This window comes from Onychostruthus taczanowskii, unplaced genomic scaffold (genome assembly GCF_017590055.1).
Source record: "Onychostruthus taczanowskii isolate IOZ18803 unplaced genomic scaffold, ASM1759005v1 scaffold14, whole genome shotgun sequence".
In the NCBI taxonomy this organism is placed as follows: domain Eukaryota; kingdom Metazoa; phylum Chordata; class Aves; order Passeriformes; family Passeridae; genus Onychostruthus; species Onychostruthus taczanowskii.
This window is the reverse complement of record NW_024498573.1, coordinates 3,873,343-3,940,546: the sequence shown is the minus strand read 5'-3', so window position 1 is coordinate 3,940,546 and position 67,204 is coordinate 3,873,343. Positions and strand designations below refer to the sequence as shown.

The 67,204-nt window shown below is 43.6% G+C and overlaps 1 protein-coding gene across 2 annotated transcripts; it reads right to left on the bottom strand.

The window, feature by feature from the left end:
• Window positions 1-10,887: 10,887 nt before the first annotated feature.
• Window positions 10,888-58,311, bottom strand: RNF145 (ring finger protein 145). Of its 2 annotated transcripts, none has more exons than XM_041397807.1 (11): window positions 58,071-58,311; window positions 48,784-48,997; window positions 39,632-39,740; window positions 30,694-30,785; window positions 25,661-25,896; window positions 21,973-22,148; window positions 18,182-18,322; window positions 16,941-17,123; window positions 15,177-15,324; window positions 13,994-14,350; window positions 10,888-12,495 (listed from the first exon to the last, which is right to left on the bottom strand). In XM_041397807.1, the coding sequence occupies exons 2-11, from the start codon at window positions 48,965-48,967 to the stop codon at window positions 12,067-12,069; spliced, it is 2,055 nt and encodes a 684-aa protein (XP_041253741.1). In that variant the 5' UTR covers window positions 48,968-48,997; window positions 58,071-58,311; the 3' UTR covers window positions 10,888-12,066. The 2 variants fall into 2 exon arrangements, with proteins under 2 accessions (XP_041253741.1, XP_041253742.1); XM_041397808.1 differs by lacking the exon at window positions 58,071-58,311 and adding an exon at window positions 57,375-57,622.
• Window positions 58,312-67,204: the final 8,893 nt, after the last annotated feature.

Sequence of the window (67,204 nt, the reverse complement as noted above, 5' to 3'; positions counted from 1 at the left end):
GAGGGGGAAGGGCCGGGGCGGCCGCGCCGCGTGCCCACAGCGCCACCTGGCGGCCGCGCCGGGAACCGCCCCCGCCGGCACCGCCGGAACGGGAACGGGAACGGGGAACCAGGGAGGGGGATCCCATGGGAAAGGGGGTCCCGAGAGGGGGATCCCATGGGAAAGGGGGTCCCGAGAGGGGGATCTCATGGGAAAGGGGGTTCCAGGAGGGGGAGCTCATGGGGAAGGGGGTCTCGGGGAATGGGTATTCCATGGGGAAGGGGGTCCCGGGGATCCCATGGGGTAGGGAATCCCGAGGAGGAGGATCCCATGGGGAATGGAGATCCCATGGTGAAGGGAGTTCCGGGGGAGGGGGAGCCCATGGGGAAGGGGGTTCCGGGGATCCCATGGGGAAGGGGGTCCCGGGGAGGGGGATCCAGCGAGACGGGGATCCCATGGTCGGTCCCGAGGGTGGGAGATCCCAGGGGAGGGGAATCCCGGGGGGCGTCGGTCTCGGGGAAAAGGTGACCCCGGGGGGGCGATCCCCGCGGTGGGAAGGAGATGCCCGGGGGGACCGACAGTCCCGAGGTGGAACATGCCGGGGGCTGGTGGAACACCCCGGCAGGACGGCGGTCCGTGGGAGCATTCCCGTGGGGAGGCAATCCCGAGGAGAGAATCCCCGGGAGAAAAGCGGCTCTCACGACCCCCACTCCCGGTCTCCCGGCACCGGAGAGCCCCGTTCCCCTGCCCAGGCCTGACAGCAAATGGGTGCAGCCCCCAGGCTACCCAGGGAAGCTGTGGATGCCCAATCCCTGGGAATGTTCAAGGCCAGGCTGGATGGGGCCCTGAGCAGGATTTTGGTTCCCTGCAGTACTCACACAAGCTTGCCTTCCACTGAAGTGTAGCCTGTATTTATTTGTTTATGCTGGCAGCCACTGGACAGATTACGGTCATTTTATCACACAGAATCTATGATTTTTTACATTGTGAGTTTAGAAAAGCATTAAACATCTAATCAACTGCTGTTGCTTCAGGGAGAGAGGTAAGTACTTGAATCCCATTGAGGAATGAAGGGAGAAATCCAGAGGCAGGCACTCCCTCCCTCTGAGAGGATGAGTTTAAGCATATTACATGGAATGGATTTAAATACCTACTAAAGTTGTCACACGCTTTGCTGAATCAAGACTGAATATTATCAGAACTATTTAGGTGGCTCTGGAATCTATATCTCCTTTTAAACACTTTCATAAACTCTAAGGACTTTGCATCTTGGAATTTCGACTTAAAGGTGCACAAGCTCTTTTGTAGGGTGCCCTCCAAAATCCCAGGCAATTTCCCAGTTGGTGAATTGGATATTCAATACTTGCTGGGTTGCAAGCGTGAAGATTCCCCTGTCTAGGACAGGATTGTTTGGGATTTGGCTGCTCTTTTTGTGCTGACCATTTGGGAATCTGTTTCCACTGGCATTCCTGTAAACATCAGAAGGTTCTATGCATTCAGCAGAAGCAGAACTAAGTTCATCATCTGGCTCAGAATTCTGCCTGGAGCCACAGGCATACCTTTGAGCAGTCAGATTTTACCTGAACACAGCCTGGGAGTGCTTTGCTTGCAATTAAATTTAAGATACAGAGAGACACTCACATTTACATTGACTTTCCAGAGCTCTGGACAACTTGAACTTCAAGTCCTGGTTTTGTTGATCCAGGGGATTTCTTTGTTTTTATCTTTGTCCGGGATCTCTGTCACTCGAGGCAGACCAAAGACACCAACCTGGATTTTCCTCATGTCCCTTCTCAGGGCCTTTTGAAAATATCCAACCTGTGTGAAAAAGAAAAGCTCTGCTAAAGGAACAACTGGACAGTGCTGGTTACAGAGGAAGGAAGGGAACTCATTGGGAATTCTGAGTTATTTTGTGTTGGTTAGAAAGTCTGTACCTGTTTCAAAATCTGCATTTCAGCAGAGGTAAAGCATGTTTAAACATTATTACACAGGGAAATTTTTTGGAAGTTGCTGTTCACTAAGTAACCATCGTGTGGGGGGTGGGACATCGTGGTCCCTGGTGAAGCTCAGCTCCTGCTGACTTTGCCCAGGAAAGGAGCAGCCTCTCCGAGCAGGCAGCTGTGTGCTGCTGTGTTTGTTCCATATGCACACACATCCATTATGGATGACACACAAATGCTGCTCCTGCTTCCCGAGCAGCCTCTTATGGCAGGGCTCACATCCCACTGATCCCACTGCAGGGCTTAGGAAGTGAAGCATTCAGAAGCCTCCCAAAATGTGTTACAAACGAGGTATGGAGAAACAACTTCCTCCAGCTCTGAAACAGAGTCATTGTCATGGCATGATGGAGGAACTGTTAAACAGACACAGCAGCAACACCGGGGCTGGATGCAAGCCAGGGTATTTCAAGCAACTTGTAAAAAGTTCACTGATTCTTTAATGAGTCCACCTGGCCAGAGCAGGACCTCTGGTTTATGTGCCTTCCAGAAGATATGCTGCAGGAGGAGTGTGTCTGAGCTGATACGAATCAAGGCAGTTCCTCCAGCATCGCGTTGGTCTGGAATAGCTGTTGACCTGATGGAGTGTTAATGGGAACATTTATTTGTTTCTTTATCACTACAAAGATGTCATATATACTTACCCTGCTGCTGCCACTGTTCCCAAAGGGCTGTCAGCACCACAGCCATTATAACATGACTGCCAGAGGTAATTTTTTTTCCCCCTCACACATTATTTCTTCAAATGATTCTGTGAAGAGAGAAAGAACTCAGATACAAAAATTGCTGGTTAAAAGAACAGTGCAGTGTGATGTGAGCCAGAGAAGCTTTCCTAAATGCCTGTCAATCTTTGCCTTTATTGCTTACAGGCACAGCCTGGATCTGCCTTGGCACAGGGGGTGTGTGCTGTGCCTGGCACTCTAAGGATGGGATTTGCCACTGGAGCTCTCCAGTTCTTGGGGACAGGTGACAACAGCCTGGCCTGTGGGACCAGGAGCTGCCCTGTGCCCAGGGCACTGCACCCCATCTTCGTATTTCCTCAAATTTCTCACATGAGAGCACAAAGACTACCAGCACGTGTTTTGGTGGCACAGGTCAGTAAATGAAAATCAGGCAGAAGCCCACTGCCTTTACCTGTGGAAGAAAAACAATCCCACCGCATTTCATTTGTGTCACGCCATGCCTTGACAGTTTAAGGAAATTGCTAATGGGACCTTTTACTGCGGGGTCACGAGTTCAAACCTGGCTCTGTCGGTAATGACCAGCAGCATCTGATGAATGTTTGATGACGTGAGATGAAAATATGGCTCTCGATCCATTTATCAGTAGGAAAGCCCTTCAACAGCTCCAGCCCCTTAAAGCTAATCCCGACAGAAAAGGCAGCGAGGCTGGGCTGTGAAGGAGCCCCTCCGCAGCCCCACATGGATCAAGGTCAGGATGGGGCCGTGCAGATGGAACAGCTTAGAGCAGAGAGGGCTGGGCAGCACCTTTCTGTGCACAAACAAACCAAACAAACCCTCTGCTTAACGCCCCGCAGCACTCCCACAGCAGCTCGCAAGGAGAGAGCCAGATCCGGGATTGCTCTCAGAGGGACAATGATCCTGGCACGAGGGGGGAGATGCAAACATCGGGAAATCCGGGATCAAGAGCTGGCTGAAACCAGTGCCAAAATTCAGGAATTCGCAATTTTGCAAGCTGAGAAGTTCTACTTGAATTTCTCAATATTGTAACACCAACATAAAGTTGAAACTCAAACATCGAGGTGACGGGTGAGGAGTTAGTAAATGTCCTTTTAAAATGCATGGTTGGTTGGTTGGTTTGTTTCTTTCCCGAGATCAACAGAAAAATAAATTATTGCCTGATTTGATTGCCCCTTGCTCTCAAAAGGTGTGAAAGCATCTCTGGCAGAGTCTGGGAACTGCTGAGAGGCACAGGCTGATGTGTGAGCAGGCACAGCCCAGCTCGCACAGAGCCCAGGTGCAGATTTGGGACCGATGTGCAAAGTCCAGCTCAGCTTCCAGGACCGGCCCTGCCCCTCCCGAGTCCCCAGGCCGGAGGAGGGATGCTCGGAGCTCGGGGTATCCGTCCCGGCAGCGCCCCGAGCCCACCCGGGAGGAGCCGCGGGGAGGATCCGCATCCCGGCTCTTGCAGAGCCTTTCCAGAGGCTGGGAGGGAAATGGGAAAAGCGTGAGGGCCATCTGCTGGGAGCGGGGAGGGCATTCCTCTGCCTCGTTGTTCTCCGCAGCTTTGCCAGGGGCCAGTTCCAGCTGCAGGGACCGCCGGCCGCATCCTGAGGAATCCTGAGGAATTGGGGGATGCTGGACGGGCCGCGGTGGCGTCATTGGCATCAGTAACACTCCTGGCACCTAAACGCACCCATTTTAAGGGAATTTCACCTCTGCTGGCTGTGTCACCGGGTAACACAACACGTAAGTGATGGAGGAGGCTGCTGGGGCAGGGGGAGTGCGGGACCTGCAAAAACACGGGGGCAGAGCAAACATCTCGCAGGGATGGGAAGTCTGGAGCCACAGGGGAAAAAGGCTCCTCAGCAGAGTTTACAGGGTCAGGGCAGGAGGGGTTTTCTGCCCAGGAAAGCTCACAGAAATCAGCAGCCTCCAAACCTTTGTAGCTGCAAGTGTAGAAAATAATTCTCTAATTTTAGTGTTTTCCCCCACCTGTATGACATTTCTGCATAAGGCTTTATTCCTGTTCATCTTTACACTTCCTGGGATTTGATCCACATTGATCCACATGTGCTTCTTTCCAGGATTTTTTTAAGGCTGAAGAAATGACAATTTCCACACTAGTTACAAAATAATTACCCATAATAATTTAATAATGATTTTCCCTTTAAATTATTAACATAGGTAGCCAAGAAAATTGTCAATTTTAACAAGTTTAAATTCAAATGATAAATGCCAAATCTGTGTTAAATGAGACCAGCAAATTAGTAATTAAAATATTTATGCAAGAAGGCAAAAGATATTTTATTCAAGGAGCTGCAGAGCAGGCTCCCATCAAGTATGTGACAGTAGCCTGTTCTTGGACATCCCAGTTTTAAAATCCTCTGCAAAGGAACAGGGGGAAATATCCGACCCCATAACTGCAGCTGGGCAGTGTTGACTGGCATCCAGTGGGATTTCACCAGAATCCAAGCAGTTCTCAGAATACCCCTGGGTTTTACTGAGCAGAAATCCTGACCCAAATGAAATTATTTCTATCATACAAATCGTTATCTGCGGGAATCTCCAAAGGAAGGAATTGCCTTCGTGGCCCCTCAGAGCTTTGTCACCGAGAGCAGAGTCAGCTGTGCTGGTTTTTAAGAAAGGGGATTAAAAATACCTTTCAAGCTGAAAGAAAAGCACCAGTGCCGAAGCAGATTTGTGGTGCCCTGTGAACGTAAATCCCAATTTTCCAGCAAACTCAGCAGCGGACCAGCAGCACGGAATGCGCCAGAGCAGCTCTGCTGCTGATTTTGGTGGTGAAGAATAGCAACAATAGGAATAATAGAAATAATAGATATGATATTAATAATAATTATAATAGCAGTAGCAGCAGTAATGGCAGTACACTGTTCTCTGCCCCGTACGGCCCCGTCGGAATCGGCGGAGCCGCTGCCGGAGCCCCGGTGCCGGTCCCGGTCCGGTCCCGCCGGCACCGGCTGCCAGCGCCTCCTCCTGCTGCTGCTGCTCACCTCCGGCACCGGAGACACGACCCAGCCCTCTGGGAAGCGAGCCCGGGCTCCCAGGAAAGCGAGAGCTCCGCTGCACGGGGCGCGACTCCATCCAGATGTGGGGGCAAACATCTGCAGGGCAGGTGTTGGAGGGCTGGGTCCCCACAGGGGATGCCCAGAGAGAAGTTTGATCTCACAGAGAGACAGAGAACATCAGGGGAGGCAGAACCCACCTCAGCCAGCTGCCCCCAGAGCCCCAAAGCACAGCTGGGCACGGAGCACTCCTGTGTCCCAAACCAGACCCACCTGCTGAAACCCCGGCAGAATGAATCAGCCTCGTGTTTTCTGGTGAGAACAGGCCCATTTTCTGGTGAAAATGTTTCTGACAGCAGCAGTGCCCCCTCCCTGCCATGTGGGACAGCTGGGCACAGGGAAGGCACAGCCCAGAGCCCCCAGCTCAACAAGGAGCTGACACACTCGCCTAAAATCAATATTTTAGCACATCAAAGCATGATGAGGAATCCCAGCAACACTCCACCATTGTGTCTGAGGTTCTCCCTCTCAGACTGTTTCCTCCCACCTGCGCTGGTGGAGATCATTACCAGCCTTTGAGCAGATCAGCTGTACCCCAAACTCAGCCACATCCATGCAAAGATTTGTATCTCCAAAACAAGATGTATTTTAGCAGGTTACAATTTTTCATTTTTCTTTACTTATCAACACGTACTTTCTAACAAGGAGGGCTTTTGAGAAATTAATTTCCATCTGAAAACAAACAAGGGCTGAAACAGTTTATAAAGGAACCCATCTTTCAAGGACATTTCCTTTTAAATTGCACAATGTGGCTCTTAGCAAGGAAAATAAATAAAACTTAATCTCTCTGCATTCCAGCTGGCATTTTTTCCCCAAGCTAGAAGGGAACAATCAATTTAAAGAAAACTCAGACTATGGTCAATTAAGAAACTGTATATCATTTCATTTATAAATACCAGATACCTATTCAATTGATTATTTTAATCCAATGGAGGCAGTTTTTACATTTTAAAATTCCTGGGCATGAAGTAATTTATCCACATTGCAGACCTGGGCTTTTCACATCTGTTGCTGCAAAATTCTGCAGCTCGTCTGGTCTTTGGCTGTGCTGTTAGCTGAGAGTGTTTCAGCTACCAGATTTATTTAAGGATGTGGATTCTAAGCCTCCAGGAAATGGCAACTGCTGGGGAAATTTGTGTCTAATTACTTGTAACACAAAGAAATCTTTTTTTCCTTTTTTTTTTTTTTAATTTGGGTTGGTTATGTATTTAAATTATTTTTCTCCTGTGACTTCTCTCTTTAACCAGGATGGTGTCCCTTAGGTTTGTGTGTGTGTGTCAGATGTTCTCTGAGTGTTGTTTAATGAGCTGCCAGCACCCAGCCCCTGCTTCTCCCCTTCCCAACCTCCCTTTTCCTCCTGACTCTGTCATCTTCATCCTGCTCTCCTCTGCCAGGGAAAAGGAAGAGGAAAAACCCTCTGGAAAACGACCTTTGGGCTTTTGGGGGACTTGTAGAGAGCTCACCAAGTCTAGCAGGCAAGCTTTTTCTCTAAAGTGTTTGTTTTCAAGAGAATAACCAATACCTTAGAGCCACGAAATGCATTTGCTGCGTGGTTTATCAGCTGGATCACAACTTCCCTTATGAAAAGGGATGGAATTTTCCTGGCCAGGCTCCCCACACTGGCACTCAGCAGAGCTGCACCAAGGAGAGAAACCACCACACCTGGGTGTCTAGCAGGATCCAGGGAGTAAAACAGCCATAATTAAGAGAAACAGGTATTGTCAAAAAGAAAACTGATGTCTTTGGGGTGTGGGGCTGTGATCTTTAATGTGGCTGCACACACATCACAAAAATGGGGACCAGCTATCCTGCCACACTCAGCATTGTAACACTAAGAAAAATGAAGTTCAAGGTTGCATTTACTGACAACTTCAAGCCAGCAAAGCCAAAGAGATTAGAGGGGAAATGTATTTGTCAATCTTTCCCACAAATGTTTTTGTGAGGCTTAGAATGAGCAATCCACACACAACAGCTCCAGGCACTGCAGAGGCTGAAAAGCTGAAAAATTAAAGGTCTCTTCATACAAATTTAACCTGCAGGAGGAAAAAAAGCCAGCACCAATCCCTGGCCACCTCCACAGCCCTCCTGGGAGCAGCACAGACCTGCAGAGAGCCATGGATTGTTCCTTCTTGAGACCTTCCAGCCCTGCACTCTGCACCATCCTGCAGGCTCCAAACCAGGGATGCCTCCTGCCCCGACCCAAACAAAATCCAGTGACATCAGATCCACCCCCAACTGGTTCCTCTCATTCTGAATGTTTCCCAAAACCAGAAAATGCTTCAAATGGCCAGTTCTCCCCAAAAGTGTCTGTGTGGGACAGGTGGGGCTTACACTGATATCATTATTCTTGTATTTGTATTTTATTTGCCAGAGAAAATCTGAATTTTGTGCCAATTGAATTCAAACTCCTTGCCTGTCCCTGCCAGTTAGCAAAAATGTAAAAGTCTGTTCTCAAATATTCAGACAGCTTAAGCCCAGTTATTTTTGTCTATATTAGAAAACTGTTGAGGTAGCTTAGAAATTTAATTTAATCAGGAAAAAGGAGACTCCAAAAGAAGAGATTTTCCCATGGTGGAAAACCTTGTGCATTTCAAGAACTCTCAGCCTTGGCATAAATGAAGTGTTTCACTAGGAACAAGGAAGGAAATAGATTCCTCTGCTGCAAAACTGCCAAAAACCAAAGGAGCTGAGAGCAATGCAGCTCAAAGAGAGGCTTTCAAATCAAACCCCTCACCACAGACTTGTTTCTCTCCTCATGGAGTCATCCCACCTTGTGTAAATCCATTTATTTCCCTGAGCCCAGAGCTGGGACAGCCGATAGGACTGACTAGACACACACCACCTCACCATGTGATCAGCGCTCCTATTTCCAACAAAAAACCAACCAGCCATAAAATTCCCAACTGTTCCCATTATATCACCTAGCTGGAAGCATCTTTTTGAGTCCAAATGTTCATCAATCACACCACCATCATGAGTCCACATGAAAACGATTTCAAGCCTCAGCCTCCAGTTACACCCTGACCATAAACACTCCAAAAGCAATTTTTTCCCATTTACTCATGCACAGCTGCAGAGAAATAGAAAATCCACTCAAAGCAGTGTCCAAGGGGGAGTTCTGCACCAGACAGAGCACAGAGGTCAGGAGTGTTCACCCAGATGCTCTACAGAGCTCTGAGACAGACGGTTCATTTCATTCCTAACCTCCCTGCTCCTCCAGGGCAGCCTTCCCTCTTTTCCTCCTGCTCAAGTTTATTTCTCCTGCAAGATCTAAGCTGGCCTCAGTTTTGGCAGTTCTCACTTCATCCCTGAACTTCCTGACCTACAAGATATGGCCTGCTTGGCTTATCAGTTTTTATTTCCCACCCACCCCCATTCTTTGCAGGCATATTTTCAAGTTTCTCTTAGGCTAGCTGTCCCTAGTTTTCAGAAAATGGTATCCTGCCAGCATTTCTGAGTCGCCAAAAACCAAAAACGAAGCAAAACACACTCACCACTTCCTTTAAGTTTTTTTGTCAGGATTTTTCCAACCAGTTTGCTGTGCCTCATCCACCCTGTGGCACTGGACATGCCCCAACTCACCTTGCTCTTACAACTCTTTATAGTGTTGGCACCTCATGAGGTAAATCACCTTTCAAGCCCTGTTCCTGTGAACTCTGCAAGCCTCTCTCTGCTCCCCTTCCCCTCCTTTCCCTCTTTAAGGCACCATTTTTCAGTGGGAAGTGCATCAGAGCTGTTTCCATGCCCCTCTTTGCAGGGTGCAGGACTCCCTGAGCCTCCACGTCTTGCAGCACCTTTTCCAGCACAGAACTGTCACTTTTGGGTCACTCCAGTGGGAATACTGCAGCAGCATTTTTCCTGAAGGATCACAAACCTTCCTGGTCTGCCAGGCTGCCCTCCAGTGCCACATCCACGTTTCCATCCTGTGATCCTGGCAGGCAGTTTTTTGTTGGACCTGCTGCTGGTGTGTTCATCCCCGAGGAGCCTCCAGGAGCACTCACCCACATTGCTGGAAATCCACAGTCCTTTCCTACAGCTCTGGCATTACCTATTAGCTGTGAATAATTCAGGTTATAAATTAAAAGGTGCATGGCCAAAAGGCTCCTGGGCACCAGCAGGGAAAGCAAACCTCAGGGGGGTGTTACCTTTTCATGCCACTTCCTGCATTTATGAAAATGTGACAGTGTGGGACAGGAATGGCCCCCGTGGTTCCTTCCTGCCCTCTGCCCCAGGTGATCCCACAGGTGAGTTCCTCTCCCTCCCTTCCCTGGGGTCACCTGGGTGTCCTCCCTTCCCAAGGCTGACCAAGCCTGGACTTACCACTTGGGTAACACTTGCTCCCTACCATGGATCTGAGGGGATCCCATCCCAAGTTTCCCATTACTCAATTATTTTTCCACATCCGGGGACAGCAAGCAGAGCTCAGGAGAGTATCCTTCAAACAAATCCTGTGAATTAAGGCAAAGCCTTTTTCCCACCATACTAAGGAGCATCCTGTAACAGCCCTGTCCAGAAAATCCCCATTTCCTGACTCCACAGACTTTTAAAGTGTGGCAAGAATGGAAACAGCCTAAATTATGTAGATGGAAAGCTTGGGTAGGGACAAAAAATCCTTTTGAGAAAGATTCAATTCCACAGAAATGCAGGCATGCAAGAGCAGGACCCAGACCATGGACTGACAGGAGAGAAGAGTTCAAGAAAATATTCTCAACTTTTTTTTCCCCCACTCCCCAAACATACCAAGCTGCTAATAAAAGTTTTGGGATGATCAGTGAAAGCACATGATAAATCCAAATTTCTGATTAATAGACAAGAAAACAAAATTGAGATACAGAATCAGAAGATGGTGTAACTGATGTTCCCATCCTGTCAGGGGGAAGAAAGAGATTTGGGGTTTATCTGGGGCTCAGTAGCAGCAGGCACAGCCTCCAGGAGCAAATGTGCCTTTGAGTTCTGCATTGGTCAAGATCTGGTGCCAAGAGGGGAGGGCAGGAGGTACCACCAGGACACAGAGCACTGAAATGGAAATGGGGGAGAACACAGGCATAGGGAGTTTCACTCATCAGGGGAAAGAGAGGGCTATTACTCGAGCCTCTGAACATGTACTTGTGGAATTTCAGTGCAAGAATCACATAACCAGGTGTAAAAATCTTCAAATGTAATTTATTAAGACATTCAGCTATGTCTGTCAGTCTACATCCAAATTTACTACTAAAAATAAAATAGTATCACATTTCACATTAGGAATACCGACTTTGAAAAACACTTGAGTCAAGCCTATCGTATAAATAAGTGACTAATTTCTCTTCATATCAAAATTCACATAAAAAAATTGCCTGCCCCCTACTCCCGCCTATTTCCCCACCCCAGTCCCTTGTTCTACTTGAAGCCATGATGAATGTAAAAATTTAAGTATGGACATGTCCTTGTCAAAGAAAAAAAGGTGCAAACCTATTAACAGCTTTTAAAAGTGGCATTTGCGGAGTCTGATCATACACAATAATGTACTCATTCCCAAAGTGCAAATATCGCCAGAGTTTAATACTGTTTTAATTCAGCTGCAAGGGTTAACATTACACAGCACAGTCCTGCAAGGCCTCTATCCGTGCCCTAAAACTCATCCCACTTTCCTCCTGAAGAGGCAAAGTGTTCATGAGAGCTTTAGTTTACTTCATGCAGCCCACACTGTGCCCATTATGAGCAAAAGTTTCATATACATCAAAATATTGACGACTCTGTCATAAAAGTCAAGAGTCACTATAGATTACATAAAGTCAAATGCAACTGCCCCAAGAACACCCAAAGCATACACACGACGTATTAAGAGTGCTTCCACCTCCTGGTACAATCACTGCTGTTACATCTTTGATTTCTGCTTACGTGCCATAAAAAATGTCAGCAACCGGAGCTGCCCGTCTGCCAGAGAGCGGCAACCCGCGGCCCGTAACGCCCTCAGGACCTGGGACGTGGCTCTGTGCAACTCCTCTCCCTGACCCAAACCAGCCTCCTGTCCCTCTGGCCACAACGTCTCACAGACCCCTCGCTCCTCTCACCCCCCACCTACATCTTGAAAACACTCTAGCAGTGCTATTTATTCCCAGACATCCTTCCTATGCCCACAGTTCAGAGAGCTTCTGGAGTCATTTCTACTGCATCTCACTGGAGTTACCACTACCAAGCAGCCCATAAAAATCAGCATGGGAGATTACATTTTGACCAGCATTAATAGCTACACTTCTTTCACAGCTGTGGAAGGATTGGTTTTCTTCTGAGTCAAACGTGGATCTCTGAAATGCGTTTGTTGCCACGTCATCCTCTGTAGCCTCAGAGCTGGACACAAACCCCCAGATCTCGAGCAGAGCAGCCCTCTGGGGCTGCAGTGAGTTCTGCAGCACAGGCTGCTCCCTGGCTGGCCTCGCAGGGGCTCGTGTCACTGTCCATGCTGTGAGACCCCCCCGGCTGGGCACAGGCCTCGGGGCTCTCGTGTCCATCGTGGCCCCTGCTCGGGCTGTCCTTCACACTTGGCCTGTGCTCACGTTCAGCCCCGGGCTCAGCTGCGTCTCCAGGCCTGGTGTTTTGCTCTGCACTAGGATTTGGCTGCTGCACTGGCTCTGGTCCCAGTCCTGGGAGCTGTGAAGGGCTCTTCAGTTGGCAGTGGCACAGAGGGCAGGTTTCCTGCACGTACAGCCATTTCTTAAGACAACCCGCATGAAAAAAATGGCTACATGGAGTGATTACAGCAGTTTTCATATCCTGAAAGACACACAAAAAAAAATAATTATTATTTGTATTCCCATTCCTCATTCCTCTTCTCTCACCTCATGCATCTAATGCGTTCGGTAGGACAGAAGAGACAGAAGCAGTTCACAGACAAGAAAGGGAATGTTCCTTCCTTCACACCCACAATGTTTCATATCAGGAGCAGCTGAGGGAGCTGGGAGGGCTCAGCCTGAAAAAAGGAGGCTCAGGGGGGACCTTCTGGCTCTGCACAACTCCCTGACAGGAGGGGACAGCCAGGTGGGGCTGAGTCTCTTCTCTCAGTGATCAAGCAACAGGACAAGAGGAAATGGCCTCAAGCTGTGGCAGGGAGGTTTGCTCTGGGCATCAGCAAGAATTTCTTCACAGAAAAGGTTGTCAGGCATTGGAAAGGAGGTGGTGGAGTCACTGTCCCTGCAGGTGTCCAGGGAAGGCCTGGAAATGGCACTCAGTGCCATGGGGATCAGCCACAGGCTGGACTCCATCTTGGAGTCTTTCCCCACCTTAAAGATTCTCTGATACACACACAGTTCAAATGCAGGCCAGGTCTTGTTTTCTTTATTACAGGCACTAAAAATGAGGCAAAAAAACTTTGTTTGTAAGATATTATTGAACATGACCTTTTCAGGATGAGAATCACAGGACTGGTTGGCTCAAGAAACAATCATGCAACTCAAAACAGGACAACGACAGATACAACATGTAACAACACCAGAAATTAAACGACACCATGAACTCTGCTAGCTGAGACCCACATAATACTAGTCTGGTGTTTTGAACACTGTCATTCAATCTGGCAGTTTTACTCTTCAAAGAATTTCTATCAAGTTTGGAGCCAATCCAATCCCACTCTTAACTGCACACTACTAATGTTAGGGTGATTCTTTCACTGTCACACATAACTACAATTTCTATTCAAGAGTAAGAGACTTTGGAGCTGGAAGTGTGATAAAGATATTACTTTCAGCATTAATGCCTAAGGTCCTTACATCTGCTGGCTTATGTTAGCAAGACCCTTAACCTTTTGATAATTAGGTTTCTGCTACAAAACTGACACTGCACATGAAGCAGCAATGTCTGTAGAGACTGAGCTGCTTCTACAGAATAGTAACAAATCAGCTACCAAGAACATGCTGTCTTTCACTACCAAAATCCTCCAGTAATGAAGAAAGGGAACATTTGCTGCTGTTACTGAGACCAGCTCAACCCAAACATGAGAGGTGTCAAAGCAGCTTAAGGACAGAGTCTGCTGTGTAACTGCAGGAAAAAGAAAGGCAGTTTAAGCACATCCAAGCTCTTCATTCCTAAGAATGATCTTGGTGACAGCACTCCAAATCAATTTGCACAAAGCAGAAAACTGGGTGATTCCAGTAGCTTACTGAGCCCAGTATTATTCATCAAACATAATTCAAGGCATTTATTTTATTAGCTGAAGACTGAACTTAGTCCGGGGGTATTTCAACTCAAGCCAATCCTTTGACACTTCCATTCCCACCTGGTAGCAGATGGCACAGATGTCATTGTGCTGCTCCAGCTGCTCCTTCGTGGCCACGGGCAGAGATTTTATCTTATTCACAGCGTCTCTGCGAAGGAGGAAACTCTTCCAGCCCAGCTGGGCCCGCAGCCACACGTTGTAATAGGAGTGGATGAAGATGATGACGGAGCCCATGACAGTCCACTCTCCAAAGATGGTTTCTGAGACTCCATAGGCCACCACGCACAGAGCCACCAGGAACTCCAGCAGCCGGTAGGTGCCGTTCACGTAGTAGATCACATCGTCCATGTTCTCCACTGGCTCTTTCCTGAACTCCTCCACCATGAACAGAACATAAATGAAGAGGGTCCCAAGCACCTGGAACAAAGTGCAAGACCATGAGCTCAGCTTTCTGAACTGGAGCTTGAGTCAGGGCTGGCCATCGAGCTCTGTCCACACAACGCTCCCAAGCTGGGCAGAGGGCAAGCCCCAAAGTAGTGGAATTGTTGCTGAACTTCAAGGCAAATAAAAGTTGCTCTTTCTTGCAAAGCATTTAAGCTTGTTCCCAAGTACTTCCCCTTCTTTACCTTCCTGAGTCCAAAATACAGCTGAGTTAGCTCCCAAGCTGGGCAGAGGGCAAGCCCCAAAGTAGTGGAATTGTTGCTGAACTTCAAGGCAAATAAAAGTTGCTCTTTCTTGCAAAGCATTTAAGCTTGTTCCCAAGTACTTCCCCTTCTTTACTTTCCTGAGTCCAAAACACAGCTGATTAAACAAGAGTGCTGAGCATTTTAAGGGACAATTAAAAAAATTTTAATATAAAAGCCCAAGTAATAACAAATACTTAGAGTATAAAACATTTCTTCTATTTACACTACTGTGTTTCAAACATCAAATTGCTTTCAAAGAGTTATAGCTAAGTAATGACACATAAATGAGTACTCTGGGAAAAAACATTTTTACTATGACAGTTACACACCCTCAAAAGCCTTTTGGCTTTACAGTTTGAAGTAGACTTCCATTCACCTCTGTTCTCAGCCCACCCAGGAGCTCCTCAGCCTCAGATACAGGACACAGAATGAGATTTTTTTATTACCCCTCATAATTCTGCCCTTCTCTCATCCCTGTTCTTTTCTCATCATGTATTTTCCTCCTTAGAATAACAGGATCACAGTTAATGCAGGGCTTCACAGGGCTGATTTCTTACCTGAAGAGAGGTCAGAATACTGCTGGAGATAATGATCAACAGCCAGAAATCCATGTGGAAAAACTGACAAATCATGTAGGCCATGTACGCGGGGAACACGAGCAAGAACAGACAGAGGCTGACTGCTCGGAAGTGCTTCCACAGACTCCTGCAAAACAACACAATAGGTTTTTATTTTTCAAGTCAGATTTGAGTGTCAGAATAAGAATAGAATGACTGCTGGATGCAGGCACGTTAGATAATTGCTCAAGGCTTTAGCTGGTTGAAAGGAGTTTCTATTTTGCTTGGGCACAGTCTCATTCCCAGCTTGCACACATGCTTACAACTGTGGAAAGTTCTCTCTCATCTGACCTTTGCTGTTTTCAATAGAAAGACAAAAATTATGGGCAAAATAAGTTGATCTCAGTGTTACAGATGGAATGAATGTTACAGATGGAAGTCCATTAAAATAAATTATTAAACGTGTAACTGTTTGGACACTTCTCTAACAAACAAGAGGTCTCCAAATTAAATAATTCTTGCATCTATTCTTCATGTTTTTGCTAATATGTGTGGGGCAAAGCTACTTCCTTTCATCACCAGATTTAACCCTGCTGCCTTTGGAAGTATATTCCCCAATTCAGAGATCACTAAAGAAGAAATGCAGCAGGACTTGAACATTTATCTCTGCCAGTCCTTACTCTGCTCCTATCACCTGCTTCTTCCTAATCTCCTCCCCAACCTAAACACACCATCAATCTTTTTAGAGCCACCCATTTGTGAAGGCTTTCAGAATATCTCCACTAATTTACTATACCATCTCTACTTGTTCCTCAGGTTGTATTTTAACCTCACTTAGCTCTGGAGATAAGGTACAGAAAAAGTCAAACCATGTGGGGGCACAGGACAGCAGCACAAACTGATTAATTCAATACAGTCTGAAGGAACATCAGAGTGACTTTGAGGTCTGCAGTTTTGTGTCTGTAGGTGAGGGAGTGAGAGCTGAAGTGGAATTTATCCTGTTTCTTGCTGATTGAGAACTCCCTGGGAGATTTGGCAGAAGAGCTAAAACTCGATATCCCCACAGTCTGCTTGTTTAAGCTGGGCAGATGCTCCTATCCTGGCTCTACTGCCTTTCCCTCTGTTTCTATCCTGGAAGTTAACTTACTGCACACAGAACATCTCTAAGCTAAACAAACTCTACACATAAACAAGCTTCCTCTGTTCACTTCTTCACTTACAGGTTACACAAAGGGAAGAGACAAGTGCAATTGACAAAGATAAAAACAGATTCATATGAGAACAACACATAGCACCAATCCAGTTCTTCAAAACACAAACGAAACCGAACAATCCCACACAATCCAAACATGTGGGACACTAAGGCAAACCTTACACCTCTTATTTTGTGCCAGTAAACCACATCATTTTGAGATCACAAAAAAAATAGGTTTTACAATATTTAATATAAGGTCACTCCTAGAAACTTCCCACCCTCAAGAGCTGGGTGAGATCACTGCTTTAGAGGGAAACTCACCCAACTGCAGAGGAGGTTAAGAAAAACCATTCTGCAAACACACACAATAGAGTGTGGGTGGGGAGAGCACAGTCCTGGATTTGCTTAACTGGAACCACAAAACTAGAGAACTTGGACTAGAAAAGAAATCTGCATACAGAAAAAAAAAAGCAAGGCAACTTTGCAAGTATTAAAAGCCATCAATTACTAGTTTATCACCTCCTAAAAGAACATTGAGTAACTCTCAGTTTAGGAAACCAGTCTCTTACTTGTCCCTTGAGGCTCCCAGTGCCAAGACAATGGGATCAGCAATTTCCAGCATGGACTGAAGGATGGATGCCACCACAATGAAAAGAATAATACTGAGCAGGAATGCCCGATGCACAACTTGGAGCTCAATCAAACCTGTCTGCACGGCCAGGATCAGGAGTGTGACTCCTTCAGTCATCCCCCTGCAGATCAACACAGTCAAAAAAACAAACAATCACATCTCTGTGTCAATGCTGGTTCAAAAGTACATCCAGAAACACCAGGAAATAAACTGTCTGCTTCTGTCACAGCCTTTCATATGTCACTGGTTTTAGGTTTCAGTGGTGTCCCTTGGAAGGCTTTAACCAGGGAGGGATGTTTTCAGAAATGCTGAAGTGCAGGGCTTATGAACCAGCAGATTTTGCTCCTGACAAGCAGCATTTGGGCTACATCCAGCTCAGACACCACCCAGCACAAAGCATTTTAAGGACCCAGTTTAGGCAAATCACCAATTTTTGTCATTTTTCAGTTTATTCCCCCTGTACCTAAACTAAATACAGCTATCCACTCCTTTCTGTCTTGGAACCTCAGAGTGACTTTAATCCCTCTGAGGAGCACCACAACTATTTTACTGCAATAAAGTACATAATGCACCAAAAGATGTTTTTATACAGTTACTCTTATTCAGCCCCAATTTATACCCTTTCTGCTTCTGCATCTTGGAATCCAAAATGTAAAACATTCTTTTGCAAATGGTCTCAAGTATCTACAGAGAGTTATGGGCTGGAGTAACAGGAAAGGCAGTGTCAGGATCCCAATTTCATATTAGACAAGTTGAGACAAGCCTGAGAAAAGCCATTTTGGCTATTTCCCATAACAATTTACAAGCAATCCATACAATGCTGTGTTTTAAATCTCACAGATTAGTAATGTTTCATACGTGATTAGAGGGGACATGAGGAAATGAAAATACAAAGTGTTTATATTATCCAAGCATGTGAAAATTTTTCAGTGACTCATGAAAATACAAGTGATTGTAAATCCCAAGTAACAGCCCTGAATTTTTGCAGAAATGAACCATCTCCCAAGAAGTCTGTGACAAATATTTTCACCTCAAATCTTTTTAATGCACACACACTGGCATACAAAATACCTGCCAAAAGGTCAAGAGTCAAAAAACTGCAATGCCACCCCTGTATTTTTATATAAACCCCCTTTCTATCTGTTTCTTTTCAGACCCTAGGCACAACGAGGCACTTACCTGTTCATAGCAGGATCGTTCATGAACGCTCGGTAACCCTGCAAGTAGAACTTGCAGAGAGTCAGAACTCCCAAAGCAACAAAAGAGACTGTGAAGACCAATCCCAGCAGTGAGTACGGAGTGCTACAGCATTCGGCAATACTGCCAGGAGAGAGAGGAAAAGAAACAAAAAGAAAAGGTTAAAACTACTGTAATGAGCTCTCCCCTTGTCCTGTTAACTGTGCAAGTTTAAAGCAAAATTGGACGGGTTTAATGAAAATGTTCGAAGTTCTACACTGCCATTAAATCTTTCAATAAAAGAAAAAGGTGAGTGGATTTTATTACTTCTTTCCAAGATGTAAGTTGATTGCAGCTCCCCCTTGGAGGCAGGGCTGTGCTGTGACATCCCTGCAGTCCCCTCAGCACAGGGCCACGTGGTGGCACTGTCCTGCTGCCGCTGGGCTCGCAGCCACAGGCCAGCCAGAGCCTCCACACACTGCTGGAATTTCACCCAGCACCACAAACACAGTTAAAGCAGATGGATTCACTAAGGCATGTTCTCCTCCTACCCATAATAATGCACACCAACATCAAACTAATAAATCCCATTGGGAGACTGGGGCTTTTTGTCCCCATCAGGTCAGGTGTGCAACACCTGTCTTGGGAACAGCTGAGCCTGAAGCAGCAGAAACTACCCATAATAATGCACACCAACATCAAACTAATAAATCCCATTGGGAGACTGGGGCTTTTTGTCCCCATCAGGGTCAGGTGTGCAACACCTGTCTTGGGAACAGCTGAGCCTGAAGCTGCAGAAGAAGACAGCAGAGAAGGCTCTCCTTCAGCTGGTTTCTTCCTCTCTTTTGCTACAGCAAAGCCCCAGAGACAGAGACCCCAGACTCCATTTGACAGCTGCATCACCCACTTTCAGGCTGCTCTTCTACTGGCCCTGGCACTGTGGTATTTGAAGCAGTCCAAGTCCTGAATGTGCTGTGGGCTCAGAAACACAGCACTGCCAATGCCAGGAAAAGATAAAGAACCTTTAAAGCTGCCAGCCAGGGGTTACACACCTGGAAATACTCATATGCATAATCCAAGGTAATACACTGACACATTCATTAAAAAAAATAAAATCTTCATTTTCTCCTCAGGACAGTAGTCCTGAGAGAGAAATTGCCATGGTCAAAACCATGACCTGCTAATTAACTGAGTGATGAGTGAAGCAGTCCAGGCTCTGACAAAAGAGTTTTGAGGAAGCACATGCTTCAAAAATAAGCAAAGCTCATCCAAGAGACATTAACTTTGTCTCTTAGTGACTACTTAAACCTGAAATAGCCTTTGAAAGCAATTCACTGCAAAAAATGTTGATATGTTTACATATTCTATTTACAGTATTTCTGGTAAGCCTTAAAATTCTGCCTGTTTACCAAGCCAAGGGGGGCTGAAAAAGCTTTTAGATGTTTATGTTGATCAAGATAGTGAGAAGCAGTATTTAAAGCAGTTATTTATTTGGACATTTGAGGAACTCTACGTTTTGCTTCAAAATAAATTATCAGTAATCAAGAATCCTGATTTTTCTGCTTTTTTGTTAGAGTAATGTTAGGACTCTTCTTAAACTTGATCTACTATGCAAGGGTCCCAGAGGAGCTTATGAGGTCAAGAGATGCCTGGGGAGCTTTACTATGTTTATGTGTCAAGCACAAGCTTATAAATTGTCCCAAAGAGCTGAACTCTTCATGACTTCTCAAAAATCATAGCAGTTACAAACCCATGGAAAAGATTTTGAGAGGAACAAGAACAATGAAAGGTACAAAATAGTTTTAAACAGCAAATACTGAACAAGAGCTTCCCAGTCTGGGAAAAACAGACTTATGCTACTCTCAGTCTTCAAGAAAACAACTTGATATCCATGTCTCCCCTCCCCAGTACATGAACTGAGGGACACTGAATGAAATTATATGGATTCAAGCAATCACAATGAATTTTTCATTACAGACACGAGGCTGTGCTGGAAAAATGCCTTCCCTCAGGATCTTCCAAATGACACAAGTGTACATGGGCTCAAGGGCAGAAACCACAAACTGATGGAAGAGTTTTTGGAGGGTTACTGAAATACTTATTAGCCACATCCAGCTAATGCAGCTGACAGAAGAAGTTGGATGCAGGATTGGATGAGTCCTAGGAAGCATCCTGTTTGTCACATAATGGGTGGGTGTCCTTCCAGGACCTCACCTGCAGCCACTGCTGGGAACTGGATCCCAGCTCCAGCAGGAGCTGGTCTGATGCAGCACAGCCACTCCTCATGGAGTCAGACACAGCTGCTGTGTACACCCCAACTGCTCCCACCTGAACTCCAGCCCCACTGCTTGAAGCAATTGTTCACTTACAGGGCACAGATGCAGAACTCACTTGTTTTCATGGAAGAGCACATCTTCTCTTCCACTTTGCTGAACAGCCAGCACTACGTTATTACCTGACCTGACAAGATACTTCAGCTCCCTCCACAGGGTCAGAGGCTGTTAGTGATACCATTACAGTTTGTGTTTTTAAGATGAATCAGTGTTTTGTCCCTGTTTTGCCACAAATAGCGGAAGTATAATAATTTGGTGTAGGAATAAACTCAACTTCAAGGAAAAGGACTGCTTCTCCTCTATTGTAACAAAACTAAAATTCCAGAAGAAAGGAACTGGAAGAAAAATTTCAGACCCCAGTGGTTTAGTTAATAAGCAGGAATATAGTCAGTGCTTCTGCATAATGCAGGGTGACACCATAAGCAATTTTAATACTATATGCAGTATAAATCCTTGGCGTTTCTCCTTAATGATAATTAATTTTGACAGCCTACAGGATGGCACCATAGACAGATACAGCAAGGCAAGAAAAAGCCCAGCAACTGGGAAGTCTGACTGGAAAACTGTAGTGATGAAGAAGTTACTAATAAATAGCAGAACTAATGAGGTATGATCCCTAAAGACTCTGTCCTGTGCTAGCTAGCTGTGTTTAGACAACTATTAGACCCCTCTTTTCCCCATCCCACTATGGCACTGTACCTAATCTGCCTAACCCAGCTTCTGCAGCACCTCCAGGCCCTCTCTGCCCTGCATTCTGCTCCCTCTGTACGTACAAAAGCTGAAAAAGGCTTTTTTCATAGGTTCCAGCCAGGAGAATCCCTCAAATGCAGCCTCTCAGTAATAGCACCAACACAGATCTCTATCCTTTATATTACAACCTCTAAACTTCATAAAACTTTACGGCCTATAAACTCTTTTAATGTTTTTAGAAAGCTTTTACAAATCCCATCTTTCTGATCTTTACACCTCTGCCACATTAACCACTGGGCTCAAAAGTTGCTTTGGGAGTTGGGTGCTTTGGCTGCTTGGATGAATTCAAGAACGTGTCCCACACAAAATGATGAAGCAAGACATCTAAAGCTCAGAAAGCAACACAATCATGAATAACATATCAGATGGGCTGAACTTCAGCTGAGGTATCTCAGACTTAAAACCAATTTATATACTGAAAACAACTTCTGGACCAAAGCTCTAATTATGGCTACTCCTTCCTCAAAGGAATATTTTGCTTTCTTTGGGAGCTCTCCCACAGTTCTATCAACATCTGCCCTGAATGGGATCCATGCCTTTGCAGGACAAGCTTAACAGGGTTTATATGCATAGTCACTGCTGTAAGGAAAAATATTTGTTGGGTATCTAAGTGCAATAAAGCCAATATCCACATCTCATCTCTAAAAGAGCACAGATACTGATTTCAAAAGACAGCTCAAACAGAAAACCATCTGCAGGCTCCTGAATTACCTGGTTAAGAAGAGGAAGAGGAGCCTCTCTCTGGAGGCAGGCTGGTCCCGTGTACTGAAATAGGAATAGATCTGAAGAGCAAATAAGACAAGCCAGAACACCATGAAAAGCACTGGGACCACCAGCTGGTTCCACAGAGACATTCCCAGTGCCAGGAGCCCATACACCTCTACCACCTGGGAAGACACAAAAAGACAATTTGTTATTGAGTCACAGCTCTTGGGATTTGATAACAAAAGGGAAGTCAACAATACAGTCACAAGGAAGGCAAGGATGATCCCCATGACATCAGCCATCCCCCAGGAAGAGAGGAGGTACATCAAAGTGCAGTTTGACAAAGGCAGAGCTCAGGTTCTGCAGTGACATTTTCAGTCTGTCTGGCAGGAGGCAGAAGCACCTGACTCCAGCAGCAAACCCTCAGACCAGCTCAATGTCCCTTCCTACAAACACCTGGCTTGGAGCTGCTCCCTGCAGCCCACTCACAGCTGGAAGGATGAGGACACGTGGCTCTGGGTCATGCCAGCCCCTCAGATCCTCTTGCCCAGTTTAAGTCACAGCAATTTTGTTTTCTCTGCAGCTACTGCCGAGTCACTGCACACATCAAACACTGAAATGAGTCATACCATTAAAAAAGTAGTAAATCTACTTTGCTGACCTGTTTTTAAGGAAAAACTTAACCCTCCCCCAAATTTTATGCTTAAGTATCTCAAAAGGATCACATACCTAATCCACCAAGTGTTTTGAAATTCACACTTAAGAATGAATTTCAAAATTTTTCTTCCTTATATTGGAAGACTCTGAAGCTCAAAGTACTTCCTTTCCATTGCAAAGACTTAAGTTACAATCATTTCCAAGATGCTGTAACTTCATATAGCTGGACTTAGGTCAAAAGGAAACTGCTCAGAACTATTAACTCTTCATCACCTGCTTCCCACAACATCACAGAAGCCATCATGGCACGGAAATTTTTGGAAATGCTACAAAAGCTGACAGGCATGAGGGATATGACACTCACGGGACCTGCTGCAGCACTGGGGCTGATGGACAAGCAATTGCTGCTGGCAGGGACACAGTGCCAAGCTCCTGCTCTGCTCACAGACTTGTCAAGGAAGTGCTCCTGTCCTCAGGAGACTCCCCTGGCCTGGGAGCAAGGCAAGCAATCCTGTGCAGCTCCTGGCACAGTGCTCCACCGCACTGGAAAAGGGTCATGCTACGCTCATAATGCAGATTCATAACCGTGAGACATTTCTGGCACCTTCTGCTGCAAACAGGCAGCCAAGGTTCTGGGCCTGCTTTTAAATTATACCCCTGGGCACAGCCTAACACACAGACACAAACACAAAAAAGCTGCCCTGTTAGCGCTCTCAGGAAACACTCCTGGTGTTTAACATCCCAACAGTCACTAAGTTTTGACACTGATATCAAACCCACAATCAAATCCAGCCTAAGATAGTTGGATTTGTGTGTAACCCCACAAACACCAGGACAGCACTGAAAGTCAACAACTGCTCACAGTTACAGCAATGGAAATACAAGCACGAAAATATTCCAGTTGGAATGGCAATATCCTCCTCTGGAATAAACATCTAGCCTTGATTTGTAGCAGAGCTGCCACCAGGTACATGAACACACCATGAGCTGATGGTTTTTCTGCTGTTTCAGGAACACAAGCAAGGAGCAGCAAGTTCTCAAAAAAACAAAAATCCTGGGTTTTGCCAGTACAATGTGAAAACCACTCCCAAGTATTCTGTGCAACTCTATTACAGGTATTTAGAAAAGCAGCATCCAACATTCTTGTAAACCCAGTGCCACATGACAAATTTTCTGCCATTTTTTCTGTGTTCCCAAGGGAACAACACTTTATGCCCTCTGCCTAAAAAGCCAGGAGAAAGAGTATGATCAGTGTCCAAAGGGCAGGGATACAAGGAATATTTCCTCAGCATTACTGTAATACAGCCTGGCATGGAAAGACTTGAAATACTGGGACAGGGCAGGGGGGAGACAAGCAATTCTAGAGATGAGGAGACTTGGCTAACAGCAATATTTAGAAATCAATTCTGACAAACAAACAAAAAATCAGCAAGAAACAACTATTTTTCCCCTTCAACCTGGAATGCATTTGCAATTAAAACATATGTAAGATTTTTAAGTGTTTTAAACTTGTCTAATAAAAAACAGATACAGGTCTCAAATCCACATCTAATCTGAATTTGACTTCAGGGAGCCAAACTGTGCATCCATTCATGTATATGGAAAATGGAAGTGCTGGTTCCAACCTTTTGCAAGGCTTTGAGCTGTGCAGACATGCAACTGTTTTACCCCAATTTTGGCACTTATGCACAGTAAGCATGATATTTCTATTCTCACTGGAAAACAAGATCTTGAAGCTTTGCCAGTCAGCTCCCAAATTAATTTTTAAATCAACAAATGTACAAGCCAGGAGAGGCTTTGATTGGCTATCAGGAAAAATTTCTTCACTGAGAAGGTGCTCAGGCATTGGAAGAGGCTGTCCAGGGCAGTGGTGGAGTCACCATCCCTGGACAGATTTAAAATATATAAATGTGGCACCAAGGGACTTGTTTGAGTCGTTGGACTTGATGAGCTCTGAGTTCTTTTCCAACCTAAACAAATCTGTGATTCCATGGATGAGGTCAGACCAATGCTAGGTGCTGTACAAACACAGAAGGATAATCCTGCTCTAAAGACCAACTACATACAAAATAAATAACCAGACACCAATGAACAACATGACAGGCTGAGACCTTGGCACAGCAGACACCTCCTGCTGCCAAATTTTTGTTTGTGTATGACAGATATGACAGCAAACAAGAGCTTTAAAGAAGGTTTTGAAAGAGCTTAACAAGTTAGTTTTCAGACTGCATCTGGACCGAAGAGCAGAAGGCAAAAAACCCAAGTGCCTTGGTTTGAAAAAAAATCCAGACAGTGGTAAAAGCTGAAAGAGTGGCTCAGTCAAAAGCCAAGCAAGCATCAATCTCTTTATATTGAAATATAGAGAAGGATGTGTATATGTATATATATATATATATATATATAATAAAAATACAGGAAATGTGATGTTTCTGTACCACTGAGAAAGTGTCCTTTGAACTAAGCTTTCATCAGATGTCAAAGCATTAAGAAAATGGACACGTCAGATCAGCCTTCTTGTTCGAGGTCTCAGTAATGTGTCTGCTCTAAAGAAAATACCACAGCTTTTCAAATCAGTGATTATTAGACTCAAAATCAGCTTCAGTGTCACTCACAATTTACCACTTCTGTAATTACAAACACTTTTCATACAGAAAGTGTTTCTTGAAATGAACAGCTACTACAATGAATGCCCAGGGATTACCTTCCTCACTTCATACGGCTGTAAATAAATTCCAGTGTGACACAATCTTATCTTTTATCCTGGATTTGGGAAGCAATAAGCAAAGTCCAAGCAAAGTGGCCATGCTCAGCGGGCCAGCAGCATAATTCAGGCTCGTGTCTTAACTGCTCACCCATCCAAAGCTAATATAAATTAAAGAAAGAAGAGGCTATGGATAGGAGCTTATTCAGTTGGCTAAGAAAGGATGAGTTAGCACACAAAGACAGGTGCACAGAAGACAGCTAAAGTGGTTTTTTTTTATACTTGTTTCCTGCATAAAAGGCACAGAAAACAGAATGGTTACATCCACCATTTTACCTGGACAAGCTCTCTGTACGCAGACTTCGCCAGGTTATAGGGCACCAGAAGATTTGACGCCAGGAAGTAGAGAACTTCCAAGCCGGTGAAAATCATGGCGAATTTGTTGATGATGACGATGGTCTCGAGCGGGACGAGGCAGAGCCGAGCCAGCAGAGGGAGCATGTGCGCGGAGAAGAGCCAGATCTGCTTGGTCTTCATGACGCAGGAGCAGAGCGTGCACACCACCAGCTGCCCTGGAAACGCGACACAGCAGTTCAGAATCAAGCTGATTATCCCCTTCAGGAAAAAGCGTATTTTTAATGCGTTATCTTTCCAGAACACCGTTATCAACATCCAGCATATTATGACGGTTCTAAGTAGGACATCTCTGTTACGAAACCAGGCTCCTCTCTGTGTCTTTTGCCGGGTCACTAAAGTTACCCTTTCCAAAATGCTTTCACTTCCCAGATTAGCCAGCTGTAAACCCAAAACACATGCAGAATCAGATTAATAAAGCCCCAGGAATAAATCATACAGAGGCTAACTCAACAAGCCAGCCCTCTTTTTCCTCACCACCCCCAGCTCAGCTGAAATCCCATCAGTATCTGTACACAGAGCAGCTTTTCTGAAGCCCAGCTACACTATTTCATCCTGACCTACACAAAAAAGCAATCAAGAGGTCCCAAATGGCTTTTAGAGCAACAATATTTACACTGTCGAGAGGAACAGCAACAGGAGAACAGCCAGGTCAGCAGCTGAGACTTCAATAATTTCATAACGCCCTGAGGTAGTTGCTCAGAATGATCACTGAAGCTTGCAAGTGACAGATAATTAACAACTAAATTCTCTTTAAGAGCTGGTGGGGGCATAAGCATGAGCACATCTCCCCCACACACCCACAGATTTGGAGGGTAGTTTTTCTAAAGCACTAAGATCACTTCAGTATAACTGCTTCCATCAGAGACACTGAAGTTCCCTCGATCCCAGAGGAAACTGAATGGGGTGAAATGCACATTGTGTGGATAAGAACAATCCTCATTCATCATTTTGCAACAAGGAAGAAATTTATGGCATATTATTTGAAAACAGACTCTTCTTCACCATCTATGTTAATTTATATCCAAATGCCACAATACATGGTACTAAATTCAAGTGCTAATGCTCTGGTTTGGAACTACCTCCAAGTTTGCATTTCATAACTTTTCCTGAAACCAGAACCTGGCTTAGAAAAAGAGACGAACCAGACCAAGGCCAGTAACATCTCTAGGTCTGCATGAGCTCCATGTGCTCACTTAAGCTCACTGACCTTGTAAGCCCTTCTGGATGGCTTGGGGAAGGAAGCTGCCAGAGGAGAAACAGCAGTACCAGAGTTTTGCTTTCATTCTGCCAAGCTTCCCTACCTAGGGAAGGACTTCTGCTTTCAAAATAACTGCAACTGAGCTGAAAGCAATATCTAACCTCTACTGCTTAAGCATACAAAGCCCTCCCTCCTTCATGCTGTCCCCTTTCAAGTTAAATTCCTACTGTCAATTTGATAGATGTATTTCTGAATTAGCAGATGTCTCTGCAGAACAAGCACCCTTGCTCTCAGCACGGCACTATCAGCATACTGGGTCTTCTGAGCCTCCCAGAAAGTTACTCTACTCATCTCTTTAAACGTTCAGCAGACTCCAGCTCTGAAGCATTCTCCCTCTGCTTTGTTGTTCTCTGCCCACACACACGTTGCTACAACCCTATTTAAAACACCACCAGCTCACTGCTGTGCTGTCATATTCAGGAGCCTGGCAGGCAGCTTGTGAGAATTTCTGCGACTCATGGTAACTACGGCAACTCAGCTTCACACACAAAGGGACACAAACACCAGCATCCAATGTGTTCGTCATTTAATTTAATAAGTGTTGTCATCTGAAATCAAATACTGCAACAGCATCACAATAAACAATCCAGTGCTCTCTGGAGGTCTCTGATCACAAATTAGAGCTCTAAGTTCAGTCTCAGTAAACAGCAGAACCTGCTTTCCTCCAACAGCCACGTGTGGAGTGTGCTGCTCATCCCTGCTCAGCTCTGGCCCTCCCACCCTTTTAATTTAAACACTGATCAAAAGTTACTTGTCATGGGAAGGAGAATTGTACACACCAAAGGAAATACATGGAGCACTCTCTCTGGAGGCTCCAACCTCCTCCCTGAAGTGTGCACTTTGTCAATTCTCAACCCCTGCAGGAAAGGCATGAATGTCTCCAACGGAGCTTTGAGTGATGGTACTTCCCATTTTAAACTGGGCTAGCAGCACCTTAGTTCAGGACAGCCAATCCCTCTCTGCAGTAAATCACACTTTATCTGCAGGTGGGGCTGCACAGGATCAGTCATTAACATCACACAGCAGGATCAGCCAGAGAAAGTAACTCACATCAAACCACAGATTTTAACACTCGAGGTATCTGCTATGACTATCAGATCCAGCTGAATGTTTGCACCCTGTAAACTGAAATGCTGTGGCCTGAAAACTGACAGTCACAGCTAATGAACCCAACAGCTGTAACACCCCTGGAAGACACCAACCAGGGTCCTCTGCTAGGGAATGAAGCAATAAGGAAAAAATCCACTGTGTGAACTTCCTGCCCATTCTTTTCCCTTCCCCAAACCTCCACAGATACATTAAACATTGCTGACAGGTAGCCAGAGCCTCTCAGTGCATAAGCTAATGGAAAATGTTCAACAAGGAAGCTGACATGGTACAGCCACTCGGAGTAAAGAAGCATCTTTATTTCATTCACAATTTTAGAAAGCTGATGTTGACAAACTCCCTGGCTACATCAGTGACTTACTCAAAAACAAGGTATCCGAAAGTTGATATAAAACCCCATTACTGTGCCATAAGGAAAAGCAAGTCCTCATGGCAGCATCACTGCAAAACCACGCAGCAGCTTTGAAAAAGTTCACAGCTGATGTGCTCTGAAGTGGCTCACTCATCCAAGGGGCCATCTCCAAAGACATTTATTTCTTCCATCCAGCACTTAATGTGTTCCTATCATCCCTAGACAACAGCCATCAGACTGAGTTAAATGCAGGGGAAGAAATGACTGTGAGATCCCCTTCAGAAAGTATTAATGAATAAAAGCATTAACAAAGGTTACTTTTGTGAACCAACTGATAATGTACATCACTCCCTTAATTCTGACCAGAACTTCAGGAACCAGAGCTGTACCAGTAGCACCATTAGTCCATTCCCTCATGCACTTGCTTTGGTGCCTGCCAGCAGTGCTGCAGCACAACACCCTGTGAGAATGTGTGAGAAAAAGATGGAGCAAAGCACCTGTACATTGATTTTGCTGTGAAGATGACACCACTGTGTATTTCTGAGACTCCACTGAATAAATGACCTTGTATACAACAAATCTTGTATACAACAAATGAAAACATTTCATATTTATACAAAACACTGTCAAGCCTCACAGACCACTTTCACAACTTGTCTCCTAAGATGACTGCTTGTCATCAAGACCACAATTACATTTTCAAGTTGGCTGTGAAAGTATAAGGAAAATTAAGAATGGGGATATTAAATATGTTAACACATACACATTTGCTAATACAATCACAAGCATTTATTTCTGAAACACAATTACAGTAAGGGGACACTTCAGTCTGATACCCACTACAACCCAAAACTGTACTGACTAACACCATTATCTTTTTCTCACTTGTTTTTAGTCCCTATTAAAACCTAGATGCAGCATGCTGGGTTTGACCCTTGGTTTAGTTTTTACATGTTACTGAATGACACAATGCCTCGTGATCTCTTCCTGCCCAGGCCTGCATGATGCTCTGTGAAGCTCTCTGAGGGATTCTGCTTTACCATGGAACCCTGCACTGCACCTGGGAGAGATTCACAGGACTAATTACAAACATTTTCTCGTAGAAAACATGCCAAAAGCTTTAGCTGTGCTTTGGCATCATTTGACAAGACAAGAAAATATATCTAGGCAGTCAGAAGAGAGAGAAAATTGTATCTAAATAATCTTTCCTTGAAAATTACCAGTGTTACTTCTATTAAAAATATTAAAATCAAAGACAAATGCCACATTTAAAAGTAAGGATGCAGGCAAACAGGAGATGGGTAAATTCTGTCAGACCTAACATACAGTAAAGTAGTAAACCCATTTTTATCTGCCAGTAGCAGCTGCAAGTAAACAGAAAGCAGCTGAGTTTTGCCAACAGTAGTACATGGCTGACTAAATCTGTCAATAATCTGATGAAAACCATAGATCTTAGTGAAAGGAATTAAGGAAGATTTTTCTTCCAAGCTTGTCTCAAACTTCATTTTAAAATACACATGGTGTATGTGTGTATGTGTATACCAGTATCCTCTCAGGAGAACATACAGTTTGGTGTAGCAACCTTAACAGTGAATTTATTCTCTTCCAGTCAAAGTTCAAAGAGTAAAGAAACACTCTGGGAAGTCCAATTCTTCATGATTTATTTGGGATTTTTAGGAAGGGAAGTCATCTCTGCCATTAATCAAACAATTTACATGTGTTTGACTTGTTATTCCTTAATTCTTTAATTAGAAATATCCTCAGGACTCTGTAAGAAAACCAGTAGGCTGTAGTCCCATGCTCACACCCATCAATGCATTTAATCAGATTTGTAAGAGAATGACATTGTTTAGCTATAAAGCCAATGAAGAATTTATGTGTACAACACCTGAATTAACAAAAACGCTACAAATGCACATAACTATTGAAATTTCTACAGTACTTTCCACATAAAGTTATTATAGACACTCCAGTTGTTCTCAATCAGACTGCATAGTCTGAGAATAACAGAGGCAAAGCATAACAAACAGACCTGGAAAATATTTCAGAGCTGCAAGTATGGGGTACTGGTAAATCAATGGCATAGAAAAAGCCAGGCAGGACACAGCTATCCTCCCATGCCTCTTGCATATTAATAGGAATCACAACAAGTTAAAGTAATAAAGAGATAAAACATGCATAGGTTCCAGTGAAGAGAATTAGAGCTCTCTCCTCTCAATTATTTAAAGCACTTACCTACTAAAGCAGTCATGAAACGGTTCATGGAGAGAGGCTCCAAGTACATTGGTCCTTCATAGCCTGATTCCAGTTCGCTCCTCACATAATCCCTAAAAAACACAAACCCACAAACTGTTATGATCTATCTGATTCAGACAAGAAGCAATTTATTCATTCCACATATATGTAACTTCAGTGTACATCACAGCCAATTAACTAAATTGCAAAAAGCAATATTAACGCTGCTGTTCCAGCAGCCGTGCTGATGGAAGGATCCAAGTGAGGCATGACTTGAGCGAGAGCAGAATTATCTGTAATTAGACTCACTGGCAGAGCTGTAAAAATCCTTTGGGACATCTAAGCTGTTCTTTAGAGCGTGGCCTCAAAACTGCTTATTGACAAAGCCTCTTAGGCACCATTCCATTTTTAAGTATCCTTATTAAGTGTTTTTCTTCCGAACAATAATTTCTTTTCCCACCAGCAACGTGGTGGTTGTGTGAAAAAAAATTCTGAGAGCTTGATAGCAAGATCTTCCAATTCAATGCTTATAGTATTTTGCATTTACAAAGTTCTTTACATTCACTTAAAAGGTAAGTATGAAGGAAAAGCAATAGTCATGGGGTAGAGTCAGGAACAGAGTTGCTACATTGCCCTTTTGTCCAACACAATTTAAAAGTTTAGTTCTATTCTACCAGATACCCACAAACTGCTAAAACACTATTGACAGACACAGTAAGAGAGCCTGAAGATCTGTGATTCCCCTCAGAAAAGGTGGGCTGGGAGGGTAGGCTCTGGCAACCAAAGTGCAAGCTAAGAATCTGAGGACCCTGGGCAGTTTCCTGTTCCTGCTGGTCACCCTTTGGCTCTGCCCTTGAGTAGATTAACACATCAACAGAACTCAAATATGAACCTCACACAAAGAGCAGGCATTTCACACCTTCAGAAGCTGAACCTGGACCAGCAGAGCAGGAATTCTGCAGTGGCTCCTCAATCCCCTGCCATCAACAGCAGGCAATGCTCCTGACCTTCCACATGCAGCCCATTTTTCTGCCATGCCCTGCGACCCTTCCTGCTCCACTCCCGGGCAGCTGCAGCTCCACCCTCGTTAGGGCACCACCAGCTCTGGCATCAGCAATACAAAACCCCCGAGTTTGCTTCTGGCTGATCCTGCCCAGGACTCACATCTACCTGCATCACATCCCAGGAATGCCAGACAGACACACTTGGTCTGACCCTGCGTGGAGCTTGCAGAGTCTGTTTGCTCGAGGGGCAATTCAGTTATTCCGTGTTTATTTTTATCACTGAGGCCAGCCACACTTGCTGGGAGCAGATGCAGACAAAGCACAGCAAAACAGGACTGGAAACCACAGTCAATACAAGAACTGCTTTTTCTATTTTAGTGCAGAAATAGATGCAATTTAGTGCTACTGGGACCATTCACTTTTCCCCAGAAATATGGGAACATACACTCTGCTCCTAGGATTAACTTGCTACCCCAAGCAAAGCTATTCACATTTTCACTTGCAAAAAATCTCTGGAATTCAAGATATAAATCTCAAAGTACTAAAACAAACACTTCAAAGCCTGTTCTTCATAGCTGACAACACTGCCTACTCAGAGCAGCTTTTCAAGTGTCATAGTATATGTGAGGTATGTTGAAATGAGTTCTTTAGACTGCAACCTACAATTAAAAGCACATGAGGACTGAAAAGGCACCTCAAATGACAATTCTAGACAGAAATCTTCCCCCTGTTCTCCAGGTATAGCTAAGCACAACTGCTTCTTTTCCATCTTCCAAAATCCATAAGGTTGTAATCCTTCAGACAAAGGGGTTATTTTTATTTATTTACATCATATGGACCAGCAGAAAGCACTTTCTGAAAGCATCAGCAACACAAACAGGGTAATCCATCAGTTACAGAAGAGAGAAAAAATAACAACCCTTGCAACATGCTGGAGATGGCTTTTTGTCTTGGCAAAATCATGCTCCAGCCTCAAATTTTGGCTGGAAACATTGGCTATTTCTAAGCTGCTGGAAGGAAAGCAGTGAAGACATCAAATTTCTTCTATACTTGTTAGGAAACAGGTTATAAAATCATCCAGGATACCAAGTGCAGCAAGATGACCTTACACAGCTCAGCCAAGAGACACGAACAAAGCTGCACTTACAGTTGCTCCTTCAACACCAGAGCGCGCTTGGAGATGACCCAAATTTCTTCGAGCTGCATTTCTTGCTGTTGTCTGATTCAGTCATCTGCACAGAGGTCTGCACTTGGCTGAATTCTCTAACTCTCAATTATAACTGAGTCTTAGGCCCACCAGTTTGGAGAAGCAATGTTTTAAGATCTCCTAAATTTTTTAAACAGTATTTTTAGCTGATGGCTGAATGAGGAAAGTGAAAGCAATGATTCTCCTATTACCAGTACAAACACAAGGATCTTTTGGCACAGACACCAATCAGAAGATGCCTCAAACAGCTGCAGTGCCATACAAGATGCTGAAAAAAGCAAGTGCCTGCACTCAATTTTGATCAATTAAAACTGTATTAATCTCCAGAATTGTTCACTTTACTGCAGCAGTGTAAGAAAACAAGAATGCTAAAATCATTATTTACTAGTTAATGAAATGACTGAAACTACATTACTTTGGAAAATTGGGATTTAAGAATAAAGCTTACATTGCCTGCTGTTCATTCTGCAGATTCATTCCCATCCCCATTTAATCCAACTGCTGGCCTGCTAACAGGTACCCATGGACAGTCATGACTAAATTGCTCCAAAAGTCATAATTTCTCACATGTGATTGTTTCTTTGTTACTGAGGTACAAAAAGGTCTTCCATTACTAAAAATATGCTTTATAATTGAGTGACATAAGGTACAGTGGTTATCTGACCTAACGGACTCATATTGCTGACATTTACTTTGGGAGATTAATCTGCACTGTCAACATCAAACACACTCTCCATAGGTTTCTAATGTCTACAGACAATCTTAAAATTAAGTGTATTTTAAGTTTGTCCATAAGAAACAATTCAGTCTCTTGCTCCCAGCCCTTCTCATTTTAAGCTCTGTGAGGCTCAACACACCTGGGATACAATCATAATAAAACTGCAAAACATGAAATAAAATAATGATGTGAACTCCAGTTTTAGCATTAACAGTATGTTTAATTGTAACACTTCTATTCTGCATAACTGCATCACTTATTTTTCCCAAGCTGCTTTTTGCTGGAAATGGGTAAAACCAATGTGATTCTTTTAAGCCAGACATTTGTGCTACTCATATGAAATAAAACCAGCATCCACCTTCCTTGTCAGGAGCAACAGGACTGTGGTAAATTAATTTAGCTCACTGCATTCTTTCAAACTGCATTCTTTTGTCTAAGTAGTTTTCCTTAGCATGAGTAGCTGAAGCTGCTGGAGTCTTCACTCACAATCTGCAAGCTCCACCTAGGAAAACTGAACTTATCTTGAACTCCTGCTCATGAAGGGAGGCCCTGAGAGCAGTGTGAGCTCTGGGTCACAGCAGAAGCTGCAACCCAGCCAAATAAAAGCAACCAACACCCACCTGCAGACAGAGAAAAGAATCCAACAGGGAGCAAGAAGGTCCCAGACCACCCACCACTGGACCCAGGGGTGTGTGGACCAAAGCACACCAAGAGTGGATGCAGGATGGGTGCACTGACAGTCAGGGTACAAAGGCTCAGTGATGTCTATGCTCTGGATCCCTGGCTGGAGGCACCCAGCTCAAGGTGTTCCTATTACTGTGCCACTCACTCCATTATTAAACTAATTTTTCTTGGAACTGGAAACTGCTGCAGGAAACCACTTTCACACCTTGTCTTCCAATACCCAAGTTCTGGCATCAGGTGACTTCACCAGGCACCTCTGGAGCAGGAGACATTGAGGGGTGAGAGTTAAAACTCCCCAGGCAGATTTGGAGAAGGTCCTGCAGTGGGTTTGAGTCTTTCTCAGTATCAGGGTGTGTCTGAGTCCCCCCTCTACTGCAGCTCACTCACAGCTGCACAGCCTGATCAGGCAGTAATGTGCACACAGAAAGGGGATTCAATTACACATGTAACAATGGGGTTCAAGTCCCTCATAGCAATGGGAAATGTAATCCTTTAGATACAAACTGTTAGCCAAATCTGACACTAAGACTGGATCCAGCTGCACCTACGCTCCTCTCAGAACCTCGTGACTCCACAGGAGGGTCCCCCTGAATCTTTTTTGCTGCTTTTTCTTTATTCTTCCTGGTAAAAGAGAACAAACACAGCGTAGAAAAGGGGATGCCCTTGGCCAAGGTATTGCAAAATTGAGAAAAGATTTATGGTACAGCTCAATTATCTAAAGAGCACACAGTGGCCTTGTGCCAGAAGGAATGGCCATATATTACTAGGACAGCTGGTGGGGGCCCCAGGAAATTTGGCCACTACATGGAACTCTCAATCAATTAAGACTCACTTATTTACGACTCCGCTTAGAGGATAAAAGCCCTGCACAAATGCATTGCTGCTTTAGGGAAAGAAAATTGGATACACCAGTCTCATGTCAAACGAGGGGTGAGTAACCAGCCAGCTAATGAATGATGGCACTATGAAGAACTGATACTCTGAGAGATGAAGTGGGACAGCTCACTCACCACTCCTGGTGCTGTTAACCCAGATGACCACAGCTGCATGGCTAAGTACATAATCAATGCACAATTCAGTGTGGTATAAAGTTAATAGCACTAAAGAGGAGCTAATTCACATGGATTGTTAGGGGCTGGGTTACCCAGCCCTAAAGCTCTGTAAAACCTAAAGAAGCAGCTCTCATTTTTTGTTGTGAATCCAATGCAGCTCATGATCCAACCACTGCCCCACTGCCCACACAATGAGCTCAGCCACCAGCCCTCCACAGGTAAGGGAGGAGTTGATCCCAGAAATTTCTGAAATCAGCACTAGCTCTTAGCTGCACCCAAGCACAACTGTAGATACAGTATGTGGCAGCCACAACCATAAGAGAAGGGGAAGGGTAGATCTCACACATTGAAATTTAAACAAACAAAAATTGCGAAAATGCAACTGATTTTGACAATTCCAACAGTGGTGGTATGCAGCCAATTTCCCATATAGCCCCAGAGTAACAATGGCACAGTTTTTGTCTCAACAATATGTTCCACATCAGACTACACCACAGACCCAATCCCTGCATTGGGATTGAATCATGATGGAACTGCTCTCTACCCACCAGAGCTGAGTATGGGCCCAAGACAACAGTATCAAATGGCAGCATCAATGTCGATGCATGTGCTCAACAACAGGGATTTATTTGTGAAAGTAAAACCATCAAAGCTCAAGACATTTGTTCTGACACTGAACAAAACGTCTGTCACTTGAAATACATTCCAAAGAAACCCCTGAAACTGTATTTGCCTATATTGGAAAAGAATGTGTTTGTGTAAGAACCCTTTGTAACCTTATGTTTGTAAATAACATCACTATAGGGACAAATAATCACTCAATTACTTCTAACTGTAGAAACACTGTGGGATGCAATTTTAATTATTCAACTCCTATTATGTCCAATCAATGGTTACAGTCCAATTATACTTAAGCTAAAATTTACTACCTATCCCCACCAGAATGAATCTTGCACTGGTGAGGAAGCCACTAAAACCTGATGACCTATATCAACTGCTGGAACGTTTCCAAAATGATGGACAAAAAATTCTAGTCACCATTCAGTGCGGAAGAGATGCATCATGTCTTGCAAAGAGCAAAGAAGGAGGCACAATACTGATGGTGGAAAACTCTCTTTGGGTGGTCACCAACACCAATGTAATCTATATTCAGATGCTCCATCCAGGGGTGACCTTGTTCACTCTGCTTATATTGTGCCTGCTGCTTGTAATAACATTGTATGTGAGACTAAGGGTTGTGTTTAAAGACTCCGAGTTCCTTCTGATACATAAGCAGGAATGCTTAATAAAAAAAAGCAGGACTGTTGTAAATCAAGTTTAGTTAGCTGTGTTCTTTTAATTGTATTCTGTATTGTCTAAGTGGCTTTGCTTACCAAAAGCAGCTAAAGCTGCTGGAGTTTTAGGCCACGAGCTTCAAACTCTCACCAGCTCCAAGCTCCCACCTAGAAAAGTCAAACTTATCTTGAACTCCTGCTCAGTTACATGAAGGGAGGCCCTGAGAGCAGAGTGAACTGGAAGATAAGGAGGCCACAACTCAGAAGAAGCTGCAACCCAGCCAGATAAAGGAGCCAACACCCACCTGGAGACAGAGAAAGAATCCAACACAGGAAAAGAAGATCCCAGACCAAAACCCACCACTGGACCAAGGGGTGTGTGGACCAAAGCACACCAAGAGTGGATGCAGGATGGGTGCAAAGTGTACAAAGGCCCAAGGATTTGTGTGCTCTGGGTCCCTGGCTGGAGGCATCCAGCTCAAGGTGTTCCTATTACTGTGCCACTCCATTATTAAACTAATTTCTCCTGAAATTGGAGACGAGACTGCTGCAGGAAACCTAAGGCAAAGAGATTTCATTAAATTGGATTTTAGGTTTTTAAAGCTGACTTCTCTTCTTTCCATAAACAGATGGTATGTTATTTCCACCCAAATTGCCAGGTTAGGATGCTACATACAAATGTAGCATCTTCTGGGGTGCTCCAAGTATTCACAAATATTACCTAAACCATCTTTACACATTAAGGTAATTCTCAGCTCAGCAGGTAAGGAACAAAACATTTAGAAAATTAAGTAACTTGTCAAGGTCACATAAACCTGGAAGTCTGAAGTCAGAGCTTAACTATAAAATTCAGACGATCTTATTCCCAGACTTGCAGATGAAGTGCAAGCTATTTCTGGGATGGAAAAAAAGCACTGAAAGCTGAAGTCTTTCAACAGCTCAGAATTTCCAGGACACTGCAGAGTCACAAGTGCCAGATGATTCTGGTCTTGTTCTATAATTTGCACTAACCAAACTGGCCTCAATATAAGACCTCTTCATTGGTCTTAAATAGCATCCCAACTGGTAGTGCATGCAAGCAAGTCCCTGGAAGTTTTCAGCTCTGAGCAGAATTGCTAGCAAAAAACACTGAAAAACAGTTTGCACGTGTGACTACTGTATGTCTTGCAATGATCAGGCTGCTAAATAGAAACATAAGTTGGAACTGGATAGCTTTGGCAATAATAGGAATGGCTCTGCCAACTGATATGTCTGTCACATTTTACTATTTCCAGTATGAAAACTAATGGGATTCAAAAATTCTTTTGTAGGGCTAATTCACGTGTCACTCTCCACGTATGATTCCCTGACTGTACAAAGGCTTCAGCTGAGAGCCCCTTGCACTGTGCTTCCTTCCAAAGCAAACCAGCCTAGGGAATGGGTAAGCTCACTCAGAAGTGTCAGCAGCTACATTTGCCTTGCAAAATACCTTGGGAATACGGCTGGACTATTTGAATCCATGACATCTTTTAATTAAATATATTTTTTGTGCTAGTTGATGCAAGATTTAATTAAAAGTCTTTATTAACTCGCTCCAGGAGCACCAAATACAGAAAGCTCAGCAGGAACACACAGAACAGTCCAAGCAGTATTTACTAAATATGTTACAATAAAGCCTATTAAGTCTCAAACCTCAGAAAGCAACAGAAGTCAGAATTTCTGTCACACAGAAATACAAACAAGGTATTAGAAGCAAACACAGTGCTATCCCTTAATGTATCAATCAAATGCATAAATTCTCCCTTTCTTCTAAAAAATTTAAAGACCTGGAATGGCATAAACACCTCCAGCTGTAAAATGTTCTGCAGCAAAGTCCTGTGTCTGATGGGCATTTGTTACTAGATTTATTACTTCGACACTTATATGATGTTTAGGTTGCTTTTTCTAATAAATAAGCCTTTAACCCTAGAAGAAACACCCACAAACTCCATCTCTAACAACTCAGGACTCCCCAGAGGATGACAATAAACCATTTTTTCCTTCCTACTGAGGCAGTAAGAGGCTATAACTCCTCTCTTGTACACTCATCCTTTTCAAGAAATCACTAACTGCAACCCTGACAGCCACAACAGCGACATGTCAAATCATCACAAAACCTTCATTAACACTCCCCTGAACTGCAACATATCAAGAAAAACATTCCAGCAAATGCTCTGGAACAATTTTGATGTGGAAATAACAAAACTATCACTTCCATTAAATCAACTGAAAGCACATTTTTAAATGTTTCCCATCAGCAGGCACCAGAATAAGTCAGGCTCAAATCCATATTTTCAAGACTTCCCATGCAAAGCCTTTAATGTGATGGCAGTGTCTTTGGTTCCAATTAAACACTGTGTCAGTATGAAAGTTTACACTGGCTTTCAACACATTTAGCTGAGGCCAAACAAAGATGGTTGATTCTGTCTTGTTTGACTCAGAGTTCTCCAGACTCCTGCTCTGTGTTTCAGATCCAAAACACCTGCATACACTGTAAATTCAAATTTGTGTAATACATTTTAAGAATAAATACCACTACTACTTTGCTTTTACTGGATTCCAGATCTCTATTTGCTCTGTCTCCTGAGGTGCCAGGAAACTAAAAGTAACATCCTGTCTGCTGTATAAAACACACCAGTGCTGAAAACATTTTAGCTGAGCCACTGAGTAACTCAGATTACTGCATCAGAGGCCACATTTAGTCTTGTGGTAAGTGCTTTCCTCTCCTTAGATTGGTGGGCATTACACTCCCCAGACAAGTAGCTCAAAATTCCTGGTGCTTTTCAATGACTTCAAAGAACTACTTGGCTGCATATTTAATTCTGTAAACTTTTCCAAAGACAAAGAACAGCAAGATATATTTAGGTGTTTGACACAGAAAAAAGGCCTCCACAAAACCATTTATAGAAAATAATAACAAAATAACTGTTATTTTTGTAATGTCCAAACCAAGCTAAAAATATTAATCCATTTATCCTTACCTGGAAATTTGGTGCCCAGCATAAAGCAGCAGTGCAGTCAAAAAGTACAGGTAAAGCTGAACCAGGTGTTGCCTTGGTAAAGTAAGGAGCACAACACTTAAGATGTAACCTGTAACAAAAAGCAGAAGCTGATATTTAAAAAAATGCTATCACCAAATTAAAATAACACTTAGCATGTTCACAATTTAAGATGGGGACACAGAGGCTTTACTCCACATTAGTCATATTAAAGCCCACTCCAGGTATCAGGGTTGCATAAATCAAGGACAAGAGTTGCCACAGCCTAGGATTTGTAGCTTTTTATCCCAGCAGTTCCTGCACTTCTCATTAGCATTTAGTGAGGCTGTTGAAAATGACCCAATGCAGATCCAGCTTTACTCTTTAAGACCACAGCCTGGCTGCTCAGCAGCCTCTCCAACAAGCAGAACCCTGATCCTTGTTTTCATAAGGATCTCTCTCAGAGACCCACACAAAGCAGTACTTTGAAGTCCACCCCATAAGTGGGTGTTGCATGTCCAAACTCCTCCTTTCCGGACAGGCTGCAGGTCAAAAACCCAGCTCATGGTGCCCTTACAAATATTTATTTCCAAGCTCTCTCTCCATCACTGCAGTGCACTTGTACTCTTTCTGAAGGTCAGTTCAAGTGCCTGGCACTGAGATCCATTTAGGAAAACAACCCAGCAACAGCCAACAGCTCCCCTGAAGCTAAGAAAAAAATGCTAGAGAAGAACATATCCTGACCCTCACAACCACACCAGTCATGTCACATTTAAAGTTTCATACATTTATTCAGCAACATCAGGCACAGTCTTTTTAGCTAATTTATATTTTGAGCTTTTGAAATATATTTAATAATGCAACTCTAGATTAAGCACTTATAAGCAGTGGCACAACCGGGTATTATAAAACAGCTGGGGAACACAGCATGTTCCAGTATTTGAAAAAGATATTTCAGAGTCAGTATTTATGAAGAAGTATTTCAAGGCTGCTTAGTATCTGCTACTTTCAATGAGCCACCTCTGTAAAATTCTACCAACAGTTTGGTCTTCAAAATCTTGCAAAAGACAACAGACCCACAGGATGGCAAGGAGAGATGAATTCAGATAATGCAGATTACAGGATCAATAACAGACAAATCCTATTTACTTACCTTTTTAAAATACCAGTATATCATTTATGTATTTAACATTAAGGATAATTTTTCAATCATCTTCATGTAGTGGTTGTGACAAGTTGTACATTTGTCTCAGGATGTGCTTTTAAAAAAGCTGAAAGAATTGGTAGTATCTTTTATTAAAAATCAAGTGTCATACAAGTCACTAATTCTGTACAATATCACTATGACCAGAGGGCTGAAGCACCTCTTCTGTGAGGACAGGCTGGGAGAGCTGGGGCTGTTCAGCCTGGAGAACAGAATAATTTTTATTTTGAGCTTTTTTAAAGGGGCCTGAAACACAGCACTCCACCAGTCTCCTTCTAGCAATTTGTTTTATACAGAGTAACTTGCTTCTAAGAACAGCACATCAGATGTTCCACACCATCGGTTTTTGCATTTGCTGGAATTCCTGTTTGCCACCTTCCTTCCACCAAACACACAAATGACAAGAGCAGGAACTCCTCAGCAGTCCCCATGAAGACATTTCACTTCCTTGCACCACACGAGCCTCAGGAGCCAGCTCCAGAGCTCTCAAACCATCTGCAGACATTCCTACATCTGATCTCTGCTACATTCACCCGGGTTCCTTTGTGAGGGACAGTTCTCCCTGAGGAACAACCCACAACCATCTACCATTCCAGCACGAGTCAAATCTCCCTAAACCTTTCCTTCTCACTGTAGCCTGTGACTCACCTTCAGGTGGAGAACTAAACAGAGTTTATTATGCAGTCTTTTATTCCTCTATTACTCTATAAATAGTTTTAGAATACCTGCTTGCTGTATCTGTATTTAAGCTCTGTCATCTTTACCTTACTCTATCACAAGAAAGTCTGCTCCTTGGCCATGTGAGGATGTACCTGAGCAATGGCAGGATTGTTTCTGTAAAAGTAACATGTTTTAGAGGGCAAAGATGTGATACATGCAAGGACTTCAGATATCACTAGTTCACTCTTCTCTACATGATCACAAATTTAATCAAAATACTTAGGATTCTTCAGGATACAATGAAGGAGTGGAAAAAAAAATAGAAGGCTAAATTAAAAGATGAAGCAAGTGCTGTCACAGTGCCTTCTAACCAGCAGGCTTCCACACTGCACAGATGCTCAGATGTGTGCAGGGAAGCAGCACGAGACAGCCAAGGTTACTGCAGAAGCTTCAGCAATGAACTCCACTGCTCAGGAGTTTGGGCTGGAATGTAAACGTTCACTTTGAAACAGCCATTTGGTTTAATTGTTAGACTTTGAAGAGGGGGAGAGCTTGCTGTATCTGTATTTAAGCTCTGTCATCTTTACCTTACTCTATCACAAGAAAGTCTGCTCCTTGGCCATGTGAGGATGTACCTGAGCAATGGCAGGATTGTTTCTGTAAAAGTAACATGTTTTAGAGGGCAAAGATGTGATATATGCAAGGACTTTAGATATCACTGAAGTTCACTCTTCTCTACATGATCACAAATTTAATCAAAATACTTAGGATTCTTCAGGATACAATGAAGGAGTGGAAAAAAAAATAGAAGGCTAAATTAAAAGATGAAGCAAGTGCTGTCACAGTGCCTTCTAACCAGCAGGCTTCCACACTGCACAGATGCTCAGATGTGTGCAGGGAAGCAGCACGAGACAGCCAAGGTTACTGCAGAAGCTTCAGCAATGAACTCCACTGCTCAGGAGTTTGGGCTGGAATGTAAACGTTCACTTTGAAACAGCCATTTGGTTTAATTGTTAGACTTTGAAGAGGGGGAGAGCAACAGACATTTAAAGTAGTTGCCATTCAATCTTATTTACAATTTCCTCTTGTGACTTGGTAAGAGGGAGATTTCAGCACACTTCATTCTGCAATATTTGCATTTTTGCTGCAGAGGCCCTATTCCCAAAGTGGTACCAACCTCATTTTTATCAACAAAGCTTCCACCAAAAAAAAGGCCAAGTAATTCTTTACCAACCCATCCAATTGCAGAAGAAAAGGAAGACAAGCTCAAATTCAGACATACTTTCAATAATATTCTACTCCCTTTGTTCTCATACCGACAAATGAAATAATTAGTGTACAACGTAAGTAAGATTCCACTAAAAAAAAAAAGGACCAGGAAATAAATTTCCTCACAGTAGCTTTCTCATCTAAATCATTACATTCTGTTTTCATTTGCACCTCCTCTGCCAGAAGAAAACACGATGCTGAGAATATACATCCCTTTGGAAAGAGTCCCCACACACAAGGACTTACAGTTTGAGAAACAGTCTGGGTAACCCCTGAGCAGGGGTTAACAATAACTAACACTCACTCCATCCAAATGGAGCTTTTGAGCTCCATGTCAGCAGTGAGCACTCCCCTGCTTTGATTTGGGCTGTGACATTTTTGCTCTTGGGACTTGGTGCATTGTCCCTTTTGACTCACCACGTACATTTCTGTACAAAGCAAGCAGCAGGCTCAGGGAAGCCCAATTCCTGCCCCAGTAAAGGAAAGGTTCTAACATATGTTAAAAAAATAAACAAAAAAGATAAAGAAAAGACAGAATAATCTTTCCTGAATACAGTCAGAGTGCCCTAGCGCCACAACACCAAGAAAGAGACTTGCACCTTTATGCCTCCAGCTGTTAGGAGCACTACAGAAGACACATTCTGCCAACCTTAAAAATACAAATTCCCCACTCAGCTCTTATTAAGGAGCACAAGGGAACAGAGAACTTCTACTGCCTCTCATGCAAGATGGCACAAATTTAGGCTCCACTGGAGAAAATAAACTGTAAAAATCATCCTAAGCAGAAAAGCAAAGTTAAAACACTTCCAGACAAGAACATTGGTGTATTAACCAGTTCATGACCTCATTTACAACCTGTTGATTCAGCTCAGTGAAAACCTCTGGCTGTGCAGTGCTCATTGTTCAGTGAGCAGCAGCTCACAGACTGCCTTTCAGCAATCCCTCTCCATTTTTGCACCACCAAGGTGTTCCCAGCTTCTCTCACCAGAATTACCTCTCTGCCGACTCAGGTGTCTGAGGTTTATTGACTGCACACAATGGAGGCTTCTGGAACATGATCAAAGTCACAGCTCATCCTCTTTATGAAGCACTTTAGTCCTCATTTGCATGATTACAGATCCCTTGTGTCCATTTCATATTATCACTCACAGTTTCCTGCACATTTAGTCTAAAAGTGAGAACTTTGCACATCAAAGAGTTCATAACATTTCTTAATAAGGCCACACCAACTCTTGGAGTGCCACAAAGCAGGAGCACAATTGCTTGGATTCTACCAGGAAATTAATTCAGGGGGCCCTACTTTTCCATTTTCCCATATCCTTCAAGGGTAAAGGATCCATGATTTGCAAAGCAGCTGGCTGGGAAGCAGCAAGTCATGAGCCACAGACTCCATCCCAACACGCAGCTCTCCTGCCTCAAAGAGGGATCAGTGCACTCTGAGTTAGTCACTGCACTTCAGCCTAATCCTTCACTGTCCTCATTTCAGTTTGTTCAGACAAATATCTGGCCACTGCATGCAAGTGCCAATAGAACAGGACATACTTCTGAAAGCCTGCATTTGAAATGGCAGAAGTACTACAGAAACAACTGGCACCTTTATTTTCAGTGGGCCTGATTCTCAGGATCACCAGACTGGTTACACTGCAATTTACACAGAGATTTCATAAATTGTCAATGTCTAAATCACCCATCTCAAGAGAGGATGATTTTTTAAAAGATATACTTCTACACACCTGCCCTCCAGAAAATGCCAGAAAATTAGTTCAAAACTTAGAAAGCACACATTTAAACATACTTGCATATAAGGAAATTGGCAATTACTCAGTCATGGCTCAGAACAACTGAAAACAGAGATCAGAAATCCTGTTATCAACATCTGCACATCTTGGTGAAAATAATGCCAACAAAACAATTTATTCATTACTGGGAAACTGCCATCAACAGCTGTTTCTTCAATTTTTAAATGCACAACAGATTGGGTACTTTAAGTACAAATAATCCAAGAAAATGAGTGCTTTACAAAGATTTGCAGTATTGTCTGAACAAATAAAATGGACTTTTGATTCTAGTTCTGCCATATGATTCAGAGGCTCTTTATAAATCTTTATAAATAAGATAAGCTGCAATGCTGTCATGAGACTGGTATTCAGAATAAAAAATTTTAAGTACCTCCTTTCAAAAAGGATGCTAGTAGCTCCTAAAAAAAAAAGAAAAAAGTGATGTGGGTTTCCAAAAAAGACATCAGCTTTATACAGAAAAAAGCTACCTGAAAGTATCCATATGCTGAGAAAGCTGCTTAGGAAAAACCTACAACATTTAGGAAGCAGTAGAGGAATCTTCAGTCCTGAGTCAGAAAACAAAAAAGGCTGTGCTGGATTTTGAGCATGGCACACTCTCTACCTCCTCCTGTGTCCTACCAACTGCAGCACACACTGCATTTTAACCAAGAAGAGAATGGAAAACGTAACAAGTGATTATTTTAAGAAATAAAGACCAAGTCCATGTCATCAAATTGCACTTGATTAAAAATAGCTACAGTTTAAAATTAAATAGTAAGGCTCAGAAAATAGTTCTACAAGCCACGTATCTAAGTGCTGCTGGCAGGAGAAAGGTAGAAGACGTGAGGCAGCAAAGCCAGAGATGCTGATTCTAAGCAGGACCTCATCATTGTATGAATTAACTGTATTTACACATTTAAGTCATGCATCCTTTCTTGCAATTTTAGGAAATTTGTTTCTGTAATGAACCAACTCATTTCTTCTCACACTGAAGTTTCACTTGGCACTTCTTACAGGGTTTGTACCAGAGTAGAGGACCCTTCCCCTTAAAAGGCAACATAAAAAAAAGAATTCTAAATAAAAGATCTTCTACGTAAAGCAGGAGAGCTTAAACAAAAGCAGGCAGACCAAAGGGTGCAATCAGCACACAAGGGCAGGAAGTCCAGCAGGTTTGTCCTCCCTCAAGCCCCCCTCATAAAAGCAGCATTCATAACAAGCAGCTCACACCTAGCAAGTAATGTGACCAAGAGATTAAAGTATTAACCATGCAGTTCAAGAAACTGTCATTACAAACAGGGTTGTGAAAGATGACACACCTTCCACCTATACCAAAATTTTTTTTTTTGTAACAACAAAGAATACAGTTTTAGATAGAAAACTGCTCTGTTTTCACTCTTGAGTAAGAAAACCCTGTATTTTGTGCAATTCTGTGCCTCACCCCTGACAGTGACTTGAATTCCAAGCCTGACTCTGATTATAGGTTAAGCTCATGACTCTTTCCATCTAGCTCAGAGTATTTACCACTTGGCACAAAGAACATTGCTTTGCCCTTCTTCACAGGAGGAAATTATGTGGTTTCAACTTTTTTCCACCTTCTCCACCAAAAGAGCACAAAAAGAAGTGTCTGTTTTCTCACAGCTACTCTACAGTGCAGAAGAAAATGGAGAAGTCTGGCAGTAAGTGCTAATCTACCCGACACAGAGGTTGCACCAATTCTAACCAGAAATTTATCTCTGCTGTTTGCACTGCTCTGTGCATATTTAGTTAAATTTCATGCAGGTGAACTTGTGGTTGAGTGGTTATCAGGACTGAGTATTTTCCATTGCTCAAGCAGATAAGGGCTGTTTCATGGAAAGATATGAAAAGGGAAAGTTTTTTCAAAGAATAAAGTGCATTTTATAAGCTTTTATTATACTCACAGTACTGCTAACTGGAATGGGAATCACACAGGAACACACTCATTTCACTTGTTACATTTAAACAGAAAATACGCTCCTGGTAACCCCCAGTTCTGAACAAATTTCCAATTCTGTCTCCTTAGTTCCAGGAAAAGGTTCACTATATAAAGATTGGTAGAGTTTATTAATTTTTAGGGCTCTCTAATCAAATTGTTCCTTGTGTATCTGCCCGAGATAGATGCACCCAATTTCCTCAGCTGCTGGAAGCACTTATACAGCACTATATATAGCACTACAAGATACTGGCTTGTAGAAGAAATTCAGTGATTGTTTGATATTGCAAAGCTGCCACTGTATTTGCTGATAGTGTTTCCTAACTGCAAATATGAACAGACGATTTTTTTCCCCTAAATAAAGTAGATTAGTATGTTGAAACACATCCACAATGAATTGTTTTTTAAATTATATGCTGGCAGCTAATTTCCTCAAATGTATCTTCAAAGAAGCTCAATTCTCCAAACTGGTGGAAAAGTACTTTGTTTTCCCTACAAATCCAATTTATATATTTTGATACATCATCTTAATTAATGTTATACTCTAAAGCAATGCAACTAAATCTATATAAAATGTCATGGAGGCATGTAAATTGATTTAGCCCAGCTTCACCCTGACACAGCTTAAATCCCCAGCAACCAAGGAAATGAAACACAGCAACTTCATGTGAAAGTTTTGTCACTAAAAAATTGTCTGAAAATCTTTTAAAACAAGTACCTTGTTTGACAATTTAGAAGCTCTTCTTGCTGAGCAACCAACAGTTGGAGAAATAGAACTGCACACATTCAATGTCATAAAAGCAAGAAGTAAAAGAACTGCTGAGTGATTGTTCACCAGGACAAAAGCACCCCTTGTACAAGGAGCAAAAAGTCAGATTTCACTGGTTTAGTACAAAAATAGCAACCAGATGGGAAGTTCTTTGGTAACAATACCCACCCCCTCTGTATTGTTTTTTATTGGTGTATCCCAACATACTTTAACAAGGAAAAGATTATTAAATGCCTATTAAGAAGGGCTTTGTCAGAGCTGGAAATTACCCACTGCCATCTTGAAAACCTGCTACACAACTTTTAGTTCAGCATTAGAACCTGATCTGATAAAGTGATCCCTAAAAGTTTTGTGTGTGGACACAAATGCAGGAGAAAGCCAGCTGCAGGTACAGGCCACCACAGTCCTGTGTCACATTCACCAGCTCCAAACATGTTCTCTCTCCCACAGACAAAGGGAACTGTGACACCAATGTTTTGTACTGCAAGTACATTGTCATCCCAGCACGAGTATAGTGGAGCCATAACAAAGAAAGCTGGACACACTTTTAGTGCAGTAAATGACTTCCAGACAACAGACATTACAAAAAAAGGGAAGCCTCATGCCAACACTTATGCAGTCAGGATTGAAGTCAGGACATGCTCCTTCAAAAGCCCACAGTTTCCTAACTGCTGAAGTAAAGTGTGTTTCCTTTAGCTGACTGCAGTGCATCTTTATCTTCCAAAACCATCTACAAGGAAGAAACACTCCACAGTGGTTAAATTACAAGCTAGCCCTTTCTCTCCAAGCCAAGCAGTGCTCAGGCAGATGCTTGCCAGAGATCAACCTCAACTGCCCAAATCCAATCCCTAATTTACCCCATGTGCAGATGAATCACACTCTCACCTGGAGAGCAGATCCCAGAACACCAATCCTTTCATCTCCTAAAAACAGGCATCTGGCATTCCAGAGCTAGACTTGCAGGCCAAGGTTCACACCTCACCTGCCTGAGCTGAGTTAGTAATTTAGTCCATTTATCTGCAACACAAGGACTGCTTACCTGCTCGAATCCACTCACAGCACAGGGATGGTTCATAATGGTGTAAACTGAAGAGCCAAAATGGTGCAGCAAAGAAAACTAAATTTCTAATGCTGTGGTCAGTCCAAACCAGGCCACCTTTTCTCTAGCCTCTTGTTTAATGTTAAGTTTCTATACTTCTTGTCTGCACAGCATTTCACAGCAGCTTCCTCGTCAGTCAGACACCTGCCAAAGTCCCTGTGCTCTTCTTTCAGGACATCAATTGTGTTTCCAAACACCAGGTTTACTTGTAAAGGCTAAATAACAACAATCAGTAAAAACCCTGGGCAGGATTTCTTTGCTGCTAACATAAACTGTCCCCTAGGCAGAACTGTAATGCATGCATTGTCATGTTATTCTTTGTAACCCATATATTAACATGCTATTGCTAAATTCTTAAAATTCTTGTAGCAAGCCAAAAGGTATTTAGTAGAGTAGTATTTTCTCTTGAATAGACCTATACTTACCCACATAATGCATATTAAGGGCCAAGTACTTGTACTGGAAGAGAGGGTTGTTGTGCAGGCTACTTCTTTGGATCTGCTGGAAGAATGAGCTGACATCCCATCTGTACAAGACATCCAACAGCATGATGCTGGGGACCCTTAGGGCCACGTTTAATACTGCCTCCAACTTCTCCTTTGCAGCCATTCTCTTCCCTTTCTGTGAATTGGCAGCAGACTGTAAATAGCACAAGAGAGAGAAGAGTAATCAGATCAATCCCACTGTACAAACAGCCATTAGGCTTTGTGATCCTATGAATGGGGCTTCCTGTGTGGCCACAAACGGCTGAATGAATCAACTGAGTTAAACTCAAATCCAGACAGGACAGCTTCTATTTGGCTATATAAAGGTCAATTTGCTAGCAGTTTTTTCCATGGTGACACTGTAAAACGGGGGGAGGGCAGGTTAACGACGTGAAAATGGTCCAAGGGTGGGCACCGTTCTTATTTACACTCATTTAGCATCTGAGATCTCAGCGAAAGACCCCACTGTGGCGAGTACTACATAAACAGCATTAGAATGCAATACTCTGTATGCTTTAGAAACCAAACACCAACAAAATTCAGACACTACCTCCATCTAGCTTAGCACTATTTCTGTGTCTCTCAAATTAAATAATCAGCAATTAAGGCAGGTCTTTAAATATTTTGGATTCACTTCCTCAATGCAAATTGCATTGTAATTTTCAAATATCTAAAAGCTTTAAAAAAAGTAATTTACAGCCTTCATTAACTTCTACAAACTTATCTATTTATATAATTTGAGGGCTGTGCGTTTTGAAGATTGGAACCAATAATGCAACTAATTTGATTCATTTCTATGTAACTCACAAAAATCATACAAACAAATGACCATATCCTCACTCCTGAATACTAGAAAGTAATTTAAATTTGGAGTTTGCCATCAGGTAAAATTGATAATGCACAACAAAAAAGGGCAGTTTTTCACTTTTTTTTTTCTTTTTTAAGAACAGCTGGTCCACAACAGCATCTCAAAAGTCACCAACAAAATAATTGTAAAGAGCAAAAGGATCAGTTTGACATCCTGTCAGTTAAGACTGACAGTTGTTTCTCAATGAAACGTGCTGGTTTTACCATTCACCACCTGCCCATCCCTTGAACAAGACACACTGCAGGCTGCATTAGGGAAGTGCAGTTGAAGATGGGCACGATCCAGCAGCTTTTTATCCACAAGAAGCCACTCCAAGTAAAATCACCAGCAGCACAATCAGCCCCCCGATGAGGTCAGACTTAAGAAAAGGCTCCCAATCCCAATTATTAGGGGGACAATTGGAAAGAACTGCAGCCGGAGCAAAGACATGGAAAAACCTGCACTTGAACTACACTTTTAAATAAAGTTTTACAGGACTTTATTCATATTGTCCTTGTGTAAGTTATAAAAGCTTTTGCAGCTGTGCAAGTTCTATACCTCAAGCCAGCACAGAAGTCCAGCATGAAGTGAAACCATGCAAATAAACATAAAGAAAAAAAACATAACTCAAATAACCAAAAAAAACCCCAAGACCTCTCATTTACAAACCTTGTGTGAGTTTTTATGTGTGTTGCCGTGGCCTGGATGACACTGCAAACTGTTCATGTCACACCTTCAGCCACGCTCACACCTCTCAAGCCACGATGACATAAAATTAATTCAGCTCAAGAAGTCAGGACAGATCAAAACTGAGATGTGGCTCAACAAACCACAGGTTGCAGGGCTGTTGCTTGCCATTGTCTAGCCCACAGTCTGATTTTTCAAGTTATGTAAATGCTGGCACTTTTCACAGAGCTCTTGCAGCAGCTCCACAAACCCCAAGGGGAGCACATCCTTCCCCTCGCACAGGAAGTGCCTTCCGACCACATCGGACACCCCGCACATCACCAGCATTTCACAGAGCTGCCCAAGGCAAACTAAAAGGTCAGCCAGAAGACTACAAATATTTAGAATGAACAACCAAAACTACCACCCAAGCAGCTACTAGAGAATCAGAGCATTCAACATTTTGTGTGAATAAAAGACCGAGTTTAAAGGGATGGTATTGTACAAACAGAAGTTGGGAGTTGCACAGGTTGTAGACAAAGAGATACAAAAATTACAAGCTTAAATAATTCATATCAAAATATTTTAAATGTCCCAGAATTTTCAAAAATCTATGGGTTTGTTAAGTCTATAAATTTAATCAAAACTCTGAAATTAGGCTGCCTCCTGGTTTTTTACTAGGTTCCTTTTCCAAGTAGATCAGGATGTAGGGAAAGGGATGAGCAGGGACTGATGGGTTTTCATTCTGTCATAAAAATACCCACATAAAGTGACAACAAGTGCCTGATATCAAATTACATTCTCAAAACTGTCCAACCTTTTTCAGTCATCAACAACAACCGAAACATGCATGACAAGAAGGTAACTTTCACTTTCCTTAATTACTCCAAAAAGAGAATTACATGGACGACTTAATACTGAAAGTTAACTTGAAGGTCAGCACATCCAAAGTAAGCTGAAAAATTCTGCCTCCCAAACTCATGCACACATACTTGAATCACAGCAAACTAAAAACTGCAGCACGTAGATTATCGAAAAGAATAATTAAATTTCAAATGCTGCTAAAACAAAAGCAACACAAACTCTGAAAACCACATCATGTCGCAACGGAAGCGCTGAGGCACAAACACTGCAGCTCCACAGCACCTTCTGTCCCTGAGTAACAAAAAACCCCAATACTAATAAGAAACCCTTTAAAATTAACTCCACTAGAAATGCGGATGTGTTAAATAAAGCCTCAGTTGTAATGGCTGCCAAGTTCTAACAGAACGAAATAGAGACCAGCAAAGTCCATTGCTCTAAGCTCATTATATTAAAGAGCCCTCACAATACATTATTTTGATTGGTGTAAAAACAAACAAAAAAACAACCACAACATTAAACCTCTAAAACCTTTAGATAAGTGATGATGACAGGAGTTGCTGGATGCTCAGACGTTAGAAAAAAAAAAAATAGGTCACTTGTACAAAGCCAAAACATGGACTGGGGAGACACTTGTTTGTGTTTCCAAATTTTTTCCCATGATTTCAAACATCTCCCTGTTCCAAATTAGAGTAAGAAAAGGAACAATCTCAGGAAGACTGTCATGGTTTAACCCCTGCTGGGAGTTAATATTACACAGCCACTAGCTCACCATCACCCCTCCCAGTGGGATGGAGAGGAGAAGTGGAAAAAAAAGGCAAAAACCTTTGGTTGAAACAAGAGCACTTTAATAAATAAAATAATGATAGAATAATGATAATGATAGTAACTGTGGTGAATGGCAGACAATAACCAAAAAAAGAATGGAAAAAGAGAGGACTAAAACCCAAGAGAAAGCAGTGCCACAATGCAGCTGCTCACCACCCACTGAGCAATGCCCATCCAGTCCCTGAGCAGCAGTCGGTGTCTCCCAGCCAATTCCCCCCTGTTTATGCTCTGGCCATGAGGTGCTGTGCTGTGGAATATCCCTGTGCCCAGTTCCCCCAGCTCCTTGTGCACCTGCTCACTGTCAGAGCACAGGAAACTGAAAAGTCCTTGATTTAGAGCAAGCACTGCTTGGCACCAGCTAAACCATTGGTGTGCCATCAACATTATTCTTGTACTAAATCCAAAACAGCACTGCACCAGCTACTAAAATTAACTCAGTTCCACCAAAAGCCAAGACCAAGAACTTCAGATTTCAGATCTTAAGCTGTGCTATTTGGCCAAAACAATCTTTTTAAACATTCCCATTATTACTGATTGTTCATGGAACATGGATTGTTCATTTTAGTTTAATAACATATTTCAAAAATCCCTCCCTCCCCCAGCACACCCATTTTGTCAATAGCAGATTCCTGGTTAGCCTTAAAGAAAACAGTAGAGTTGGCAAAAATCAATTAAAAAAAAGAGAAAAAACTCCTTGAAGTTTGTCCCAGCTCATTCCATCAGCAGAACAGACCATCTTGAGTGTGATCACACGGCACGTACCCTCTCAAAGATAACACACATTTTCCCTTTCACAGAATTTTTTTTCTGAAGTTTTACCACAACAAAATTTTGCCATTTCAGCTGAAGCTGTGAATTCTGCCACTTAAACCAGTGTAACTGTTGCTTCTGCACCAACATAAATATAAATCCATCACATCACAGGCAGAAAATATGCCCTGATAAAGCAGGACAAGGGGCAGCAAAAATCCACACCCATTTATCCAAACAGGTACAAAATTACATTAACAGAGAAAAGTTTGTACATTTAGGAAAGCATGAATCATAAAATTACTTAAGAGTTACAGAAATAAACTGGAATACCTGCAAATGTAAGTTATTCCAAGACTACTGCCACCAAAAATCACCACAAAAAGTAATTCCAGTCAAATCAGAACCCCAAAACCAGACTTGATCCTACAACATTCAGCCTCACATCTGTGAACAAGATGCTTTTTCTGCTACTGCATCACAACCTAAAATACTTGGCAAGATTGACTAAAATCCAAAAGAGAGAATTTCAACTTCTGTTTCTCACATCTATGAAACTCCAGTTACTCTAGATACATCCATTAACAAGCAGATTCCACGTTAGATTATTTTTCAGTAATAGACTCTGAAACTAAAAATATCACCAGGAAAACCTTTTGTTTTCCTTTGAGGTAAACTTGGCTAGACAGACTTTGGAAAGGAAAAAATATTAAAAATAAACCCAAACAAAACATAAAACATGTAACTCCAATCTGCAGCTGTAGAAAAGTTCAGTGACACAGTCCAACAACTAAAATTAGACCCATCAGCTGGGTTCTACCCACTCACTCCCTTCTTTACACCTGTCCTGGTCTGAGGAGCAAAAAGAATTTGAATTACAGAAGAATCCCATTCTTCAAAGACTCAGACCCTTCTATCATTCAGTTTGGGAGGGAGAGAACAAAGGGAAGCAAACAGGATGAAAAGGTTTATCAAATATGCACTTAGAAAAGAATCTCCCTGTGTGATTCTGTAGGAAAAAAAAAACAAAAACAAACCTAGAACTCAAGAGTACGTGAGTCACCAATCCATCAAAAGGGCTCTCTCCCTCGCAGACAGTGCCAAGGAAAGGAAAAGACTGCCTTGCTCCATACAATTTAAACTGGCTAACAAGACAGCAATCAAAGATTTCTGCTGAGGAGGAGAGATGCAGGGAGATACCGGGAGCAGGAACAAAGCCCTGAACGCTGCAGACGCGCAGCAACAGCGGCACTGGCACCCAGGCACCGCTCCCAGCAATGCCCCCTGATCACTGGAGTAGTGCAGGCATTTCAAATAATAACCAGAGTATTCAGCCTTCCATTTAAAGGTTTAGAGAGTCAGTCAGCAAACAGACAGCTCGATCTTGCTGTGTAAGCAGTTAACAAGAACAAACAACTTTTTTTTTTCCTTTTTTTTTTCCTCCTTTTTTTTTCCCCATTTTTTTCCCATCCAGTCTAACCTAATCTAATCCTTTTTTCTCCTTATTTTTTCCCCATTTTTCCCCATCTAGTCTAACAATAAGGATTGCTATACAACTCCTGCAATGGTGTGCCTGAAGAACTGGTATTTCTACCTAGAAAACACAGTAATTCCTACATTCCTACTCATCCAAGACTCATTCATTTGTGAACTGTAGCACAGCTAAGGTTAACCATTCCAAACAAATACAGCACGTGTTTTGCAAAAGCAAATGTTACTGCAAAAGAAATTAGGTCAAACTCTTCTCTGTTCACAGGGACTTCAGTGAACATAAATTCACATTAAAGGCATATTAAAAATGGACAAAAGTAACTACAGAAGGTTAACTGCAAAGAATAAAAAAATAATCTACATTTCAAACTTTCATCAATTCTAGCAAATTTTATATGAGGAGAAAGAAAACCAATCCAGAAAATGAAGATACGTATCACAGAGCTGTGAAAATAAAGTTTTCCTTAAAGATTTCTCAAGTACATTTATACACTATTAACAGTTTCAGCCCACTCTCAATTATATAGCAAGTGCATTATATTATTTATTGGTAGCCTGTAAAACAGCCTGTGGTTTTTGTTTTTCATAATGAGCAGGTAAGACAAAGGAGCTGAACTCAGGGACTAACACGTGTTAACAAAGGTTAACAAATCCACCAGGTATGCAGCAAAATCCTTCCTTCTGTGCAATCCTATGGGATCCACGCTCTGCCTGCACACGAGCAGTTCAAACCCAGTCACACTAACAGGGGCTGCGTGGTTTTGAGATCACAGCTTAGCTGGGCACCTGAAAGACAGCAAGCTAATTCATTAAAATTAAAATATAATTAATAATATCTTTAATTAAAATCTTCAGAAGAAAATCTAGGTTGAATCAACAAACCAAACTGCTCCAAGGTCCTTTTTGGCTCCCCGGTTTCCCACAGTTCAAGGTTTGGTTTATTAACCAGTTATTCAGCACTTTTTTTTTTGCCATCACAGCCTGTGTTTGCAAGCCCACACCTACAAGCCTGCCTAACCACATTTGTATCAGCACATTCTGAGAAAATCTGGGCAGCAATCCCAAAGCGCCTCTGCAGAGGAGAGAATACCCAGAGGAGCTGCACACTGAGCATTAATGAGAGCCCGAGATGATGCAGTGACATCCCACCCCAGAGAGCTGGATCCCAGGAACACCAGACACAGGCAAAGCTCACAAAAAACCCTGCAACCCAAACGTGCTACCAGGATGAAGCCACACGATGGGATGAAACATATTTCATCCTCCACAGTTGCTCAGGCAGTTTTTAGCCATTTCAGACACGGCCTATGTTTAGAACCCGCAGTAACAATAACTAGCTAGCAGACTGGTAAGAAGTTAAAATAGAAAATAAGACTTTCAAGATTTCTCTAGGTCAGCACTGATAAAGTTTCCATTGCTGCTGCTGCCTTATCTGTTTTTGGAATCATGTAAATAAAGCTTCAAGGCCTGTGAAATAGGCAGCTCAGCTTCCTGCAGCACCAGACTCGCCTGACAGAAATGTCAAACGCACACTGGAAATACCCAGAAAAGTTCCCTTTAAAACATGCTCAAACTCAAGATAGGCAACCGAAGAATTCTTCCAGAAAAGCTCCTCAAGATGAAGTACCCACTTCTGAGTGTTCCTCCCAAGTATGCTACTAATTACAGAGCAGCAGGGCCTCTCTGAAATGAGAGATGCTGGAAGGGCAGGGAAACAGGTACAGATGCCTGAATCCCAATGAAGGACTGGACTCGAACACACACTTAAAGAGCAAAACGATGGTGAACTGTCCACTCTAACCACGTCAAACACCGCCAGGCGTATTTGGAGCTAAAAATGGATTTGGAAGAGTAAATCGCCACATGGGTTCCAGAGGAAGGGAAGAGGAGCCATCTGCACTGTTTGAAGAAAGGAAACCGACCCAAGTTTAGCAAACAGCTCGGAGAAGGTTTGCAAACAGCAAGCAGGCTCACAGCGTCTCCCAGGACACACCCATCGCTCAGAGCTCAAGGAGCACGATGCACCTTTGTGCCTCTGCACCAAGGGCTCCAGCTGCCGAGCTGCACTGAGATACCGATCTCTGCCCATCCTCTCCCAAAGGACGGAATTCCCCAGAATTTCTTCCAGTTAACTTGCTCAGTTCATGTCTGTCAGAATCAAGTGGGTCTACCATCAGTAGCTCCTCGAGGCTGATGTAAACAAAGCAAATCCTTGTTTTGGATGAGCAGCAGTTTTATATTGCTCTGTAAGATTTCTGATGAACCCTCTCTGTAATGGTGGTCACAAAGACAACCACTTCCTAATGCTAATGAGTTCAGGAGTTAATTAAATACTTCAGCGATACTATGACTCAAAAACCAGAGCTGATTACCAGTTATTAAAGCTAACTAGAAACAAAAAAAGATAGTTTCTCATGCACAGGCCCCCTCCTATCTAAGATAACCAGCAAAAAAAAGCCAAGGTTACAGATAAACTGAAGTCATGGGGTGCAATAGCTTAGAGCGCCCACCTAACCAAAGTAGTTTTTCCATATTTACATCTATTTTCATTAACCTTAAAAGAATGATCAAAAAGTAACTAAGAATTATTTCCTCCTTCTCCTCCTCCCAAATTTTATGTTACAAATACAGAAAAAGCCTAACTGAAATATACGTGAAAGTATCCAAGCCTGAAACACAAGTTAACAGAAACTCCTGTACTAAAAACTGCGCAAGAAATGAATACCGCAACACCTACAGATTTCAAAAGAAGAGTATTCTGAATGAGATCACAAATGGCTAATATTCATGAGTCAAACATATTACACAAATCTCACTTTTCTTTGGTATATCTTGCCCATAGCTTCTAACATTCTCCTTCATTTGCTGATACTTGCGGCATTACACACAAAAAAAAAAAAATTCACGTTTTTTTCACTTTATTCCCCCAATTACATTATTTATGCACCAGGTCCCACACACACACCCCCAAAAAGGCAGCACAACCAGAAGGTAAGAATCCCTCTAAGAGCTCCATCTGTCACAAGTATACTTGGTACACAGAACTACTCCCGAGCACAGAAGAAAAATGAAAATTCTCATCACAAACCTTATTTTACAAGGCTACAGAAGGTCTCATAAAACCGACTGACATGACATAAGTAGGGAAGATGGAAAGAGCCCTGTTCTCCACGCCACGGGCAGGCTGCTCCTTACATAAGCATGACCATATGCTCCAGGGCCCGTCTCCAGGAGAGGTGCCCGGCTCCGCTCCGTGTCTCAGCCGTGGCGGCACCGGGCCGGGGGATGCTCAGCCGGCTGCGGGCAGAGCCCGACCCAGGCAGGGCACAGCCCGACCCCAGGCAGGGCACAGCCCGACCCCAGGCAGGGCACAGCCCGACCCCAGGCAGGGCACAGCCCGACCCCAGGCAGGGCACAGCCCGACCCCAGGCAGGGCACAGCCCGACCCCAGGCAGGGCACAGCCCGACCCCAGGCAGGGCGGGCAGCACCGCAGCCCTCCGGCCAAGCTGTGTCAGGGCTGCGGGAGCCCGCAGCTCATCCCCGGGGCCAGCACGGTCAGGCGCCGGGCGTGCGAACCGCGACCCCCGCTCCCCAGCAGGACACTTATTCCCCGCCCGGCGCAACTCCCGCGCTCACCGCCGACGCCGCGGGCAGCCCCGCGCATCCTGCCCGGCCCCGCTGAACTCCAGTAACCCCGGCGGCTCCCGGCGCCGGCGGAGGAGGGGAGCGGGGAGGGGAACGGGGGCGCGCGCGCGCGCCTGAGGCGGCGCGTGCGGGAATCACCTGAACCCGCGGGGTCGCCGCCGCCGCCTCCTCCTCCTCCTCCTCCTCCTCTTCCTCTCGCTCCCGCTACCCGGTGGCGCGGCGGTGGCTCCGCGCTTCTCACACCGACGGCGGCGGCGGTTCGGTGCCCGGCGGCAGAGCGGCTCCTCGAGGCACCATGGCCGCGCCGCGCCGCCTCAGGGCGCCGCCGACACCCCGCGGCCCCGCGGACGGGCGGCCATGGCCCCGCTGCCTGCGCGCGCGCGCCGCCCCTCTCCGCGCATGCGCACGCCCCGCCCGCGGAGCGGCTCCTCCGCTCCCCCCCGGGCAGGTTCGGGGCGGGGGCGGAGGGAGCGGAGCGGGGTTTCGGGGCAAAAGTGCCAAAATTTGGGCTGAAGAGGGCTCCCCGCCGGGAACGGGTTCTGTCCATAACTCCGGGACCCTTTCGCTCGCCCACAGCCCTGAAAGGCAGAGGCTGGGGTTTAAATTGCGATGGGAGCGCAGGGGTTTGGGTCCTCTCGGGACGTGCGGACTCGCCAGGGCAGCTGCGAGCCTGGGAGATGACTCAGAAGAGTCGGTCAGCAAAATTTCAGGTAGTGTCTGAGCAGATGTTTAAAAGGCAGCGCTGCTATTTTAATAATACTCTTTACTGGCCTTGTGGAGCACAAAGTGCTGCATTACTTTCAAATACTAAGGTTGACTCTGTTTTTTCCAGTGTTGTACTGCAGAGCTTGCAGTCACCTTCGTTGTGAGTTCGACCAGAAGAGCACCAGATTTGCTGTATTACTGCCCTGTCATTTTTCAGCTGGAGACCCGATCCAGGGGCTGCTCCCTCACAGCCCAGCACAGTTTCATACTTTGCAGCTCACAGACCTTGCATGGAAAGTCTCACCAATATGTACTCAGCCTGTCAGGGTTGTGTGGCCAAGCCCTAGAACACATTCTTAAATGTTATGGAAAAAATTATGACATAAAAGGAGTAATGCTTTTTACCTTAGTATTAAAAAAAAAAAAATACAAAGCCACATTGTCTTGAACATGAAAAAAAAAAACCTTTGCTGTGGTGAGGAATGAGGGAATACACTGAACTGGAAAATCCTGTAGTTCACAAGGGTTGGGCTGGCCAACTTAATAATTGCCTTTTTCCTTCCATCTCTAATGAACTGGAGCATTCACAGACGTAGGTATTAACAATACCTCAACACAGCGTCTTTAACTCTGTGAAGCAGAGATATTAAAATGAGGGTTTGGGTGTCTGTCTGCATTGTGCTTTGCAAAATTACTTTGTCTGAGTAGCTGAAGGTTTTCCAAACACCAGGAGACAAGGGTAGTTTCAACATCCATCCTCAGATGGTGCATTTGGTGTTCACCCTGTCTTGTCAACTCCAGAATGCAGCAGGCAGGAGATCAAATGGCAGAACTGACAGGATTCTCCCAAACCTCTGCAGGTACCATGGAACACCTCAGCACCATTTTTTACAAGCTTAAGATTTTAATACAATTTAAATAAAAACAGCAGGCTTTGTATTGCAAAATGTTATTTCAAATCTATCAGTTTATGCAAGGGTTCCTAAATTAAATTTAGAAAGAATAAACCTGCGGACCCAGCCAAACAAAGGACACTCACATGTGGTTATTACTCATAAGCACTCTGGTCAGGCTTTGGATGTTCACTGAGCCCCTCCTGCACAGGGCTTCTCTGACCTGCTCAGCATCTCCAGTGATTGCAGCTTGTTTTACATATCTGTTTATCAGTCATGCCACTGTCACCCAATCATTTCTTGTACCTGGGGCAAACACTGCTCCAAAGCCTGGATTTCTGCAGGGAACGTGGGAAAAGCTTCACCAGTCTCCAGCCACCCCATTCTTCTGGCTCAGCCCACTCACAACTGCATCTGTTCCACACTTGCCAGTACCCCACTTCTTATCACAGGGAATATAAACCAGCTGTCATATAAGGCATAAGAATTTCAGCTCCATTTCTAGGGGCTGCTTGTCTACTCATGCCATACATGGAAAAAAAAAATCATGAGTCACTTCTTCTCTATTCTTTGTGGGTTGTTTCGGTGCTGACTGAGGTTGGGGTGATCTCTAAGTCCTACCTCTCTGCAATGCTGCTTGGGAGAGAACACAGCAAGCAGCAGAGAGAGACAAATGCATATTCACAGCTGTAGAAAACAACAGGTGTTTATAGGACTTGGAGTGGAAATATATATTATTATTTTAGAAGTAATTATATAATGTAAAGTATTGTAGAGTTCCCACTTCAGTTTGCAAGCAAACAACAGGAAATTAACCGCACATTTATTTTATTCTGTCCTCTCTCAGCATTTAATTGTGGAAATGTGTTACCTCACAAAAGCAAAGGTTTTCTAATGAGCAGATCAGGTATGTGGCATTACTACTGTCTTGTCAGGCATGGCTTTTTAAAAGCACTTCAACTTTCTGCTTCATTCCTCCAGAATTCTGAAAGTCTCTCCTGCATCTGACACTGGGTGGCTGAGAATTCTGAACTCAATGATTATTCATCTCTCATTATCAACAAAGGCCTTTGGATTCCTGAATTTCAGTGATCAGCAACTGAGGACTGAAGGGCACCGCTATGGTGACATCTCATTAAAACTTTGAAAAGACTTTCTCAGAGTTCAGAAAATGTGGAAGCTTAATTTGTCCATGCAGATGGACACATGCCAGCACCCCAAACTGCTTACAAAGAAAATCCCTCATAAGAAATTCTCCAAGAGCAGAAAAATATGCTGACGTGGAAGGATGCTGCATGCATAAGGTGGACAATAACATAGGCAGTTTTATTTGAAGCTTTTTATAAACCACTGTTTCAAAAAATATTCATACATACATATGCAAAAGCAAAGGAATGTCTTAATGAGTAGGTTATTGGACAAAAAGTTAATCAATGCAAAAATTAAGATTGCCTGTGCAAGCTAATTTGGTACCTCGTGTATAATACTGCTGGCAGCAGTCCCCAAAGCCTTTGTGTTCCCTTCTTGCAATTTCATCCCATTCACTAAACAAAGGAACAAATATACTTTAATTAAAGTTTAATTCCTGCAGAAACCCATACCCAGAAAGAGAAACTGGGAGCATTACTGGGCAATGGCAACAGAGTCAGTGCATCTATCTCAGATTTAACTACTCTCACTCTAGAATCCCATCTCAAAAATTCCTGGTTTTCACTATCTGTGACCCTACTTCCTAAATTTCTTGCCATCACTTAGCTTCTTATCATCTCCTAATTTTTCCTCTCATTCCCTGCTGCTTTTCAGAGCAGAATTCAGCTGGTTTCTCAATTTCCTATTTGTTTTTACTCTTTTCAGGAAGCCATTCCTGCAGTATCACTGATAATTAAATCTCTCCTTTGATTACATATATCTTTATGCCTCTCTTAATGCTGGACAGTGCTGACTCCAAACACATCAACAGCTGCTGTGATTTTCAACATACCTAAAGGAAAGCCAGAGCAATCTCTGTGTTGGGAAGCTGGAGAGCTGTGTGGTGATGTAAAGAAAGGGATGAATCAGGTTTTGTCCAGTGAACAAAAGCATCACAGTTCTTTCCCAAGATCCCTTGCCAGTGGGGCATAATCTAGAATACAAAGAATCGAAGTAAATAAAATAAAAATCATTGGGCTGAATAGTGGCAGAAGAATAACAGTTGCATTCAGGAGGTGGAAAATCATATGGTACAAGGGAACAAGCCTCTGGTATTTATATCATCTTGCAGTGCCAGCATTCACTAAATAATCCTGAAAAAACTCCTGTAAGGAAACTACATAAATATTACTCCAGCTTCCCCTTTACTGATAAAGCAGCCGAGACAGAGACTGTATTAGTAATAACCTGAAAATGTGCTCCACTTCAAACTGGGGACATTTCCGAGTCTCCAACCGAGCTGGCAGCTCCTGCAGCATCACTGAACCCTGGGAACGCGGCGCTCGGAGTTGTGCCCGGAGTGACAGTGACTCAGAATCACAGGGAGCACTCAAATGCTGCATTTCTGGGGCACAGGGATGGCAGTGCCCAGCACACCCCGCTGCCTGCTCTGCTGCAGGGCAGGAGGCTGCAAACACTTGCAGAGTTTGACATTCTCAGACATCACTGCCTTTACCACCTGCTCAGAACAAACTGTAAACCAGAGAAAGGGCACTGGGAAAAAGCAATAAAGTACCACAGGATATCATAAAAAGAGGCATAAGGGGAAAAGCAAAAAGCATAAAACAGACTGAGAATAAAATACGCTGGTACCAAAATGTGTTTTAAGGATTATTCTATTCTTAGTGGAGAATATGGGCTCTGCTCTAGATTTTTTCCAAACATGGGTTCAGTTTAGGAGTGGGGTAGAAAGGCTGGTGCATATTCAAGTGAGTTTTCTGAACCAAAAAGAAATTTGGAAAACAAAACAAAACTTTTAAGATCTAGAAGTCTGTGCTGTTGGCCCCTTCAAATTAACAGCACATTAACATCTGCACTAACTCTCCTCCATTAGTCACATTGAATAAACAAATATTTAGCACCTCTCAGCCCTGCAATGTCATCACCTTTTGCTTTCCAACTCCTTCTAATCACAGAGACGTGATCTAATCTCTTAATTCTCAAAGCAACCTTTTGAGGTTTCCACGGTTTTCTGCTTTAAATGATGATTTCAAAGGACTCTTACCCAGCATCTCCCAGAGCTGCTAGTGGGAATTTTGCTCCCTTATATACAGCATGAACAGCAATTTAGGAGATGAGCTCCTGGGCTTCAGTACTTATGCACAGGAGCATGTTTCACAAAAGGATCAGAAATGCATGATGTGAACACGAGGCACGGGAAGGGAGCCAGCAGGCATCAATCTGACATGCAGCCACTTTTTATTTCACCCTGGAGCATCCCAGGATGTGGCAGTGCACATCAAGGTGAAAGAGAACGTGCATTTGCTTTCAAATTTTCCCACTGCTCTTCCTTCCTCCTTGCCCTGCTAATTTACCACAGTGCAAACCCAGAGAGCCCCACCATGAAACATTTTCCTCAGTAAAAAGATTGTGCTGTTTGGACTTTGAATTGTAATTACATGGTTTTAGTCCAATTACCACTTTGCATTTAGTAACATTAGGATTGAGCACCACCATGTGTTTCACAGCTAAATAAAATTATGTATTTATCTGCACCACGTGAATCTTGTCAGGATCAGAGCATCTTTCAAGGATACCAAAACATCAGCATCAGACCAGAAATTAAATATGCATTCTTATACTTTTTCATATCACTCCTCAAAGAAAAAAACAAAACAAAACCCAAAACCCTACTGCCTCCTTTTCAAGAGAGCTTCCTAAAGGCCAAACCAGAAAAGAACAAAATATATTTTTAACAAAACTGCAAATACAGAGGTGATCACACTGGATGTCATTTTTGTAGCCTGAATTTTAAGCAGGCCTGGAGGGTGCATATTTTCATGACAGGGTGTGACTTTAATTACCAGTTGCAGCTTTGGAAGCTTTCCAGCACTACTGTAACGTGCTGCCTCTGTGCAGAGGACAACTGTGTGTCATTCCAGCAAAAAGCAAACCCTTGGTGACTGGGACACAAGCAGAGTGACTGGTTTTATGTGGATTTAGGTGCAGTCAGAAACTAAACTTGACAAGAACAGTTGTTACAATGGTTTCCCATTTGTACCACTCTTCTAGAAACCAAAGTGGTGTTTTTACATAAAACTTGAATACAGAACAAACTGAAAGTACATATCCAGCCAGGAAATACATTAAATTAATGTCCTCTCAGGAAGGAGATCAGGCTTCTACAGAGTTTCTGCTTATACTGCCCTTCTCTACTGAGATTCCCTTACAGCAGGAATGGCTCCTGCAAGTTCCAGCAGCCACTCTGAAGAAACTTCTACTCAGTGTATAGCTGTCTACCTCTGCTCTTTTGTTCCATTCCCTACTCATTACCAAGTAAAACAGGAAAAAATTATCTACCATCTCAACACTGCAAGACATAAGGTAATGGAGGACTGAAACCCTCACTTCCTTCCTCAAATTTAACACCACCCCTACTGACACCAAGCTGAACCAGTTTCTGTCATCTCCACGTGATTTCACATAAGGAACCACACTTTACCACAGAATAATGCTCTTCAGTTTAAACTTTCTGCAAAGCAGAACTGCCGAGTGAAAAAGGTCATTTTGTGGCAAAATTTTTTCCTTCTACATCTGTTGCCTAAGCACAGAACCACTGCAGCTGAAGGCAGTTCCCAAGAATCCCAACAGGAGTCAAAAAGTGTCAACAGACACCACAATGTGCCTGTAAAGAGTCAGTTTTAGAGCAAAGAGAGTTCTGAGTCACAGAATCACAGAATGGTTTGGGTTGGGAAGGACCTTGAGAGTAATTTCCTTCCAAACCCCCAGATGTGGGAAAACACCTTCCCCTGGGCCAGGCTGCTCAGAGCTCCATCCAAACTGGCCCTGGGCACTTCCAGGGATGGGATAGACACAACTTCTCTGGAGAACCTGTTCCAGGGCCTCACCACCCTCACAGAAAATAATTTCTTGCTAATATCCAATCTAAACCCACTCTCTTACAACTTGAAACCGATCCCCCTGGTCCTGTCACTCCAGGACACCGTAAAGAGCCTCTCCAGCTTTCTTGTCATCTCCCTTCAGGTCCTGGAAAGCTGCAATTAGATGGCCCTGAAACCCTCCCTTCTGCAGATGAACAATCCCACCTCTCCCAGCCTTTCCTCCCAGCAGAGCTGCTCCATCCCTCTGATCATCCTGGTGCCTCCTCTGCGCTCGCTCCAGCAGCTCCACGTCCTTTCTACCCCAGAACTGGAGGCAGCTCTGCAGGGTCTCAGGCGTGATCCCTGGGCACAGAACAATATGAATAAACAAAAGGAAACAGACAATAAACTCCTTTCACAGCTGGCAGTGTAAGACACACTCATGCCTGCAGCTGCCCGTGCAAGTCGCCTCTCCGGCCTCCGCGGGGCCGCGGCCTCAGGCCGGCTCTGAGGGGGCGAGGGCTCCGCGGCGCTCCCTCCCGCTCTGCTGCGTGACCGCCGGGAGCAGCCCCGCGGAGCTCCCGCTCCCCGCCCGGGCCAGAGCCGCAGCATCCCCCGCAGAGCTCGGCGCTGCCCGGGGCGGGCGCTCCCGGCCGGGCCGCGCCGCCGCCGGGGCAGCCTCGGCGGGGCGGGAGAGCCCCGCTGACACCGAGCAGCTGGCGGCCCCAAAGCCCGTCGCACACACCTGTTAGGGCGCTGCGGGAAGCGCGGCCCCGAGCGCTCCGCGGGCACTTGGGGTGTTTCAGGGGGTTTGGGTTGCTTAGCCGAGCTCAGAGATGTGGATGCTTGTCTTCAGAGTCCTCCAAGGAGAGCGGTGTAGTGCTGCAATGTGGCAGCAGAACTGGAAGGCTTTCTCTGACCCGTGGGTTTCCAACCCGTTGGGTCTTGGTGGCCCAAGGGTCGTGTAAAGGCTTTGAAGATGAAATTAACCAAAGGAAGCAAAATTAGCTTCAGTTCTACACAGCACCCAGCCCCGATGGTGCAACCCTTGGAAATCCCTGTTTCTGCTCCCAAACCATTTTCCCATTTTCCTTGATTCGGACCCCTGAGTGCTTTGGCAGGGAATAAAAGTGTCTTATTTCCTGTAGCATTTGTCAGGACAGAGCTATAGATCTGTGAGGATCGAGGGTTGGTCAGGTGCTCAGCTTTGGAGAGATGATCTTTTCAGTTTAGCGCTGGACAGAGACTGCAGAAGTTTCTTACAGTTCTTGCCCTGTGCATGTCCTTGCAGAATGATTTAAGGTGTATGGTACAGGTAAGGAAACAGACAATAAACTCTCCTCTCTGACTTGGTCTAAGGATTATGGATGGGAATAATTTATAATAATGACACCATACAGCCTTAGCCTCAGTAGAATTTCTTAGTGCTTCTAAGACCTCTTTTTCATGAGTCTTTTTCACCGTGTCATACCAGGTCCCAATCTGTCTGATTTGACAGTTTTGGGGGAAAAAATAAATTCATTTCCCAGTGATACAAGTTTTCCTCTTCAATTTGTTTTCACGGCTCTCAGAGGCAGTAGTGTGGAGGTGAGGTTTGTAGTGTCCTTAGCAAGGAGGTTGTACCTAGACTAATTCTCATCTGCTCTGAGCTTGGTGGCTATGCCTGAGCAATTGCAGGTTTCTTCCCCATAGCCTTTACTGTGTAAAAGAGAAAGATTTTTTTTTCTGAGTGTGGGTAATTTCTGAGAATACAAAGCCAGAGAGGAAGAAGGATCAGAGTTTTGGGTTCTGAGATTTTTTTTAGAATTGCTAGACCTGCATTTCTTGAAGGTTGATAACCCTAGATTTTTCACAGATCTGCTCCCTGTTTGAATATCAGTCATTTGAGGACAATTTCACCATCAGTGGTGCAGAGGCCTTCTCTGCATCCCCTGACTGTCTGTAGCAGCCTTTTCATACCTTTCTATCTCCTTGATTCTATTTCTAAGCCCTAACAGAGAAAAAAAACATATTCTTCCTTTGCATTAAGCTAAAAAATCTTGTTTTTCTGCTGTGTTTGATGTAGGACTAAACTGTTAAATACAATTTTTATAAACGATGTCGTGTAAATTAAAGATAGTATAATTATGGTTATTTTGTCAGCACTGCCATGAAAATGCAGTTCTTTGAGTGTAATTGCATTGTGTGGGTGTGTGTTTTGGCTTTGTTTTCAAATTCCTGCTTTGATATTGCTACAGTGAGATGTGACCTGGGGTGTGCATTAGTGCAGGTATTGCACAGTGGAAGGGATTAGAGAAATCCAGTGCCAAAAATGGACTGTTGGGCTGAGAACTATTTTTATGTGCTCATATCTGCTAGGGATTTCATATTTGCTGTTGTGTTATTGCATCTGTAAAGGCACCCATGGCTGGTTTGGTTGCATAAGTGTTGCAGAGGACATTTCTGAGCTTTGCAATGGCTTTTGTGGTGCTGCAGTGCTCTGCTCGAGTGTGCAGTGCACAGGCTGTACCTGCACAGAGCACCCAGCAGATGTGAATGTGACATTGCTAAAAACATCAAAGTGGAACTCAGAGCCCCAGTTTTAACACTGTTCTTTCTCCCTTTGTTTCAGCACTTTCTCAACACGTTTATCATCTGCTCAGGGGAAACAAACAGCTCTTTGATG

What these genes read in the sequence shown, in the direction of transcription:
- RNF145 (XM_041397807.1), bottom strand. Translation starts at nt 48,967, where the DNA reads ATGGCTGCAAAGGAGAAGTTGGAGGCAGTATTAAACGTGGCCCTAAGG. An exon ending in CGTACAGAGAGCTTGTCCAG is followed by an intron (nt 22,149 to 25,660) that starts GTAAAATGGTGG and finishes GTGTCTTCCCAG; the next exon opens with GTGGTAGAGGTGTATGGGCT. An exon ending in CTGGGAGCCTCAAGGGACAA is followed by an intron (nt 15,325 to 16,940) that starts GTAAGAGACTGG and finishes GTTGTTTTGCAG; the next exon opens with GAGTCTGTGGAAGCACTTCC.